The sequence below is a fragment of the Mustela putorius genome, unplaced genomic scaffold, assembly GCF_011764305.1.
Source record: "Mustela putorius furo isolate JIRA1106 unplaced genomic scaffold, ASM1176430v1.1 tig00003834_pilon_pilon_pilon, whole genome shotgun sequence".
NCBI lineage: Eukaryota > Metazoa > Chordata > Mammalia > Carnivora > Mustelidae > Mustela > Mustela putorius.
Genome location: NW_025421987.1, coordinates 106,137,631 through 106,209,719, shown reverse-complemented (window position 1 = coordinate 106,209,719; position 72,089 = coordinate 106,137,631). Strand labels below are relative to the sequence as shown.

Below are 72,089 nucleotides of genomic sequence, written 5' to 3'. Positions count from 1 at the left end.
AAGAGATTACTTAGAAGAAGAAAAATTAATCTGATCCAGACTTCTCATATGCAACAGTGGATTCTAGAAGACAAAGGAGAAATGCCTTCAAAGTTCTGAGGGAAATGGTTTGAATCCAGAATTCCTTGCCAATCTAAATGATCAGCCAAATGTGAGAGTGAAATAAAGACATTTCAGGCATTCAAGAATTCATAAAGTTTAAATTCCATTCACATATATTTTCTGAAACAAAAATGCTCAGGAATGGGGGCACCTGGGTGGCTTAGTTAAGCCTCTGCCTTTAGCTCAGGTCATGATCCCAGATTCCTGGGATCAAGTCCCACATTGGGCTCCTTGCTCAGAGAGGAGCTTGCTTCTCCCTCTGCCTCTGCTGCTCCCTGTACTTGTGCTCTCTCAATCTTTCTAATTTAATTAATTAATTAATTAAAATCAATTTTTAAAAAATGCTTGGGGATATATTCCAGAATACCCAAAAGGCAGCACAGGAAAGAGGGACACATGGAACCCCTCATGAAGTAACTGCTGTCTAGCCATCTCAGAACCTATCCAGCCACCCAAAAACAGAAGCACGAGGACTTACACGAAGAATGTTTTGGAGGAAAATAAAAGGGGGATTCCATTCAATCAACAGCATGACTAGGAGGATACTTTAAAGATTCATCAAATGTGCAAAGAATCTATTAGGATACTAGGGAAAATGAATGAAACAAATGAAACAAAAAATGAAAAGAAAAATGAAAGAAACAAATGAAACAAATGAAACAAAAACATGGTCTTGTCTTCAAAAGCAAATTAGAATGAGGCAAGGTTATGAGCTGAAAGAGAGGTTAGTAAAGATAAAGCATTTGGCTTTTACTTTCTGAGCCCTCTTTCTTAATGATGAGGGATATCTATCTATCTATCTATCTATCTATCATCTTTGGTGGAGGGAAGTGCAGTACTGGTTGGCCATGAACACTATTTCCATGTTCATAATATTTTGAATGATATATATTTATTTTGGGAATAGGATAGGTGCCAAGAGAACTAAATAATATTTGAGAATGAAAACAACCATTACAGACTTTGACCATGCCAAAGGCCCAGGGGAGAGACATGAACGTTCATTTCTTCTTCATACGTGTGGGCAGTAGATAAGGTATAAAGTTAAGAAATTAAAAATAGATGGTTTATTATGTTGTTAATAAAGGTAGCAATTTTAGAAACTGATTCTCAATATGTTAAGTTCGAACAATTTAAAGGCGATAAGCATGTTATTTAGTGATGCCGTGATAACCATCAGAAATGCTAAAGGCAAGAAAGGTTACATGTGTCCAACCCAGGGAGGGGATTGTATGTTTGGGATGAAGGGAGACAACTAGGGTTATCACTTTTTCTTTTTAAAGATTTACTTTTTTATTTGAGAGAGAGAGAGAGAGAGAGAGTACATACGCATGCATGAATGGGGATGGGGCAGAGGGAGAGGGAGAGAGACTCTCAAGCAGACTCCATGCTGAGTGTGGAACCTGAAGCAGGGCTGGATCTCACAACCCTGAGAACATGACCTGAACTGAAATCAAGAGTCAGATGCTTAACTGACTGAGTCACCCAGGCGCCCTGGGGTTATTACTTTCTATAGGAGGCTCTACTGTACAATTTTAAATTATTTAACTGTGCATGTTTGCTTTTATAATAAGAAAAAATAAGGCCACATAGATTATTAAACCAATGATCAGGGAATGAAAATAAATAAGTGATCAATTACAGCCATCTCAGCTAAAAAAAAAAAAATCTCCTGGGACGCCTGGGTGGCTCAGTTGGTTGAATGACTGCCTTCGGCTCGGGTCATGATCCTGGAGTCTGGGGATCGAGTCCCGCATCAGGCTCCCAGCTCCATGGGGAGTCTGCTTCTCTCTCTGACCTTCTCCTCGTTAATGCTCTCTCTCACTGTCTCTCTCTCAAGTAAATAAATAAAATCTTAAAAAAAAAAAAATCTCCTAATGTGGTCTGAGGAGAACTGAAGTGGAAAGGAAAGTCTGTATCGCAGTCCTGGCTTTGCCATGAACCCACTCGGGCCTAGCCATTTCCTCTCTGGGACCTCAGGTTCCTTATTGGTACAAAGGCAGCTTGAACCTGACAATCTCTAGGTTCTTTTCAGCTCTCACTTTCTAATATTCTAATTTGAAATTCATATATCTCACATTTGATAAAATCACTATGTTGGCAGGTAAGGTTCTCCCAAAGATACTTGCATTTTTGTGCTAAGAGGGCATTTGTCTTTGGCTGGTCTTTCACGGTTCCACACGGGGCAAGGCGGAACCCCGGGCTGGAAGGCAGGCACTTCCAGTAGGTAGGGTCACGGGCTTCGGGCAACATGGAAAGGAGAGAGCTCCCATGGGAGGTCCTGAGCTCCATCTTTATGGACAGGGTTTTCAGTGCATCCGCATGGGACCTGCAGAAAAGTACTTAGGATTCATTTTTTTTCTCTGAAGTCCCTAGAAGTATGAAGGAGTTTTCATAGACCCCAGAATCCAGAAAGGGGTTCCTGAAGGGGAGGAGTGGGGTGGGAGGGCGACTTTTCAACAGCATCTTGTATAGGGAAAGGACTGATTCTAAAGGAGGAGAAGGTAAGGAGAGAGCAAATCTCACCTGCTCACTCACCCTCAAGGTCAACTGGACCCAGCTGCTGGGGGCAGGGGGTGGTAGTGACAGAGCTGTCATCTCTAGGAGCACTGAGAAGAACCGTGATATTGGGATTTATAGTAAGAAATGTATATTTGGTCTTCATCCCCATTCCTGGCACAGAGCTCCTAAAACTCTTGGAATCTCCTGTGATGAGGTTGATAAAGGTATCTTTTGTCATGCTAATGAGGTGACTTTTGAAAACCCCTAGGAGGTCACCAGCCTCTGATTAGAGAGTTAGAACTTTCAGTCCCATCCTCCGTGCCCCCTGGAGAGCAGAGAGGGCCTGAAGGTTGACTCATTCACCACTGGCTAATGTTTTAGTCAATCACATCTAAGTAGTGAAGTCTCCAGAGAAACCTGAAAGGGTGGGGTTTGGAGAGCTTCTGGGTTGGGGAGCACACGGGGATCTGGGGGAGCGTGGAAGCACGGAAGCTCCCTGCTCTTTCCCCATACCCCACAGTCCCGTCCCGCTGTTCCTAGAGACATGTCCTTCCGTCATAAACTGGCAATGTAGTAAGTAAAATGTTTCTCTGAGTCCTGTGAGCTGCTCTAGCAAGTTAGTCCTAACCAAGGAGGGGGTCCTTGGAACCTCTGTTGTTCAGAAGCACTGGTGACAACCTGGATTTATGAGTAAAGTCTAAAGTTCGGGGAGGTGGGGCGGGGACAGCCTTGCAGAAGTAAGCCCTTACCCATGAAATCTGGCACCATCTCCAGGCAGGTCCTGTCTGAGTTGAGTGCAACTGTAGGCTACCCAGCTGGCATCAGGGAAGGGCTTGATGTGGGGGGAAGCATCCACCTATGGTAATCGGGTGCAGGATCTGAGGTGGGCTCAGATCTGTGTGCTGGAACTGCCACAAGAAGGTACCTCAAACTCGGGGGCTTTAACAATGGAAATGGATTGTCTCTGACTTCTGGAGGCTGGAAGTCGGAGATCAAGACTCTGGTCAGCAGGGCTGCTGCCTCTGAGGTTGAGAGCAAGTCTATTCTAGGTTTCTCTCCGGGCTTCTGGTGTTTTGCTGGCCATGGCTGTCATTCCTTAGCTCCTAGAAACAACGCCCCAATCTCTGCCTTCATGTTCTTGTGGCGTCCTCCCTATGCACAAATCTGTCTGTGTCTAATTTCTCCTTTCTAGAAGGACACCAGTCATTGGACCAGGGCCCACCCAACTCTCCTATGACCTCGTCTTAACTAATTATATCTGCCGTCACCCTTGTTCTGCATAATGACATCTTCTGAGGTCCTGGCAGTTAGGACGTCAACATATGATTTTTGAAAGGACATAATTCAGGTCAGAACAACTCACAACTAAGGCGGAGGCCAAAGCGCTGCCTATCCAACAACACAGGAACTTTTCAAAAAAGAGCATTGGGACCAGCCAGAAAGCATGGCTTTTCCTCTTCATTGTCTGTGACGTAGGCGATGGTAAGAGGCGGGTCATTTAAGGGCAGGAATGGCAGCACAGCATAGCTTGAGGGGCTGGTGGGTGAAGCACAAAGCCAGGGGAGGGCACTGTAACAGCTGGAGGAGAATGTATACCTCTCCCCCTTATCCACGGGGGCTGCGTCCCAAGACTGACAGTACCAAATCCTACACATACTGTTTTTCCCCATATATACAGACCTATGATAAAGTTTAACTTACAAATTAGGCACCGTAAGAGATTAGCAACAATAACTAAGAGTAAAATAGAACAATTACAGCAATATATTTTAATAAAAGTTATGATAATGTGGTTTTTCACCCTCACAGTATCTTATTGTGTGGCACTCACCCTTCTTGGGATGATGCAGGATGATAGAATGTCTACGGGATGAGATGGGGGGAGGGGAAGGTCATACGCACCGTGACACGGCGTTAGGCTACCAACAACCTCCGGATGGTACATCAGAAGGAGGATTGTCTCGTTTTTGACAGCGATTGATGGCAGGTCACAGAAACAAGGCAAGCAGGACGTGGAGAAGAGGGACTACTGTGCTGTCAGAACACATCAGTCAGCACGGGCGGGGCCGGCTCTCCCTTCCAGGCTCATTACTGAAATTGCGCTGTCAAAGCAAAATAAAACAAAACTTCCTAAATTACATGAATTTTTCTCAGTCAGGATTCTGGGGGTTGCTTGGGGAATGGGGATCCCTGCCTCAGGCTACAGATCTGGTTCACACCTGCTCCAAGGGCTCTCGGTTCTGGGACCAACTGTTACCCAGGCCATGCTTTCCTCATGGTTGGGGTGCACTGCAGGAACACGAGTGACCAGACCACACCACACAGGCAGGTTCAAACCCCTGCTCAGATCGCATCAGTTAACATCATGTTGTCATAGCAAGTCCCATTGTCAAAGCCCATATCAATGGGTCAGGCAGGTATATAGCACTAGGTCCACTGCGGGCCACTACAGTCTTCCAGCAAAGGGAGTGGGTGTGTTGTCTCTTTCAGAAAGACAGTGAAGAGGCAAAAACAATATCCAACCTATAACACTTCGGCTTTTATTTCTTTTTTATTAATGACACAATGAACCCAGGCTCATGGGTCAACCTTTTAAAAATACAGAAAAGTAAGAAGTAAAAATAAAACCATGGCTGCTCACATTTTGGCACATTTTTAGTTCCACTCTTTGTTAATAGTGGCCCTCCTAAACCATCTGTGCTCCCGGTCCCCCAGCCCTGCAGTCCTCTGCTTAGGCCTGGAAGCCAGAGTGCACTCACTAGACTCACGGAGGGGAGTGCTCCCATGCTTTAGAGTCAGGAGTGAAAAAACTTTAACTCCCTGGAATGCCAGAACCAGCGACATGAAACTCAGTAAGAAGACAAAATATCCTACATTTAGGTGAGGAAAAAAAAAAAAAAAGAAACTGTGCAAGATGGAGAGATGAAAACTTGATAAGATTTCCTGTGCGAAAGATCTGGTTGTTCCAATTTGTCATAAATACAACAGCAGCCAATCACAAAGCCATCTTAAAAGATGTATCCAGGCTAAGAGTGGATCGTGCATGCATTATATCTGTGTGTGTGCGTATGCATGATTCTAAATGCAGAACGCACTTTTTGAAACCTATGTAAGACTGCTAACAGTGGTTATCACAAGGTGGAGGAAGGCTACGGGGGAGGGAATACTTTACTTTTCCTTTTACAGCTGTTTGTGTGGATGGATTTTTTTTTTTTTTACCATGACTATATTATTTCCGCATTGTAAACATCATTTAAATTGAAAGAAAATCTAAGAGAGGTGATAGAAATACTATTGGGGCTGGTCAAAGCTGGGTTCAGTTTCAGAGGAGTTCTTTCCTATTATTTTTATCACAATAACACAATGTGGCAGCATTAGAGAGTACTCGCTACCTCTCCTTACAGCTGCAGTCATGGCTTATACACAGTTCTGTTACTGTGGCTTTATCATTTGACTTTAGCAGGGGCCAGGCACAGAAGCTCTGAAACGGCCTGGGCTCTGGCTGTGTGACCATGGGCAAGTTACTCACCCTCTCTGGGCCTTTTTGCCACTTTAAAAATGGGAATAACTGTGGGGTGATTGTGATGATTCAAGGAGGTAATCACTAATATGCTTTAAATAGAGCCTGGGATACAGTCAGTACTCTCTTTCAGTGTTAGTTCATGTTTCTAGTAGTTTCTATGCATGATGCATAATATCTCATAGGCTTAATATGTTGCAATTAATAAATCATCCATTGTTTGGTATAGAGGTTACATATAAGCAGGGGCTCATGTTGCTATGAAGATGCCATTGACCAGTAATTCTCAAGCTTAATGTGTGTATAAGTCATATAAGGAGCCTGCGAAAAAGCAGTTCCAAACTCTGTGATGGGACCTGAGATTCTGCCTTTCTAGCAAGCTCTCAGGGGATGCTAATTTTGTTAGTCTGCAGGCAGCACTTTGAGCATCAAAGAAACCTGAGGGTTTGCTTGCTAGTGCTAACACTCACCGTTGAAAGAGAGTGCTGACAACACCTTGGGCTGTATTCAAAGCATTAGTGATTACCTCCTAGAATCATCACCATACCTTAAAGGTAGCTAACACTGTCATTCCCATTTTAAAATTGATTTAAAAGCCCCAGAGAGGGTGAGTAACTTGCCCGTGATCACACAGCCAGAGCCCAAGCAGTTTAATTCCAGAGCCTCCGTGCCCCACTGCTATAAACATCTAGCGAGAATAGGAAGAAAAAGAGTTTAGAAACAGTTATTGGAGAAACAAAGGGTGATTTGCCCAGATAATATGGATACTGTGACTCGTGAGTGCCTTCAAAGACTTGGAAGACTGTCACACAAAGAGAGGCCTGATTTTTGGAGCTGCAGAATTCCCACTAACAGGTAGGAAGTGCAGGGAGGAAATGTTTCCATCAATACAAGGAAGGACTTTCTCACAGTCCCCTTTACTGCCACAGCTCAGGGGTCTGTGCACTAACATCATTGGCTCAGCCAGTTACCACAGCAACAAAGCTGACACCCTTCAGCAAAGCAAGGCGGGGTGCAGGGATGTACGTCCCCAGAGCAGTGGCAGCCTGAAGGGCACCTTCCAAGAGAGCACATCGGAACAACCCTTCTGGGTGTCATCAAGGAGGAGCCCTGGAGTCCCCACCCTACACATCATGCCCCTCTGCGGTCTCACTGGGCCTTCTATTGCCCTGAGCAAGTGTCTGAGACCTTGTCTTGTGGCTGGATCCTTCTGTCCCTGAGTTCTTCCAGGGCCAGACTCCTCTGGTCTGCCTACAGCCGTGCTGCTTTCTAATTCATTTCCTGGCTCCTGGTCCCAGTGAACTTGCAGCCTGCAGACTGCCAAGGCAGCAGACTTCAGTGACAGATTTTTGCTCACCACGTGGCCAGGAAGGATCTGGGCATGTCCTTCAGTGGGATGTAGACATCTCATCCTCCTGCTGGCAGGAGTCAGTGGCACCTGACTTCTGTCCTGAAGTGGCAGGTCTGGTTCTCCCCACACCGGGCAGGAGCACCTGTGCATTTGAGCAGAAGGAAGAGCACAGCTTCCTGTCCCCTGTCTGCTTGGAAGCTGAGTACCATTACGGTCCTAAGGCAGCTTTTGAAGAACCAGGGAAAGAGGGGAAGCATGCCGGGAGTGAGTTGGGGGCCTTCAAGGACAGCATACTGTCTGAATGGAGCAGAGCCCACAAAGCCAGTGGGAGAATATCTGTTCTAGTCTCATGGAGTCTGGCCTGGGCAGAGGGGGGTTGTCACAGGAGAGACCCTCTCAGTAATCCCATACAGCAGGACCACTTTTGTCCTGAGAGACAGCTCTCTCTCCAGTTCCAGAACAATCTCTCTCCTTCTCAACCCAGCCCAAAACCTACCAAGTGGAACCTCTTCCTCTCCTGCTGGTCATTTTTGCAATGAGACAAACTGGGTACAAGGTTAGAGAGACACTGCCGAATTAAAACTCAGGACTCCTGTCCTTCTTTGTGCTGTCTGAGGCACTAAAATGAGAAGAGTATCAGGAAAGCAGAAGGCCACCCTACTGGTGGTTCACAGACATGGCCGTGAGAGACATCGGGAGAGCAGGAAGCACTCACACACCATTCTGTCTTGTCCCACTTGATACTAGTCAGGTGGGTGGTCTTTCATATGTGTATCTTCTGGTGGTGAGTCTCTGAGAGCAGACTCAGACTCTGAGAGTTGTGCCCTATTTGTCTTGTATCCCCAGTGCATGGATCTGAGCCCCACGCAGAGCTGGTTCTCGGTAAAACCTTGTTGAATGACTAAATCTGAATCAAAGGGAAGGGCCAAGATGGAGATAGGAAAATAGCAGTGTGGAAAAATCTAGCACAGGCTCTGGCACAGGGTAAGTGTCCACCCCTCGTAATAGTGGACCACATCATTAGGTGACCCTTCTTTTTCATTACCATCTGAGAAATGGGTGCCATTTCTCTCAAGGCCAAAGCACAGGAACAGTGAGTAAATCCACTGAAGGTACTCCTTGAGCACATACTGTATTCCTCCATGTGCTCAATTTGGCCAAACTATACACAACCCTCATCTCAGAATGACTCAGCTTGACATGACCAATAGCCTTGAGATGGCTTCTGAAGAATCTTCATTTAATGAATGAGTGGGAAGCACGAATAATAATGGGACTTAGCATAAAGCCTTGTATTCAGTATATTTCCAACAGGGGTAAAAAGAAAAAAAAAGAGCTTAGACCATGAGAAGAAGAGAGAGAAGAAAGGAGGGATCCCCAGCTAATACCTAATTCAGCCTCAAGCAATTTAGTGCTGACCTCACGTGTTGGGCTTCTGGCCAGGCAGAACTCTGGCTTGACTCCTGGTGGTGGATACACACTGACGGGGTGGAAGGGCTTGCCAGCACCCCATCGCATGTCCCCACTTATTGTAGGTTCTGGCCCTCCTCCAGCCCTTACACAGATCTCCCTCCCCTTGAGTCTCTTACAAACATACTTATTAGACAATTAAATGCTTAATTTGGGTAAAAGAAGAGAGGGTGTGAAAGTGATAGTTCACACGCACATCTGATTAGTATCAAGTGGGACAGATTGCAGAGGCCCAGCTCAGATGCACATAGAGAGGAAAGCTGCAGCTGGAGAATCACACTCTTTGTTGAAACGGGGAGGGTGATGGGTGGTAGCCGGACTTTCCCACTGTTTTCCAGGGACTTTGCTCTTTGGTCCGCCTGCACATTCATGTTATGTTTTCATTGTCTTGAATGGGAATTTTGCAACGTTCTCTGTATGGTTTGGTTTGTGTCATCTTCTAGAGCTGGGGTCCAGTGGGGCAGGGGAGGGCCAAACAATGCATTGGCAGGACCCAGAGATCGGACCAGGTCCAAGCATCAGGTAACAGAAAATTGACCAAACAGAACAGTAAAAGAAGAGTGCCTCTTTCCTGAATAAAAAGAAACCCCAGTCACCCAAGCGGGGAAATAGATTAAATTTAACAGATACTACTTATTGAGAATTCACTATGTTCCAGGCACTGTGCTGTTTATTATACATTATCTCAATTAAGTACTATAATACTTCTGTGATATAAATATTAGGGTTTTTACTTTATAAGTGAAAAAACTGAGGAATAGAGAGATTAGGTAAACTGTTTGAGCTCTTAAACATAGTATGTGACGGAGGTGAGTCTGTGACCCGAGTCCATCTGCGTTCAAAGCCCATGCTTGAAGCCACTCCAGCACCATAAGCCTCCAAGCCAGAGGGGAGGTAGAAACAGTCTTCTCAGCCTCTTGCCCCGCCAGGCTCTGCTTCCCCTTGGGAGCTCACTGAGGGCCCAATCCACCTTTGCCTGGTGGTTTCAGGTGCTCTGACTTCCTTTCACATTTCAGCCCAAGTGGAAACCCTGAATCCAACCTCTTATAGCTAAAACCAGACCATAAGATTGGGATAAGACTTTACCGGCTATTCAGGTACCCACCACACCCTCCCTGCAGTGAGGGTGGTCTTTATTGTAGTGGGTGCTCTACAAATGTTTCTAGCATGGCATTAAGTAATCAATAACAAAACAATTTTGAGACTTCATTGCTCTAGCCCTTCCTACTGACTAGTCTGCACCCTTTTGGTGGGGCAGCATCAGAGCACCCCTTACAACCCAGGAGCATATGTGTAGCTCTCTTAGCATAAAATATGATCCCTCTGATATTTCTAGAGAAGCCAGTGATGTTATGTCTCCAGCTGGCTGACATAAAGCTGGCATCTATGGGACTGTCCAGAGGGATGGTCTCACCCTTTAGGACCAGCCCACAGACAGAGGGCACCACACAAGCCCAGTAGGTAGTGGGGTAATTAGTGCAGGCAGCAGTGAGTGGGAGGAAGTCTTTCCAGTATCTCCCAGCACACAGGACAGTGGGAGGAAGACAGGAGGTAGCACTAAACCCACCAGCTAGGAGTTGGGAGCTTAGACTATGAGGTCAGGGAGGTAAGTGCATGACCAGTGAGCACGGCATTCCAAGATGTAGCCTGAGAAGATATTTAACACGAGGATGGGGACAGGTGCTCAAGTTGGGAGCAAAAAGCCCCTGTTAGGTGTACACAGCATTCAGGTATACAAATGTATAGGTTTAGTGATGAGACAGAACACACAGGTTGGAGACAAAATCTCAGAGATGTCATGATCCCAGACACAGACTCATGGTTAAAAGAAATCTCTGGAAGGCTTGACATCTACCAGGGTCTGCCACAAGTCAGGAGGAGCTGAAGCCCAGAGATGGGATTTCACCATAGAAGACGAAGCAGGTGTCCACAAGGTCAAGTGAAAATAATGTGAGATACTGATTTAAGAAAGGGGGTGAATAGTTCAAAATCCAGGACCCTTGAGATGGGACCACAAGACTGATGGAATCCCAAGTCAACAAGCCACACAGATATGTGACTCCTTCCAGAGTCCCTGCCTGGAGTGGGACATGAGCCCTGATCTTGGGTGGGCTGAGCTTACTGGTAGGGGTTAAATAGTCCAGCTATGGGGGAGGGCTGCAGAAGCCAGGATCTGAGCAGAAAGCCCATCTTATCACTCTTCTTCTGTCCGGTGCAATATCAACTGACGATCAGCCAGCTGTGGAAATCCAATAGGCATATAACATGGAAATGTCAAGTAAATCAATCTCCAATTGACCCAGACCAGCCGTTTCTGCTTCTCATCCTAAGCAGGTGCCACTCAGGACCTGGTTGACAACACACATCGCAATGTCATGACCTTCCCACAGATGCCTGGGCTCCACTTTTACTGTGCCAGGCTCTTCTCTCTGGAGCCAGAGTGGTTTCAGTAGTGTGTGTTGTCTGATAGCCATCTGAGATTTACCAAGGAAACCTTTAGGTCGGAAGCCATGCCATGTCATGCCAGTGTCCTCAGCAGGCTCATAGGACAGTTACTTCACTACCAAGAGGAAGCAAGCCAGCACTTGGCCATTAGAGGTCAAGCCACCAATCTAGAAACTTCTGCTCCTTCCTTAAGTGTCTCTAATGGCTCCGCATCCTCTGGTCAGGAAACTGAAGGCTGAACCCCCAGCACTGGTCCTGAGGCTGCTCTCTTCTGCCCTATTTGGCTCTGGGCTAATCCCAACCTCACCATCCTAGAGACAGAGAAGCCCCCTACCCTGGCCTGGATATGGGCCTTATTTCTATTTGTCCCTTCCCCAGGAGCTGGGCTTTGCCACTACAACCCAGAAGAATGTGAGATTCTGGAAGGCAAGGTCTCCCATAGTCATCTAAGTAGAGTGTGGGTCTAGCTTTGGGTAGGCCGAGAAATGAAGTAATGACTGAGTGAAGGAATGAAGAAACACATGAATGGAAGTTATCCTTTTCCATGAAAGGTGTTGCTGAGAAGATGTGTCCAGGGGAAGAAAGTTGTTTTGTTGTTGTTGCTGTTTTTTCTGCCAGGACCCAGACCTTCCTAGACTATGACTGTGCCCTGATGAGAGAAAGGCAGGTGTCTATAAGACACTTTACCAAATCATGAATCAATCAGGGATTTATGTCCCACTCTTTGATCATCCAACAAGAGAACTCTGTCAGGACTTGAAGCCTCTTCTCTCCTTCCAGAGGTCAATGTGAGGCTTTTGCTCCTGTACCTTCATCTTGGTTCCTCCTCCTCCTCCTTCTTTCCAACCACCTCAATGCACTACACACACACACACACACACACACACACACACAGCCACTCGCATCATCCTTAATTCCACTCACCCCAACATTAGGCCTCCCTCTTCTCTCCTCTGTCAGTTCTGTGTCTTCAGATGCCACTAGAATGAGGCTCTTCATTATCATTTGGGCCAGGATTGGTGGTGGCTTGTGGATGGCAGACAAGGTTAATTGTTCATCCTGAAACCCAGTCATTTTGCTATTTGTTGTTCCCCAACCCTGCAGACCACACAATAACATGACAGCCTACGGGGTGCTAAAGTGATGGGGCTTCCTATGGGTGGTACGGGGGCGGGGGAGCAATCTACACAGCCTGGCCTCTCTAGCTCTGTGTATAGCTCAGGGAAGGCAGTACCGTTGAGATCCTGGTGGTCACAGATCCCATACACCAGCCAGGGTGGACCAGTACGTGGCAGTCTGGAAAGGAGGACAAGTCCTTTCCCACAGCCCAGTCCTGACTAGGTTTGAGCAGAATGAGTCTGTGTTCAGCAGCCTGCAGACTTGTATCCTGGCCTGAAGCTCTGCTGGCCTCTCAAAGGAAGATCAAGTTCAGTTTTGAGTTCCAGGCCTGTCCTGCCCTTGACAGGAGACATGGCCAGTCCCTTTGTCTTTCCTCCATTCCCACCCCAGATACATGGATCCCACTCCTATATTACTTTCCATTGTCAAGGCCCTTCACACCAGCCCCTGAGAGAGGATAATTGTGGATGAGCCACTGGGAGATCCCATCCCACGCCCAACTCCCAGCTCCAGTGGAAATGCCTGGCCTTTGAACAATAAAACATGGAGCAGAACAAAAGGGCTGCAGGAGGGAAATTTGAGAAAGGGATGAGGCTATTCTGTACAATGACCATGGAAGTTGATAAATGACCCTATGCATTTGTCAAAACTTGTAGAATGCTAAATCTCAAAGAGTTGAGTTTTATGGTATGCAAAAAAAATTAAAAATATATCAGCCTTGAATCACAAAGATGAGAAGCAAATCTAGGGGGATTGTAAGCTGTGCCATCCTCTTGATTCCTGGGCCTGTGTATCTGAATCTAAGAGAACTAGCATATGGACCACATCTTGCCGGATAGTGCCCACTTCTTACAGGGTGTCATGTCCCAGCTGGTGCCTGCAACGGAGTCTTCCTGCTTCTTTCGTACTTCTGGTTTATGGCTGGAGGACATAATCCAGGACCTTATGGTGTGAGATAGTAAGGGCCTGGATATTTTTAGGCTCTGGACCTATCTGAAGTTTATCCCACAACCTTCTGGTCCTGCTCCTTCTAAGATTTTAACCACCCATCCAATCCATTGGTATTGGGACTATATGGATTCTAACCTCAGCTCCTCTCTCCTTCCAGGCAGAATAGGCCAACTAGGAGGGCTTCCCCTGCTCAGGAATGCTTCAGGTTACTTCTGAGTGGAGAGGTGTAACTCCCAAGCATTTCTTGTTGGTGGTACTGGAAGGTGTTGCTGGAACTATCTGAAAGCCAAACTCTAAGTTTTCCCACTGTCATTTAAAAGGCCACAGAGGGGGCACCTGGGTGGCTCAGTTGGTTAAAAGGCCACAGAGGACTTCCCCACAGGGTCAGAGTTATTGTGTGATACACAGGGCAATGTGGTACCCAGGAATGAGTTTTGTTTCCCAAGTATTTTCAGTTCTCCACTTTTAAAGACACAGTAGCCTATATTTTCTGGCCTCCTGTGGGTTGGGTAGGACTCTGTGTCTCCTACCCAGTGGGAAATCATGCATCCCTCCTTGGAGGCTGAGGATTTAATTGCTGGTGCAAGAACCTCCAGGTTACCCTTTCCCCCTGGGTGTGACTGGCATCATTTGACATGGTGAAGGCTTCATCAGCTTGGGCCCCTGCATAACTGTGAAGAACACAGCCCCTTCTGGAACCCTCCCCTGACTAAACTTCATTGTAAGATGGCAGAGAGTAATTGAGATTTAGATCTTTGTTGGTTTAAGTCACTGAAATCTCAGGACTTGTTTGTTACTGCAGCATAACCTAGCAGGACCTGACCGATACAGATGCTAAGACGGTCACAGTCTCTGGGATCATCTGATCGACTGATCATGGCTCATTACAATAGCTGCATGTAAGACCATTCACTGAGTCCCAAACACAACCTTACAAAACCACCCCTGATGAAAACCAAAACTGTTATGCCCTGGGCAATATCACTCTAAGATTCTTCCATCCCCAAGGATCCCAGTGCCCATTTTGAGTGAGCCCCTTCTACAGAATTCTTGGCCCAGTAGGTAGTATCAATAGAGCATGTAAAAAAGATTTCTGGCAGTTCTCTTACCATCTTTTCCTCAAGGCAAGGGAGAGAGAAGAGACGTGTGAGCCCTGTCAATGGATAGAAGCAAAAGGGTGGGTCTATGAATTCCCTTCTCTGTGTTACTGCAGAGCTTTCTGACCTTTTGGTTTCACCTAGCATGGACCAGTCTCCAGTAGAAATTTTTATTAATAAGAGCAGCTGACTGTCCAAGCAGGCACACAGCAGGTAAAGTGTCTTATGGGCTCACCTATGACAATAGAGTCTGCCTCATTTAAAATGATGTTTCAGTCTCATTAGTTAAGCATATTCAAAATGTGTTACCCCAGTTACTCCAGATGATGGACTTACAATTACTTCTAGGCACAACTTTCTCTTTTGTATCCTGCTCATTCGTTTCCCCTTCCAGGCCATGTTGAGTCCAACTCTTGCTTATTCAGAAAGCCATCATAAGGTGAGGCAGAGTGTCAGACATTTCCATAGCAAGAGAGGCATAGGAGTACTACTACAGAGGGGTTCCCAAGTCCTCCAGCTCACAGATGTCCCCATCCCAGGATCACGAGTCCCACCCACCAGCACCCCTGGTTTGTGAGGTTGTGAATTAACTAGTGCTGTCATTCAGAAGCCAGAAGATTGACTCCTTGAAGTTTTTAAGAGCTTATCACCCCAACAGCCACAAGGAAGGAGAGACTATTTACTGTAAGGAGAGATTTTTGATGTTTGAGCTCAGGTTAGGACTCTTGCCTTGGCTATCGGATGCTCTCCTGAGGACCCATCATCCTCATGTTTCACTCCCTTCCTTGCTCTGTGGCAGGGGCTACTGGTCTCTAGGGCTGGGCCATCACTGGGTTTGTGGTCATCTCAGGTGAGCACAACAGGTAACTGAGAAGTTGCTCCCTCTCTCTATACTTACACATTCCATTTGGGCCTAGGACCAATTCCACACACCCCGAGGGCCCACTCCCTACAACTAATTTCTGGAACCAATTTCTCTGTCAGCCAAGATTCTTCTGGAACAACAGAAACCAATTCTGACTGACTGAAGCAGAGGTAAAAAATAAAAACAAACAACAACAACAATCATAAGGAAAGAGAGGAGTGTGTGTGTGTGTGTGTGTGTGTGTGTGTGTGTGAATGATTAATTAGAAGGATTCTGAGGCAGCTCACAGAACTGAGGAATGAAAAGCCGGCCTTGGATCTCGGGTCTTAGGGACAGGGCTGTTCTATGCATCTCAACAGCAGCAGGAACCAGGAGGCCTTCTTAGACACACACCAACCCTTCTTCCTTTGCCCTACAGTTACACTTCCCAGGATGGGATATGATATTGGTCTAACCTGGATGTGTTCTGTGTCATGGGAAGAGTCATAATCTGTTACCAGCAGAAGGGGAAAAAATGGGTGACCAAGGGAGGAAAGCCTCAACAACTTCACCTGGCCCCAGGCTGCATAGCCTCCCTCTCCTGAACATTCTTCTTCCCACCCAGCTGGGGATCTGGGAGTAAGGGAACGCGGATGCCTGGCAGTAAGTGGGCCCTTTGTCTGGAGAAGAGGTTTGCATCCCTGAGACCCTAGACAAGGGGACCCCTGGATCACTCGTTCTGGCCCTGCCCACAAGGAATTCCTCTGAGCTTCTCTCCACCGGCTCCCAGATTCTCCTGCCTTCACTTACAGAACAGGTTTCCCAAGCATTGCAGGAGCCTGGAGAAGGGTAACAGACCAGAGGGGATTCTTCTCCTAGATGACAGCCTGAGATCTGGGCTCTCTCACTTCCAGCCCTGCTAGGGGATCATAGTCAGGAAAAATAACATTCTCTATTTCCACTGATTAACAGGTGAATGAACCCCCTTAACACACTTGGCAAGAGGGCGGGCTTTACTCAGGAAACTCAACACTTAACCAGCACTAGCCTCTCTTGGGAGAACTGAACCCATTTGAGTCTACCGACAGCATCAAATTTCCTCTCTGGAAGTGTGAAAGCTCACTTCACTGACAATATGCATCCCCTCAGACACAACATAGGAGGACTGGGCTCCAGGGAACACTACACTTTGGAGGAGAAACACCCATAAGGCTCCATATCCCAGCCTGACAGAGAACTGGCAACAGTCCATGGCCAACAGTCCTGTGTGTTTCCGGAGATCTGTTTGTGTGACCAGAGGGTCTGCCCCATCGTGACCAAATGCCTATCTCCCCACAGCCCAGCGCCTGGTCCTCACACCAACCCAGCCCCATGCCAGTGTTGTCATTACCTTCCAGAAGGAAGGAAACAGGCTCTCCAGGAATCTGCAGCGAGGCATCTCCTTCATGGCATGAGCTAACTAAATATCTGAGCTGCCCCTCCTTGCCAAAGCCCATACTGTCTCCCCCTGCCTCCTTGCCTGTTCCCTGTCTACACCTGAACTTCCTTCTCCCCTTCCCACTTCGCTCCCATGCCCTCCACTATTTATCTTTCCAGGTCATCCCCTTCCTATCCCTCCTAACAACATCACCAGCTCCTCTCTTCAGGAGAAGTGGCTACTTTTCTGTGCCCCAGCCTATCCCCTATTTCTAAGAGCAAGTTAGCATTTTTGGCAATGATTCACTTAAGTGTCTGCCTTCTCCAATATACTGAGAGCCCCTCCAGGGTAAATGCTGATCTGAAAGTCCAGCCCAGTGCTTGACATAAAAGTCACTCAAGCATTTATTTATTTATTTAGTGAATGGGTACATTTAGTGAATGGGTGGAACAGCCCATACCCTGTGTCCCCTGGACAACACTGTGAAGCAGGACCCAGGGCAGGGGCCGCATGCTCTGTACAACTGGACCCACATTCCCGGCTCCCTTCCCTTGCTGCCACTTTGTGGATTTTCAGATCATTTAGAAGCTTTGGCTTTTTACCAGTCATTGCCTCACACCATCTTGGTGACAGAACAGTGAGTTGGGAGGAGGGTTCTGAAATGCATCTTTCCGTTTGTAGTAAATTCCAAGTTTGGGAAAGCCAGGTAGCAGAGTGAGCTGGGAAGCAGTGTGGGATGACAGAGAGAGAGGAGCAGCCTGGCCCGTGTCTCCTTGCTGGCTCCGCTACTTCCCTTCTTAATCGCGGGTTTTTCCAACTGTACAAGAAACAATCCTTCCTCAAAGGCTTGCTGGGAAGTTGAATGGAGTAAAATAGGTTAAGTGCCCAGTAGTGCCTGACATATAATAAGCAGGTGACTGTCCTAAATGTAAGCAGTCACGAGACTGGCTAAATGAGAACATCCACAAAACCTAGGAAAGTCAGCAACATGGAATCTTAGGAGGAACTTATGAGACGATACCATGAGCTCATTACACTTTGCTATCGGAAGCTCTTTCTCCCCAGCAAAAGCCAGAGACCCTATACAGCTTTCCGAGGAAGGCCTAGCCCGATGGCCCGAGGGCAACAGGTACTGTTGATTCTGGGGAGGAAATGTCTTGTGTCACATAAAGCTGAACATACATGCATACTTCATGAGACAGCAATTTCATCCAACACATTCATAAATTTGTCAAAAATCATGTATGAGGTTATTCATAGCAACACTGTACATGAGAGCCCAGCACTTGAAAGTATCCAAAGACCATTAACAGAAGGATGAGAAACTAACAGCAGTGTATTCACCCAACGGAAAACTGCACATCAGTGAGAATGAATGAACTACAACCACATGTGTGGTTGTGGGATGGATCCCACTATCATAACACTGAGTGAAAGAAACCAGGCACAAAAGACTACGTGCTCTATGCCTCTATTTACATAAATTTCAAAAGCAGGTGAACCACATAGATGCTGTTAAAAGTCATGATAGTATATGGATCAAGAAAAAGTAACACACACACACACACACACACACACACACACATGCAGGAATAGGATTCGGCCATTAAAAAGAAGGAAGTTCTACCATTTGTGACAACATGGGTGGACCTAAAGGGGATGATGCTAAGTGAAGTAAGTCAGACAGAGAAAGACAAATACCATGTGGTCTCACAAATGAAATCTAAAAAAACAAAAACAAAAACCAAGTTCATGTAAACAGATCAGATTTCTGGTTGCCGGAGGCAGGGGATAGGGTCTGTGGAGGAATGTGGGGAGCATAGCTGAAAGGTACAAACTCCAGGTATAAGATAAGTCAGTCCTGGGACGTAATGTGCAGCATGGGGACTATAGTTAACAATACCCTATGGACTGCTGGAACATTGCTGAGAGCAGATGTTAACAGTTTTCTTCATAAGGAAAAGATACTTGTGACTATGGGAGGTGATAGGTGTTACCTGGGCTTATTATGGTGATCATTTCACAATATATACATATATCAAATCATTATGTCTATACTTTAAACTTAGATAATGTTATATACACCAATTTTATCTCAATAAAACTGGAAAAAAGGTCAAGAGAGCAGTCATGTTCCAAAGGGGAAATATTGACAGTAAGAGGGTCTCTTAACGGGGTTTGAGTAATGTGCTGCTTCTTGAGCTGGGTACAGGTTACACGCATGGGTCCAGGTAATGAAACCTCAGCAAACCAGACATTATTTTTTGTGATTTTTTTTCTATATGTATGTTATACTCAAAATTTTATTTATTTATTTTTTAAAGATTTTATTTATTTATTTGACAGACAGAGATCACAAGTAGGTAGAGAGGCAGACAGAGAGAGAGAGGAGGAAGCAGGCTCCCTGCAGAGCAGAGAGCCCGATGTGGGACTCAATCCCAGGACCCTGGGATCATGACCTGAGCTGAAGGCAGAGGCTTTAACCCACTGAGCCACCCAGGCGCCCCTATACTCAAAATTTTAAAAATTACTAAACTGTTACCACACACACACACACACACACACACATACACACACACACACACACACACACACAAAGATGGCTTCTGGCAAGACCTCTGAAAGAGAGATCATGTAGGGTACCCAGGTGAAACACAGTTCCTAGATCTGTGACAGTACAATACCCATGTCGTGCTAGATGAATACAGCATTTTCCCAGTGATGATGAAATATCTAATTAGCTGCCTGGAGCCAAGGAAGAAGGCTTTGGGATGAATTCTGATTCCAGGATTCTCTTACACCTGCTCTGGGTTGTAGACTCTGATTCTGGCAAAACACTTTACTCCACGTGATTGGGCAGGTTTGGTCTCAAGTCTACTTAATGAATTTAAGGAGAATAACCCCCTGCTCCCCCAGATTTTAGGTACATCAGCCCATTGAGAGCTGTTGCTGGCTTGGTTTTAGACAAACTATAAGCCTGGGCCCCTTAATCTGAAATACTGTGTGAGGTTCATTTCCCCTAATTGGAAATGCAAGTAAAGATAACCTAAGGCCTGGAAACATGTATTGATCTTGTCATCAACTGGTTATACCATGGACAGAAATCAAACCTGACCCAAGCCATAGAGTCTTATTATTGACCCAAGCTTATTTAACTCTCTTTCAAAGACTTTAGTGAAAGACTCGGACTGCAAAACATGCTCTTATATTTTACAAAATTACTAATGACTTGAAAAATACCTGTGCCCTATTCCCATTTTGATGGTTTTTAGATGATTCAAATTTATTTTTCATCTGCTGAAGCAAAGAAAGATGGTCATCATTTGTTGTCTAAAGATGAGGTATCATTCCCAGGAGTCTGAGTTACCTGCAAATTTAACTTACTTGAGCTTCCTGTAGCACCTGTGTGAGCTTCATCATGAAGTAGTTTCTGTCACTAAGAACAGCTAATGACTAGTTATGCCTGTGGCCGACCCAGCAGCCTTTCCCAATGCCCTTCTCCCCTGCCACTTTTGACTATGAGAATATGAAGAGTTAAATACATTCCCATTCTCTACCACAGCTAGAGGTGGTCCTAGTTGGACCAGTTATGGTCAAGGGGATTTTAGCAGAAGTTTTCTAGAAGGTTGTTTTGTTGATTAGTGGGAGAACTAGCTGGCATCTCCTTTATTGTGTCTTCCTGCGTTGACTATGAATGATGTCTGGAAGAGCACCTCTCTATGCTGTAAGTCAGTCTGCTAAGGATGGGGAGGAGGGAAAACAGAAAGGGCACACACTGCCTGACTCCTCACGTGAGGGACATGGTGGAGATATGAGCCAGCATATTTAGTAGAACAGGAATATAAACTATCCAGACATTAAAATTATAGTAGTCTACTTCCTGTGGATGCAGCTTATTATGAGAACTATCTATAAACCAGACCCTCATTTTTGTTGGAGTGAGGGGGTCAATTGTCCATAAGAAATTTTTCATGATGCCATAGACGTGTCTGGAGGGAGATGGGTGAATGTAGCTGGACTTGGTGCCATAGGAGTCTGAGTTACCTGCAAATTTAACTTACTTGAGCCTCCTGTAGCACCTGTGTGAGCTTCATCATTAGATTTGTGTCATGTATATTTCCACTTGATAATGAATTGTGTCTCTGCATATCTAACCTTACGACCTGAAGGGTCCAGTGACACTCAATTCATGATGAGTAGCTCAGATCACATGGAGGACCTTGGTCAGACATTCAGGAGGTACCAGGGGCACATAGCAACCAAGAAGCTGTTTGTCAGGGCAATAATTGTCTATAGAAGAGAGATGAGTTTTCTCCAAAATCTGAAGGCTCTCCACAGTGATTCTTGCCAGAAGACACATAAAACTTCAAAACTTTTGTGTGGTGTGAGATCTTATAGGTCATAGGGATCAAGCAGTAGAGGAGCTTGCTCTGAAGCCTGGACCTACTGCAGGTTCTTCTCCTTCTCTGAGACCCACTCAGAAATTTCGGTTAGCTTGATAAATGGGTCTAAACATCATATGTTGCCTCTAAAATGTGAAGAAGTCTACCTCCCTCTCCTTCACTCCCCCCTCAAAAATGTTGTTCCATTATCTTTACTGGTAGATGATACAAGGTACGGGCACTTATCTTTCACCTTGAAGGGCACATCCCATATGATCTAGATCATAGGAATTCCAGACATGTCTCTGAAGTTGTAGGTCCTTGAAATCTTATGGGATCTGTCTCCAATCCTCTGGCACTTATATATCTCAGTAAAACTTCTAAGTTACTTGATACTTTCCAATTTCCAAGACCAGCAGTGACCAGTGTGATATTTTGTGGACTGTCAAAATGATTAATATTTCTGGGTTAGATTATAGCAAAGAATAGGAGAGTTGGCATAGCCTGCAGGAAACAATGAAGGTGTACTGAGTGCCTTGCCAGGTGAAAGAGAACCTTCTTGTACACCTTATAAACTGATATAGTGCTAAAAGCATATTCTATATAAACAGCTATGCAGTGGGGTCCAGGAGTTGTTTCGATCTATTCCAGGAGAAATTCAATACCTGGAACAACTATAACTGCTATTAGCACATGATCCAATTTTCACCATTCTAATCATTCTCCAAGATCCGTGTACCTTCTGCACAAACCAGTGGACCAAATTCAGTGGGATCTGAGCAGAATTACCACCTCTGCATTTTTTAAGTCTTTAATGGTAAGTTTACCCTGAGATGTGGTTTGACTTTTGGCTTTATTATCTGAGTCATGGGTGGGCAAGCTCCAGAAGCTTCTGTTTGGCCTTTTTGACCATAAGAGTCCTAGTTTCTTGGATCAGAGAGCAAATGTGGGTGTTCTACTAGTGGTTGAGTATGTCTGTTATAATTATATGTTTAAAACAGGAAAACAAACATAAGGAAAATCTATAGACCATTACATTACTTACTATGAGACAGAATTGGACCTGATTTATCATAAGCCCTCCATAAACTCCACTCTGCAAGTGGACAATGGTGGCATTTGGATCCTTGAGGATTAACATTAAATCCAAGCCAATGTCTAGGTAAGACCTGAAAGATCTCAATATTACCCTTTAGTCTGTGTACAATCATTTACATAAATGGCTTCATATCCCTTTGGAGAATTTGTGGAGGCATACATGAAGGGGTTTATCTCAAGAGAACTCAGTCTTCTCTGCAACCCAGAAGCTGTGGGTCTGTGAAGTGACTTAGGCTTTGAAACTGGTTGGGACCTCCAGGATTCTCCATTGTGGCATCTCTCTATAGGTTTCTGATCAATACTTTGTAGTTTTTCCTGCTAATAAATTAAGTAGCATTTTAGTAGGCTGCCCATACATTTCATTCCTAGGGACATCGTGATCAACGAGGCGCTGCCAAAAATCTCTGCAGGTTAAAACTGTGCATATGATGATTATGAGTTCATCCTTGATGCTCGTTATGGTAATTTTGTTCACCTAGTCTCTGGCATTTTGGTGTTACCACTTGGTTTCTGCTACTTCAGAATTCTATCAATCTCAGCAAAATCAGGAAGCCATCTTAGCGGTATCACCTTCCAGCCTATAGATGACCACAACCGAACTATTCTAGATTTTGGGGGGTTCTCTCACTGGTGCTCTTCTCAATATCTTAATCAGGAAAGTACAACCTGGACCATTTCCATGGATTTAGTGGGGCTGTTAGTGAGTGTGAAGGCTGCATGAGATAAATGCTGTGTTCTTTTTTTTTTTTTTTAAGATTTTATTTATTTGACAGATAGAGAGATCACAAGTAGGCAGAGAGGCAGGCAGAGAGAGCAGGGGAAGCAGGATCCCCACTGAACAGAGAGCTTGATGTGGGGCTCGATTCCAGGACCCTGAGATCATGACCTGAGCTGAAGGCAGAGGCTTAACCCACTGAGCCACCCAGGCACCCCTATAAATCCTTATGTTCTTAAGCATTTTGATTTTTCCCTCTGTATTATGTGAGGGAAGTTTGAATATCTCAGCATTACTGAGCTCAGGATTCATTCAACTAACCCGGAATCATATGGATAAATTCAGACTGATTCACTGCTATGGAGGACCCTTCTTGCTCTATTACCTTATAAATCATCCCCAAACTATTTCCCAGGTCTCTGCTTATGTAAATTAGAAAATCTTGCAGGTTTTTTGCTTGTTTGTTTGTTTGTTTTTGTTGTTTTCTTTTGTTTTGTTTATATATCAGTTATTTCCCTCTGGGATAGACTTTGCAACTGTCTTCTGGAACATGTGAACTAAAGCTAGATATATGTGCAGAAACCATAAGGATGAAGAATTAGAGGTGATGGCTCAGGCAGGGATGATGCTGGGAGGACCAAAAGAAGCTGGGGCTGGAGCCAACTTTCTGCTATTATTGGAGGGAAAATGAAGGAAACTGGAAAACCAAAAGAAATTGCTCCTTTCCCCTCTTCGTTTCTCTCATCTTCCTCTAGTCATTGGCATAGCTTAATAGGAAGCCAGCTGACAAGAGAGTCTGGGAAGTCACATCTGGAGAGTCTCAGCACCAGCATCACAGAACAAAGTATTAAAGAGCAGTCTGGAAGGTGAGAGGCAGTGGGTGAGTTACTGGTCCTGGTATGGCCCTAGCATTGTTTCATTTATTTATTTATTTTGCTGCACAGCATCCATTCACCTTCTCTGGGAAAAAGCAATACTATTGAACTTTTTTGGAAACCACCATTTTCTCATTCCCAGCCCATGAAAATTAGGTAAAATGTCAGACCTGCTGCTCCAGAGATGAGTCTTAGACGGGTTTAAATCAACCAGAGCATCACATCACACTGGTCAGAAAGAATGAAGAGACAGTGTAACACAGACCAATCAAAATGAATGAGATGCATCAAGACTTTCCTAAGAATTCTGGGATAAGGGCAGAAGAAGCTTAAGGTGGATCCTGAAATTTGTAGATCTGAGCTACTACCACTATCTTGCTGGAACTTGAATCTAAGCATAAAGTCAATATATGAGAGATAGGAGAGCTGAGGCAGAGACAATCCAGGTCCTAATGACATTGTATGAGTTCCAATCAACCTTTGCTTAAAAACAGCATCATTATCCCAGAACATTTCCATGTATAGACTATGCTCCCTTTTTGCTGGGCCACTGTGCCCCATTGCTTTTGGTATCTACTCAACACATTTCTCTGGAGAATAGCACTGAATAGTAGGATCTGTTACAAGATGAATGGCCTTTTCTATAAGAGACCATCCACCATTTCTCCTACCTTTACATGTATATTCAGTTCTATATATATATCTCTCTATAGAGAACTGAATACTGAGAGCTACCAGATCTTACTAATGTGATGCTGATAACCAAATAAATTTACAATAAATCTATCATGAACTTAAATCTACCAGCTTCAAAAGCATATTTGTAGTGGTTTATAAAACATTAACGCAGGCAATGTAGAATGAGGCCAAATGAAACCAAACAGAGCTCAGAAAAATGAACACAGAAGAGATGCTGGAGGACCTGTAGTTCAGCCCTACATTAGCTCTGAGTTTCCTGACAGCAAGGAGGAAATGAAACAAGCTGATTTCTCTAACCCTAGCATTCTGATGAGATGAAGCCCCCGGGTTTATTTGTGGAAAGAAGAAGCCATCAATATTCATCAGCACCTACTATGTGGCAAGCACCTTCCATGTATTTCATTTACTCCTCTGAGTAAGAAGGTGGAGTGTTACTCTCTGAGACTTACAAATAAGAAGGCAGAGATTTATAGAAATGAAATACCTAGCCAACAAAGTCAGTTACGGCACATGGTGGAGTCATGCCCGGATCCATCCATCACCTCCTAGCATTAAAGCTGCCTATGAACCACAAGAAGTTAGTAGATGCTCACTTAGTACAATAGAATGCAAGAATCCTCACACATGTGGTCACAGTGGACCTTCCCAACAGCTCAGAGAGGTCATCACATGACCCGACATAACACGTGGGAAAGCCATGTTGGCTGTGTTTCTTGGTGCTGAAAAATGGTAGTCCTCAAGCCAGGGATATTGGCTATTTGATGGACATCACCCTTTAGTTTGACAAAAACAAAGAGCATCTTTTCAGAGGGTTGGTTCTTCTATATAATGAAATATCATTAAATTCTAATTCCACAATGGCCTGTCTGTAGGGGACCTAAAACAGCGCAGGCCAGGCTTTTGGTTTCTGATGACTTTATTAAATAAGGGTACAGAGCTTGGAGGATCTGGGGAAGTGAGGAACCAGCCTGGTGTTCTGAATCTCTTTCAAATTGCCTGTGTCTTGGGCAGGCCTGTGGGATGGGATGGGTTTCTACATACTGCTGCTGGCTTCTCTAGACTGCAACTAGAATGATCTTTCTAAAATGCAAATCCGAGCATGACATTATCCTGCTTTAAAAAACCCTTATTAAAGCTGCACATGGCCTGGATAAAGTCCAAGACTCTTAATGTGTTCCTTTATGACTAAGCCCTCACACTCCGGACTCATGTATCACCCCTCTCATCCCAAAATTCTGTGCTCTAGTCACACTGAGCTACTTTTAGGCCCGTTGCACCCTCCCCTCACCTCCTGACATTTCTCTGTGCCGCTTCTTCCTCCAAGAATGCCCTCTCTCTCACTTCTCCCTCCCTGGACCCTTCTCAAGCCATCTTTGCTTGGCTTGCAGCCACTCACATTTCAGGAGCCATATCGGGTCTTGCCTTCCCTGGGACGCCTCCTCTGACTCCCACTTCTGGACTGAGATGGCCACAGTACTGGCGCGCATCCCCGCCCTGGCACTCCCACACCAAAGCGTTGTTAACCAGATTTTACACTGGACTCCGTCATTTCTCGGCCAACCTCCCAGGGCAGTCACTCTGTGGAGGTGCTTGCTGGATGTATAAGGTGCTGGCAGGCGACGCCATGCATAAATGAAATGTCTCGAGCATGAAATATTTGGACGTTCCAGGTAAAAGAGATGATGCTGGTTGTGGATGCTTGGATTCTGAGTTAAATTCTGCCCGAGGGGGGCACCTGGGTGGCTCAGTGGGTTAAAGCCTCTGCCTTCAGCTCAGGTCATGATCCCAGATTCCTGGGATCGAGCCCCACATCGGGCTCTCTGCTCGGCAGGGAGCCTGCTTCCCTACCTCTCTCTGCCTGCCTTTCTGCCTACTTGTGGTCTCTGTCTGTCAAATAAATAAATAAAATCTTAAAAAAAAAAATTCTGCCTGAGGCATGGGGATGAAGCTGTGGATGGAAATTAATGACGTACTGATGTGAGTTCCAAATGAGCTGGAGTTGAGGCACTGGAAGGCAATATCCCCATGAGCGACTCTGATCTAAGGGCCTAAGGAACAGAGCATCAGCGGGGTGGGGGGGGGACGGGCAGGTCTGGGAGAGTCCAGAGGTGGGAGAAGTCATCCCAGCTGTGGGAACGTATGGAACATGGAAGCAGGGAGTAACACCTATCAATGCTGAGCTGTATTCCTGACTTTATTTTGCTTGTTGTCGCAGGGGCATTGTCCATGTGGATCTATCCCTAGAAGTTCCCAGAAGTGCCCACAGAAAGCCTCAGAGGGCACACAGGTCACAGACACTGGACAGAGCCAACAGTGAGTCTTTTGGTCGCACCAGCTTCACAGTCCTGGTCCCCCAAATGCCAGTTGGGCAAAGCGATGCACTTTGGTAGGAAGAGCCCTGAGACAGCCATCAGAGGCTCGACAGCACTCCAGTCTCCTTTGGTTTGGGGGGCCTGTGCCAGGACAAAGCTCTATCACTCTGCGACCCAGATTTCTCATCTGGAAAATGGGGATGAAGATACCTGCCCTTCCTTCCTCAGAGGTTGTCATGAGGATCAAATAAGATAATGGCTGCAGGAGAGCTTTGAAAACTGTAAAGTGCCGTGGAAATGCCAGAGAGTGTGAATAAGAGACAGCGATGCTCCCACACTTACTTCAAAGGGGAGAAACAGGGTGGAGAAGGCTGACACGCTCTGCTTTTGAAGTGCACAAGAGCAGCTCTCAGCAGAGAAAAAACAGCGTTGCTGCTTAAAAGGCAACTTTCAAAACAACCATTTTCTCTCTGAAGGGAGAATATAGTTGGGAGTACTTCAAAGGCTAGGGAAAATTTCCAGAAAAAAAAAAAAAATGACGTCCTCAATCCAACTTTTAGTCAAGTCAGAGTTATTAAAAATCCTTCAGAACTCCTCACTTATTCAAAAAGAATTTTAATGCCTTTAAAAATTAAAAACCGTTAAGAGGAGGCAGACAAAGGCACTGTTTTCCCCGTTCCTTAGGATCACACTGTAGAAGGTGGGGATGTAATGGGTCTGTCCATCGTCCATCATTTCCTCTGATTAAGCATTCTCTCCAAGGCTTTCCTCTCTGTCCTGATAAATTTCATACCAAGAATAAGTCACCAGGAATAGGGCCTTCTCTTCCCCTATCCATCTCTGACACCTAGCTATCAAGCACAGTGAGATTATTTATTCGGTTTTTCTTTCTCCTTCCTTTAAATATGGCAGCCTACGAAAGATCGATTTCAAGAAGCCAGAACTTCTTATCCCACTTAATATCCCACTTAAAGGGAAAAGATATCCCCACCTCCACGCAAAGAGAGAACCCCTTTTCAAACGACTCCACACAAAAATAAACGAAGTCCCTGGTCTTGGCCTTGGTCCCCACGAGCAAAAGGAGTGCCTGGCCATGATGGCTGGGAGGTCAGCCAACTGGAATGTAGCCAGACCCATATGGAAATGTGACCGTGCCCTCCTCCCAGTCCCCCACCCCCTTCTACTCCCAGTGTTGTGCTGAGGAAGAGGCCTGGGACTGAGGTCCTCAAGGTCCTGAGGAATCAACCATTTCCCTCAATTCTGCCCTGGAGGGACTCTCTGGGCCCGTGTGCACATCACAGCAATGTGGTTACTGGGAGACAGGGCGTGTACCCCTACCTGTAGAATATAATCAAATTGGGTGCTTCTGAGACAATATGCAATGCTCAACCGGACGGTCACATTTTCTACTTTTATTAAACATATACAACTAGGCAAGGCTAGAGGGTGAGCAGGAGAAAGTACAGAAAAGAATTCACTCTTTCCAAAGGGACAACCCATAGAGAGGAAGCTCTTTCTGCCGCCACTCCCCACCAGATCTGCCTCCCAGTTTATTTTTGCAAAGAGCTTTGAAGGCAGAAGTTAAAGAAATCTCTGTGGTCTGAAGTCAGAGAACGGCAGCTGCCAAGGGAAGATTAGTCCAGAGGAAAGGAGAAAGAACACCCGCGAGCAGGGTGATGTCATAGGAGAAGAGGCTGTCTGAGCCCCAGCTCTTCTGCCGCAGTTTTAAGCAACTCCATTTAATTAAAGTTGTGCCTTGCGCTGGCGTGAGAGCAATGGAAGTGTCAGTTTGCTTGTCAGGAGCTCCTCTGCCTGGAGCACAGATCAGAGCACCCGTGGCTGAGTGCCAGGCTTCATCTCCAGCACAGATGGGAAGGCCAGGGGTAATTACCCCGCCCTGGCCACTCGCCTTCCCAGGTGAAATTACAGAAAAGTAGGAGACAGCAGCTCCATCTGATTCTTATTCAGCATCATTCCCAGGGAAGGAATGAAGACAATCAAGCATGACGTCCTGATTTGGGCAGGAAGGCTGTCCCTGAACCTTTCTACTCCATGAACTGCTTTGCAGGACAGTAAGTCAGAGATGGAGGTATGCTGTGATCCAGCCCTGCAGTGGTCCACTCTGGCACTCAGCTCTACAGATGTAACTGGTTAATTGAACTGTCTGAACTCTGCAGGGCACACATATGAAGACGTTTCCCTCCAATCTCTGCCTTCAATTGTGCTTTGTTAAATCTCTTCCCATCTTTCAAGTAAAGCTTGGAAAATTCCAGGCGTTTCCAGCCAATTCCAGTCTAGATTACAACTTGTCCTCTCTCATCGTAGACCAGGCTTTGGCCAAGGGGATGTGAAATAGGGAGGAGAGGGTCTCTTCTGTCTTATTACCCCCATACTTCTTCTGCATTGAGGACAGCGTGACCTGCCTATGGGGTATGTCAGCCAGCAGTTAGTGTCATGTCACCCTTCCTGAGACTGTTACCCTCTCCCTTGGTGCCCTCCTGTACAGCAATAGAGCTGATGCTACTTAATCATTTTCTCCGTGCTCCACAGAGACTGTCTGAGGTCACTTCTGCATCTTCTGAGGACCACTGGCAAATGTAGGGTGCCCCATCTTCTTTTTGAGCAGACCATTCCACAGTTCCTGCTTATAGGTGACTTTGAAAAGCTCTTCCCTCCAACCTGAAGAAGGGCTTTGTGATGCCACCCTCCTCCTACCCCTTGCCATCCATTTGTAGACTGGGAAATTCCGATTCAGTAAGCCTAGGACACCTTAATGTCACAAAGAGAGTCTATGGCAGAGGGGGACCAGAATGTTTTTCTTAGTGTACAGTTTGTTTGAAGTTGGTGCTGATAGACAGTAAAGGTCACTATGTGTGGCTCTGAAGTTATGGGGGAACCTGGTTCTATGCCAACCAACCAGGACCAGTATGTACTTGACAAAGAGTGAATGTGACCTTGGGCTTACATTAATTTTGACGATGATAAGAAGAGAAATAACAAAAATTGGTCAAGCACTATGTATTGGGCACCTCTTAGGTCATCTTTCACATCTTTTTAGTCCATGTTTTACTGCAGCTTTTGCTGGAACAACCAGTTTTATGCAAGTATAGCTTGATGGTGCCTTGCTTCAGCTGTACCTTGTCACTCTTAATTTTGAGACTCAGATTCCTCAGTTACGAGACATTTGGGGAACCAGAAAGTGTGAGGGATTTTACACCAAGTAAGGCCATCTTTGGCCAATGGGCAACAATAAATGGGCTCCTCTTCCATTCTCAGGTGGACAATTCTAAGATACACTGCTTTGCAGAGGATCCCAGAAGGACTGAGCCCCAGCTCTCATCAGTGTTAACCAACTTAAGAACATAACATGTATTGGTCTTCTCTCCTTCCTGTTTCCCTCTTCCTAGGACTGGTATATGGACCTCCCAGCCCCCCATTTCCATTCCTTTCCCTCTCTTATCAAAATAAATTTCTTGTCTACCTCAAAATTCTTTGTCTCAAATTCCAGACATGACCCATGCTAAGTTGATTAACCATGTTTAGTCATTTGTTAAGTGCTTTACATACATTATTGCTTTGACCCTGAGGCAACCTTGTGAGGCAAGTACTATTTTTATCCTCCTTTGATGGATCAGGAAAGTGAGATACAGATAGGTGAAATAAGAGAAGCCAAGTGCCCTATGGATGGATGGGTTGATAACTCCAACAAACTCAGGTAAGAACCTTTCTCCAACCTGGAGTGCTAGTTTTGGTTCTGGGCTCAGACCTCATCATAGGGAGTATGTCCATAGGTAGCCTCCAAGATCGTAAGGGGAAGAAACACTAAGCCTTAGGAGAAAGGATGGGGAAAATGGGTGGTTGAGCCCAGAAAACATTCAGAAGGCACATGAGAGCAACCTTCACTTCAGGACTTCATGTAGAAGTCAGGATGCCTTTTTCCAAGTCATTGGAAAGACAGGACAATCACAGTACAAGAAGGCAGGTTGATGCTCAACATAGGACAGAACTTCATAATGCAGCTGCCCAGGCTCAGAGTGAGTAAGGCTCGTATACAGCAAACCTGAAGTTGCAGGTGGGAGAGCTGGGGGTGCATGGCCAGCCATTTCTTGGGAAGGTTGTAAGGAAAGTCTTATGAAAAAATTCTATCTGATTAGGACAGGATTCAAATTTGGGGCTGACAAAGATTTGCCTCTTCACTCACCAGTCCAAGACAACCTTACCTGGTAACCCCCTGGGCTCCTTGAATCCCTACTGTTATAGAGCCACCAAAAATTGAGATTTCACTGGGGTAGATAGGGGACAGGATCCATTTCTAGGCAGGAAAGACTACTATTGCCTGAATGAATAAGGGGTTTATTCCACTGGTTAATGTGTAAAGGTGAGAACCTACCTTGAGATTAATTTTTATTCACTATAGTACTTAGAACAGGGATGGGCACAAAAGATAGTGCCCAATAAATGTGCATAATGTGCAAATGAGTTGAAAAAGTAATTGGTCAAAAGCCAGTTGTGAGCTCCAACCTGGCCTGATGCCTCAGATGTAGCCCAGCTCTGTCCCAAGTCCCCCTGATGCGCTTGGAGCATCCTCCTGACTATGGAAATTACTTCTCTTAAAACCCAGTGAAAGCTCTTCAAACCCAGAGAAGGAGCTGTAGGCTAGAAACAGAGCAGACATGACTGAGCCCAAGAAATGGGCTAGTGGGCTGGTAAGTAGATTGTTCGTGGTCATTTGGGGGCTACAAATGCTAAGTGGATGAAATCTTCCTACACAGAGGTGATACTCCACGCAGGAAGGACTGTCATCACAGATACTGGACTGTGAGTTACACTCACAGGGAGATGAGCTGGAAGGGGACCATTACCTCTAAGCAGTTCTTCAGAGAGAAGAAGAAATGGGCTGGAAAACAGGCAGTTTAGAAAGGAATTTAAGGAAAGGAGTAAATCAAGGCCTAGGGTGGGAGAGTCCCAGCCCTTGTCAGATACATTCTCTTTCCCTCACCTAAATCCACTGATTTCATACACAGTCAGTGTGAGTGGCCTGTGGCCCAGGAGAATTCTGCCCCAGTGTCTGGAGGAAAAGGTCCAGACAATCTCCAAGGAAGAAGGTCCAGAAGCTCCAAGGAAGAAAGACTGAATCAGCAAGGTTTTGGGGTCGGAAGCTATCCCAGCTCTAGTCCAGCAGGTCTCAGGATGAGTACAAAGGAAGCTCAGTGATTAAGGAACAGGACCCCATGAGAAGTTGTCTTTAGACTGAGAGGAAGCACTAGGAGCGTTGGGCCCCCTCCTGCTCTCACTAAGCCAACTGGTAAAGGAAATACCCCCACACTCTGCCCAGTACTCTTCACCCCCTCTACTGACTCCTGATCTGCATGGCTGCAACATCCTCTCCTGAGCTCCCTGTCTCCTCACATGACCTGGGCCAATCCATTCTCCACATAGCAGCCAGAAAGAATCTTCTCAATAATGGGTGTTCCCTAGACCATGCCACCTACAATCCAGTTCAGATGCTTCACCGCAGTCTTTAGGGCCCTGCATCCTCAGCCCCATATCCTTCCCTTTAGCTCTTCTCAAGTCTCTCTGCTTCTCACTCACCATGCTGTCTTTCTCTCAGTTCCTCAATCACAGCACAATTTCTCCATTCCACTTGTGAGTGTTTACCTGTGCCTAGAGCCTGTGGTTCCCCATTCTTCAAATAGTCTCTCTTTCTCTCCTTCAAGGCTGAGCTTAATAAAGTCACCTCCTGAGAGGACTCCCTGACCTATCCAGATAAAGTAGATCCTACACCTATGTACCTCCAGGTCCATTCCATATCTTTCCTCTGAAATTTTGCATCTTGGAGGTGGGGGCAGAGGGAGACAGACCCCTGCAGGTAATGTTTCCCATGGCCCCTTAGCCACTGCATCTGATCAGGCTCACCCAGTGGGAGGCACTGATAGTGTGTTAGAGAGCAGGAGGAAGGGAAGTGCAGTGGGGTTGGGGAGGGGTCCACATTTCTCTCTGCTCACATACACTCTCCTGTAGTTTGGATAGCTTTCAGGGCAATTGGAAGCATTTGAAGCATGTTAAACAGAGCAAGGATACCATCAATTTTACTTTTTCTAAAGATCACAATAATTGTTTTGGAGAAAATGTGTTAGATTTGGGAAAGGATTTAGGAGGCTGTCCCAGTGAGAAATGATAATGGCTTGGACTAGGGTGATTGTAACTCAGACGGAGAGAAGTGGGCAGATTAAAGCTGTCTTTGAAGGAAGAATTACCAGAATTTGGTGATTGTTTGGCTGTGGTGTTTGAGAGGGGGGTATGGTCAGGAATGACTTCTAGGTTGCTGGCTTGAGCAAACTGGGTAGACAGAAGTACCATTTATTATGATGACAAAAACTAGAATGGAACAGATATTGTTTTGTTCATGGAGGAAATGTTCATATACATTCTTGTGATCTACTTTTTTCCTTACCCCGGAATACTTTTTATCTATCTATATTATCTATTATCTATCTATCCATCATCTATCATACCGTGAATTTTGAATTAAAGTATGTGTACTGGGCTGTGATTTCATTTTCCCATTGTTTGCTGCTATTTAACAGATATTCATTTGTATTCTGTATTGACTGCATATTTTGTACTTTGCCAGTTTCATAAATTAGATTTTGTAGGGTTTTTTGGTGTGTGGTAGATTCCTTAAGGTTTCTACATACACAATAATGTCATCTGTGAATAAAGACAATTTTACTTCTTTGTTCACATCTTTGTAACTATTTCTATATCTTGCCATATTATAATAGTTAGAACCTCCAATGCAAAGTTGAACAGAAGTGATGAGAGTGACTTTCTTTGCCTTGATACCAATCTTTGCTGAAAAGTGTTGAATACTTCATCATTAAGTTCAATATTTAGCAAGAGGACTTTTTTGATAGGTGCTTCTCATTGCTTTGAGGAAATTTCATTCTATTCCTAGTATCTGAGAATTTTTATCATGAATAGTTGTTGAATTTTGTCAAACATTTTTCTATATCTATTAAAATAATCACATTTTCCATTTATCTTATTAATGTAGTAAATTACATTATTTTTTGAAATATTAAGCCAACTTCCATTCCTGGGATAAATCTCAGTTAACCAAAAGGTTCTCGTATAGTGCTTGATCCAACTTACTAGTATTTTGATAAGGATGTTCTGCCTATGTTAATGTCCATTTTTTTTTCCTTCTTATAAATCACATGACCTTTGTAGCTAAGATGTGGTGCTCTGGGGATCCCTAGAATATTTCAGAAGTTCATAAGAACTCTTCTTACTGACTTGGTCCAAATTTTAATATCTCCCAACACTGTAAGCCATTGGGTACTTCTGTTCAGCCTTGATCCTGCAGAATCTGCTCCCTGAGGACTTTATAGGTCCTTCCTCTGGGTGTTCAAGCCATCCCTCTAAGCTGAGACAGCAGTTTCAAACCCCAGTACCTACCTCCTCAGTTCAATGAGATGATGCTCTTCCTCTCTGCTCTAGGGTAGGAGAAATGTCCCCAGACAGAAATGGAGGTGAACCTGGGGTCAGCTTATGTTGAGTTTTCCTTCTCCCAAGGATTATAGTTCTGCTCTACCTATTGTCCAGTGCTGTAAACAATCATAAGTATGTGTTCACTTACATGGATGAGGAGGAGAACGGGGAAGAAGCTCTATTTTTTACTGGAAACTCAGTTGGTCTTTTTAGCCTGGAAAGACATGACCTTCAATTCAGAGAAGTTTCCTTAATTTCTTCATGGATGAATGCCTCCCTTCCATTTTCTCTTTTCTTTCTTTTAGGAATTCCTATTATTTAGATTCTGGATGTCTGGGACTTTCTCAAAGTGTTCTGTGATTTCTCCTAGACTATATCCCTTTTATTTTTTTTTCTTCTTATTTCTACATTCTAGGAGGTATCTTTAATTTTATCTTCCCATTCTTCCATTGAGCTTTTCATCAATCACATTTTTATAATAAGATTTTTAATTTTCAAGATTGTATCTTTGCTCCCTAAATGTTAACGTTGATAGCCTCCTCTTCTTCTGTTTCATAGAGATCTTTCCTACTAGTATCAGAAAACATTATTGATAGAGTTTTGTTGTTGCTGCTGTTGTTACTGTTTTCTTCTTGCATTTCCCCCAAGTTGTTTTTTCTCCCATTTGGTTCGATCCTATGTTTTAAATTTGAGGACTTTTTCTGTTTTCTGGTTATGTTTGATTGTCCCCTTATGTTTAAGATGAGGAAACTGAAAGTCTGATCAGGAGGAGCTCTGTGCAAGTGGTTAGAATGTCCCTATCATGAATGTCACATTGTGAAGTGCTGGCTGAACTTTTCTTTGGAAAACTTCAATTTCATTAACTTGCAGTCTATTATCCTTGACTTGTCAGGCTCCTCAAAGAAGGTTTTTCTGATCTCCTTCCTAGAAGGTCAAGTCTGGCTACCAGAGTCCCGAGGGCTACTAGGGAAGAGGGGACTGGCAGCCTCAAATCCAGTACATGAGCTTGCATGTAATCCCTCTCTTTCTCTTATAGAGACCTTGCCTCACATGGGCCCGAGGCGTCCAGACAGAGACCTCTTCTCTTCTCTCCAGAACAGAAGCCTCCAGTATTCTGGAAGGATAAAGAAAGAGCAGTTGTCCACCTTCTTGCAGTGGGTGGGAGCTAGAGAATCACATTTTATCCTGATTTTAAGTCTGTTTTCATTTCCACTCGAAGGATACCGGAAAAAGCATGTCCTGAGCCTTTTGAGAGCTTGTGGTTAGAAACCGGTTCACTTTTCAGCTGTCCTGACTGTAGTCTTTAGATTCACTTGCTTTATGCTACATTACATATGACTTGCACATCAACAATCCGGCTTTCAAAATTATTGTTTTTGCTGCTCTTCTCATAGTTTCTTTGTCCTTGAAGATTTATGCCTTTTATTTTTTTAAATATCATTTTAGTAGTGTTTTGGAGAAGACCCTTATATTTTTTCAATAGACAGATAAAATGATGGCTTGATACCGAAGGCTAGAACTGGTAGCTCACTGTTACCAATGGACAGCAAACATGCAGAGTTGCCAGGTTTTCCAAAATATGCAGGGCTAGGATGAATATAAACCTTTTCCCCATCTCCAAAGCAGTAGGCTAGGAGGGTAGGCCTTAAATTTGAAGGTGTAAAAAGAACCTCTCCCCACGACAGATGGTAAGCTTAGGAAACTTATTGTTACAAGAATTGGTACAGGCTATTTATTTACACGCAGTTGTTTTTTCAAATGTTCAGAAAACACACACACACACACACAAACGCACAAGAAAATGGAGCTGTAGTAGATGACATAAGGAGCAGGTATTTCAGACCCATTAGGTGACCATCTTTCTCCACTCTAGCTCTTGACTTCTGCCCTGATCCACATTCTGAGCTTAATATCCCAAGAGCCCATCTCTGGCTCCTGGCCACAGCCACTCAACTCAGACCCACCCAGCAGAAAGTTGCTTTTCCATTGTTTTGGCTGGCTGATAGAAGGAGCATCCCAGTGTCTAGGTAAAGAACTCTGGCTAGCTATGTTCTTAGCTATAGCCCTCAGCTATAGCTAAGTAGTTTAAATAGTTCACTCAGGAAAGTAACTGAAATAGTTATCAGCTGTTTCCCAAATCTTTGAGAGAGTCTTTCTCTAAGACCTCCTTTAATAAGAAAGCCAACACCCTTCCCATGATCTGCAAAGCCCAGAAGATGGAGAAGGGCCTTGGTACAAATGGACCAACATCACACCGAGGTGTCTGAGCCTCCTGGTTCAGAAGGTAGGTCTCCCCCGGTGGCCATACCCTGAGCACTACAGCCTACCTCACCCTCCTAGGGGCTTTGGGCACCCAGCCTCCCAGGGACCATTCTTTCAGGAACACAAGCCAGAAAACCACAGGGTCTGAAGCAGCCACCAGCCTCCAGAAAGCCATGGGCATGAACGGGCCACCCCCTCCGTCTTGTCGCTTCCCGTTCACCCTCAAGGGAATATAAAAATATAGAAAGGGCTGGAGAGAGGTCATTACCAGGTAAAAACTTCTTCTGCAGGTTGAGAGATTTCATTTTGATCCTGTCTTCAGTGCTGTGTTATGATACAGCAATGTCATGATCACTTCACAGCCATGGAAGGAATTATTTTCACTGGCATCTTTCATTTCTGATCCCCTCATCCTCATGTGTCTGCCTGCTGACAAACCAGAGCTGTCAGAACTACCTGTCACGGCAGGGGGAAAAATACCTTTTTGACAACTGTATCTTCCTCCAGCACACTCTTTGTACCCGGTGTCTGCTTCCCAACCCTTGTTTGTGACATTTTTGTTATTTCAAAGGGCCTCATGAAATTCTCCAAAAAGGAATCTCAAACCCAATTAATTTAAATTCATTTTTGGGTTGAATGTGCTACATAACATATTTAGGAGGGAGTGTGTGCATCATAAAGTGAGGCAGTGGGAGGGCCTTGCTGTAAAGAAACAGCCTCCCTCATTAAAAGCGAACCCAGGACTCTCCAAGGACCAGAACAGGGAAGGGCTCCAGGAGGGGCCTCAGGGTGGCAGCTGCAGGGTTGGGTAGAGGATGCTTGATTCTGATTCTGATGCTAGCTCCATGCTGGTGGGGAGATTTTTCTAGGTGGAAATAAATAGTCCTTCCTGAATTTCCCCCCAAATAACACCACGCAGTGACAATAACAACTTGCCCTTCCCTCCACCAATCCTGCCTTCCCCTTGAACAAGCCACGTCAGGCCCCAGAAGTCCGCCACTGCATTACAAACTCCCAGCTTGCCTGCTCTATCCTCCGATTCCTGAGTCAGGCTGTTTTTGTTTGTTTTCACTTCTGGTTTAATAAAGCCCAACAGCAAATAAAAGGAAAATATGGTTTGCAGAGAAGACATTTCAATGGGGAATTGCTTATTCTCCAAGTTTAATAGCAACCTTTTGGCTTTCGATTTGGGATGGTGGCCTATGCATATGCATTATCGTGTCCCCCTGCAGGATCACACAAAAGTGTCAGTGACACTTGGCAAAAAGCGTAACTCCATGGCAGCCCCTTAAATGTAAGGAAGAGTGTCATCAATGGATCAGAAACGATAAAAAATTCATGGACAATAGAACACAGATGTGACTGAATCATTGCCCTCAGAACCATGAGGGAGAAGGCTCTAGCAGCCCCGCTAGAGCTGCTTCCCAGGGGAGCGCCAGAGGGTCTCCCAGCATGAGTTTGGCTGTGGAGTGATAATCAGAATCACTAGTTGGAGGACTACTAGGACTACCTACAGCTGTGGTTTCCAAATTGTTTTGAGTCACATGCTCTTGTCATTAAAAAGAAAATAATAAGCACACATCCACAATTAATATAAATTTATCTATAAATTATATATCTACACTACGGTCATTAGCAAATACTTCTGCATAATGTATATTTAAGTGAGATTAATTGTTAAATATCATGAGTGAGACATTATCTTCCAAATAGTCTTCATGATAGTTCTGAATTTTAGGGAGCCCATCCCCATCAGAGCTCATGAAGTCATCATTATTTTCATCACATAATGCAGTGAATGAAAGTTAGAAGTATCGGCTTTGCGATTCTCCGGTTGTTTACTAGTGTTGGCATTTTTAAATTCTCTTTGATTCACATTTTTTATGCCGGAATTTTTAATCACTTAACCATTTTGCAAGGATTACATTTTTTTAAATGGAATGTTTTATCCATAAATCTCCTTAGCCAAGAAGATACAAACTGCAATTCAGCACAAGACAATCAAACAAGCAAACAAGTGGATTAGGAATTCCTATTCTCACTTCAAGAATGACAGTCCATATGCTAAAGTTAGGAAGCCTTACTGCCTTTCATACTTTAGATAAATTCATGTCAGTAAAAGTGCTAAGCTTTTCTCTGCCCACCTAAGGGATTGATGTCACATAACTCTCCAGGAGAGCACGCCTGGCACTCACTGGGTTGTTGTTAGCCTCTGGGGTGGGTGGCCCAGTGCCTCCCTGGGTCACAGAGGGGTGGGCTGCAGCTTCTGTACCTGGCTGGCCCTGAGCCCAGTGTGGGTGTCGGAGACAATGGTCAGGAGAGACTGTGCATCTCCCATCCTCCTCAGCAGACCAGGAGACAGAGATGGGGGCTACGCCACTCAAGAGTAAAACAGTGCTGTGACCAGGGTCAAGGCTAGTGTATCTAGGCAGTGGTGGGAATTGTGAACCTGTGTGTCTGCCCAAGTTCAACATCAGCACTCCCCACGAGGTCTTGCACAGTGCAAAAGGGCCTTTGTGTGCCCTCCATACCAAAAGGGCTTGTCTTCCACTCATGAATGTGAAAAGTCAGCCAAGGGTCACAAAGCCTTTGAGAAAAATCAGCAGCATGGAAGGAGAAACCAAGATGAACCAAAACCATAACAACAACAACAAAAGAATCAAGGAAAAGAAAACAATTTAAAAATGGTACTTCTCACTTGGATTCTTAGAGTTATTGAGACAACATTTAAAAGGATTAGCTACCTCTTTCTTCTCCTAGGGCTACAGAAGGAGTCCTTGGGGTATTATAACTGCTCAGTGGTTGTGGTAAAAACACAAGCCAATCCAAATGATAAAATGGTACTGAACCTAATTCACACACATGCACATGAGTACAAGTAAAACCAGAGACATCTGAATAAAATTGGTGGGTTCTGTAAAATGTTAGTGTCTTGGGTGTGATATCACACTACAGTTCTGCAAAGTGTCGGGGAAATAGGGCAAAGTGTACAAAAGATCTCTCTGTATTATTTAGAACTGCATATGAATCTATGAAAATCCCAACTGCGGGGATTGAGATATAGACCTTCTAGTGGTGAGTGGATGTGGACAATAAATGAGAGACGGTGAACAAGGAATAGATACATCTATAAAATGTAAAAGCCAGATATGAGAACTACAGTTACCAGGAATACCGCTTAACAGTATAGAAGAGAGGTAGTTAGTGAAGGCTGGCATTGAATTCAATTGTAAACAAAAGAAAGCCAATGTTACAATAGTCACTTAATTCAATAATTATATATGACAAAATAATTAATAAGAGTAAATTATGATTGCACAAAATGATAAAAAGAACATTCTAGAAATAAGACACAGCCATGACAAATTCTCAACAGAGATCCCATTATGGAACTTTCAGGCCTAGGAACATGAAATTCCTTCATGGTCAAATGAAGGCAGATCTGTCCTCTATTAATCAGAAAAAGAAATTCTAAGCACAACAGTAGCCAGCTTTAGAAATCCTTCTTTCTCAACTACAGAAGCTCTCTGCAGTGTAATATATACCAACACAAATCATGTTTGCAGAGGGCAGTTGGGGTAGGAAGCCAGCCGGTGAAGGAGACCAACAGACTTGCAGTGTTTTTGCGAAGATCAAATGAGGTCATATTATTTATTCAAGGGTCTAATTTACTATTTAACAGGCAGTAGACATTTGTGTTTCTCAGAATAGTATAAGCAATGCTGCAGTAACAAATAAACTCCCAAGTCTCAGGGTCTTGACATGAAAATGTTTATTTATTACTCAGATAAATTATAATGCCGGTCCAATAGCCCTCTTCCAACTTGTAGCTAAAACACAGGAAATATGAGATCTCAAGGTCAATGTGGCTAGGAAAAACTGGTTTGGAGGATTTTGTAAGATGTAAGTGTGAGCCTGGAGCCAGCTCATCACGACACTGCACCTGCATCCCACTGGGCAGAATTCTGTCACATGTTTCTAACGTAACTGCAAAGGAGGCTGGGGAGTGTGGTCCTCCTGCATGAACAAAACAGTATGGAGGGCCCAAATCCCTCTGGAAGCGGTGACCCTGCCCTCCTGCTAGGCTGCCATTCCGCTGCTGTTACTCCTAATGTCCTAACGGTAACGAGAGCAAAGCCTGACACTTCCTATCTGGCACTGGCCACTTTTCATTGTTTTGGTTTATGCAACAACCCTACCAAAGAAGTTTATAATTTATTATTATAAATCAAGACTTGGGGACGTTGAAATTGCCTGAAGTCATAAGCTAGTGATATTTGTCTTATTACCAGTACTTTCCCTACTAAAAGGGAGAGCGTATCCTCCAAGGGGCTGGGGAGCCTCGGCACAGGCTCTCTGGAAGGCTCCAGCCCTTCCCAGCTGAGAGCCACCTGCCTGGTACATAACCATTAGAACATCTGTAAAAAGCTTCCCTCCACGGTAATTTTTTCTTTGATTTACTGGTTGTGTTAAAATTGTTGTTCTGTAATGGTCAAGTCTGGAGGATGTTGCACTTAAAGAGAAAATTGCCTTAAATAAAAACGAATGTTACTAAAATCCCTTCTCTCCCAATGAAATGATTCTCCTGTATTTTGTTCTCCTTGTGAGCACACCAAAAAAGCTTCTTTGGTCTATTATTTCCCAATTACCTCCTCTAGTGTTAGCTGAGAGCAGAGAAGGAAGATGGGATCATGAGGCTCATAACATTTGATCTTTTCCAGGCTTCAGCAAACCTGTGAATCACTTTCATAAGCTAAATCAATATCAGGTGTCACCTGGTGGCAGGTAAGGGCAATTCGATGGCTTTTCTAATACCTTACAGGCATTGATTTTCCCACAGATCAGGAGAGAGGAGGCTGAATAGGGAATGGAGAAGCAGGCAAAGGCAAAGTGACCGTGCCGCTCGGCAGGTGGGATCGGACGATCTCAGGCCTCACATCTGCCCTGACTTCACCTCGATTTCCCAGCTGCCACAGGCACGGCCCATCTCCCTTGGAGCACTCCCAGGGCCAGAAGGCCAGAGAAGGCTGCTTAGCACCGGTGGGTGAGAATCAACCTGGACCCCGCATTCACCAACTGAAATAGGGCAGTTCTCTGTTTTAAAGGGCTGAATGACCCAGACAGCCTGACTAAACAATGGTCTCAGAGAATGTGAGGTGGAAAACATGCTTCTCAAAGTCTGCTCCCCACCAGCAGCAGCCCGGAGGAACTGGTTAGAAATGCGAATTCTCAGGCCCCACCCCACACCTACTGGGACGGAGTGTCCAGGGGGCTGGGCCCAGCCATCAGAGCTATAACAAGCCCAAGGAGATCCTCACGTGTGCTACAGCTTGAGAACTGCTGTACCGGAAGAACTTCCAGAGATCATTAGGCTGAGCTCCTCATTTCCTGGAAATGGAAAGTCAGAACCAGAGACAGTTGTGGTCTATCAGGATGGGAACCCAGTTTCTTGGCCCCGCTTCAGTTCCACCCTTTGTTGCTTCCTCTGGGCGGCTGACCCAGCACACTGGAGTTGAGTGGGGGGACCCTCCAGAATACAGAATGACTGTTGTGACACTGGGCTGAAGCCCAGAGCCCGGAGCTGGGAGGCCCTGTTGGGGACACAGGTGAGAGCTGCCTCTGCACTGAGCATAAGCCACTGACTGCTCAGAGAGCGAGCAGACTGACAGTGCCCCAACTTCCAGCAGCATAGTTGCTGCTGCCCTGAATCCCAGACAGACCCTCAGATGCATTTGTCATGGGGAAGCATGTCCAGGCCAGACAGTGGCAAGCTTGCTTCTCGGGCATGCCTCTTCCCTGAGAAAGGGCAAAAGCAGAGGGATGTGCTTATCCCTCATCCTGGACAGCCCAGATTCTGTTCCTGCTTCCCAGGCCCTCCCATTTGGTCATCTCTCACCTGCTCATTGTCTTGTCCAATATCACTGCCCTCTAGATACTCTTTATTCAAGAATAGAGAAAGATACCTCCAACTAACCATATTTAAAATCTTTCCCCATCTTCCCTCAGCTTCAGGAGGAAACCCACACTCCCTTCCTGGCATATTCTGTCCTATACAACTGATATCTGGCCCTCTCCACCCTCCCCTTCTGCTGCTTCCCTACCAGGGCTTCAGCCCACCAGGAATGCTACCCTCCCAGCTCTGCTACTTAATGTCCACTTCTTCCAAAATCCAAACTGAGGTCTGCACCTCTGAAGATCCAGAACCCCCTCCCCAGCCACATCCCTCCAGAAGCCATGCCTATTTCCAGCACAGCCCTAACCTCAGATCCAAAATACATTTGTCTGTCATACACACACACACACACGCCCTGCCGCAGACAGTGAGAGTCCAAGTGCAAAGTGATCTCACTGGTGATGATGTCCTAAAACTACTAGCATTTATGTTCAGACGGTACCCGTATCAGATATTTTTAATTGCTTGGGTATTGCTCCAACTTCTCTCCTTTGAGTTCCATCTCAAGTAGGAGATGCAGGGAAGTTTAAATTCCTATAGCTTCATATTTTGTTCTCTTTTTTTTCTTTCTATGCTAATTATGCATTATCCTTCCCAGCTGGAAGATCCCTGGAGAGGTGACCCCACCCAGCCCCTGCCTCTAAGCAAGACTGAAGGAGGCTTCTGGGCTCTTTTCTACAGCAGGTGATGTCTACACCTCAGTCAGCTTGGAGAAGGTACAGATCTGGATCCGACGCTGGGGTTGCCGCCTGCAGAGCAGGCCACATTCTCTTAGCCTTCCATTGTCAACGGGCAGAATAAGAAACCCTTCAGGCTTGGTGCGACTCAGCCTGGAGCATGTACCCAGGGACACCTCTTTAAATATGCTTTGTGCTGCTTAAAATAAAAGTTACCGTGTCTCCTTGCTTTTATCTAAATTTAACCCCATTACTTTCACTATCTCAGTAATAAAGCAGATTGAAGTGTTTCGTGGAAGAGGTTTGAAATAAAAAGCTTGCTTTCCTTCTTATTTTCTTTCCTTTTTGTTTATATCCTGCTTCAGTTAAAAAAAAAAAAAAAAAAAAAACTTGAGGCACTCAGGGAATATTGTAGGTCTTCACAAGCTCCCCAACTTACAGATGGAGAAATATTCAAACACTTCCACTGGTCATTTGAAGCCTAGACCATGTTTTCAACAAGTAGAGGCTTCCTTAATGGTAGTTCCCAAAGAAACAACAGCTAAGGTGAGGCAGGAATGGGAACTGCCAACCTTGAGCCTGCTCTAGGCACTCGGGTCATCAGAGGATGACCAGGAAAACAAATGAGTCGGGCAGATTGGTAAGACTATTCACCAAGGAATCACAGACTTACACAGCCAAGAGGGAGGGGAAACAAGCGAGGCCCCAATCAGGACACCCCAACAAGATGGGACACCTGGGTTGATCTCCCATGTGTTCTTTGCAGCACCTCAACACAGGCTGGCCTGAGTGCCAGGACACAGCGCAAAGGATAGGACCTGCTCTTGGTCAGCAGAGAGGACAAAGCTGGCAGGTCTGCCAGGAGACTTTGGGTTCTCCTGAAGGAGCCCCAACCGCAGCTTCATTCAACCTGTTCCTCCACTTGGCATGAGTCATCCTATTTGTGTCTCCCTGCTCCAGAATCAGCTGTTCTTCCTTGCCTAAAATAGCCCCAAAGCCTCACGGTTGGCTATTCCTATGTACCAGACTGGGAGAGAAGTGTTCCTAAAATGGATGTTTACTAACAGGCCCTCTCTTGCTTATTTTGGTATTGCCAGCCCCAAACTGTTCCTCTGGGGACCCCCCCTTTCCTCAGCTCAAAGTGACCTGGGAGAACTCCTCAGAAAGGGAACCTGGGCTAGCTCTACCCACTATCCTATGAGTCAGGTTAGGCCAGGTTTTGCTGCACCAGCAAGCAACTTCAAAATCTCTGTGACATCACATGACAAAATTGTCTTGGGCCCATGGGAAGGTTCTACTCAGATTAGACACTCTGACCCATGGTGATAGAAGCTTCATCTTGACTTGTGCTTCCATGATCACCACAGCAATGGGAAGGAAGTCAGGTTCTTGAAGTCTTCTACCTGGAAGGAGCACAGTTCATACTCACTCATAGTTCATTGCCCAAAGTAAATCACTCAGCCCCATATGGAGGGAGATATAGAAGTACATGGAGCCCCATAGAGAAGCCCTCAAAGAAGGACAGAAGCATGGTGCTATTATGTGCTCAAAAGGTGGTGAATGAGCTAGAAATATCTGGTGAACAACCATAACCAGCCTCAATTGGACCCAGACAACACACTTTCCCAAACACAGCAAGCCCACAGATCCTTCTCACACCGTTTGCCAAGAGCTACGTAGAACCATGCTGACACCTCCAGATACAAACCCAGTCTGTTCAGAGACCACACTCTCTCCCATCTCTCCTAGGGGAGCTTTAATTATAGCAAACAGCCCTGTCATCTCTGCCATGGAATCCCAGGGTACCGGGGGAGAGTGAAAGCAATCTCTGCGTCACACGTCTGCTCTGCAGCCTCCTTGAAGAAAAAGACCTGTTCTTTTTAAGGAAATTATAAATAGGAGGAAAATCCTAGAGCCTTCTCTACTCTCCCATTCTTGTGCCAAATAATTAGGTCCTTCCCGTTCCTCCTTTCCGGACTGTTGAAAGCACTTGCAAATCAAAATAGTAAAAACAAAACAAAACAAAAAACAGTTAACAAAAATTAAATATTGCAAGGAGATATAGTGTGTGTGGTCGGGGGTGGGAGAGTGAATAAAATAGATCTCCTCCAACCCACGTTCTCTCCCTCGGAAAGACTGTCTAAGAGACATACCCAGTTGGGCTGCAGGCTATGATATAATTAGAACAATATTGCCCAATTGCAAAGACATGTGCCTGTTTGCATGAAATGGAAGCATCTGCTGAAATTATTTGAGGTGTCCCATCACTAATTAAAAGAGCTTTCATTTATAGAGGATGCACCATATGGATGCTGTTGATTCTTGGGTTGCTGGATGTGAATGAGCACTGGGGGAGTTGTTGGGGCAGGTGTATGGTAAAGAATATCCGGCAAAATATGATCCAGCCTTCCAAAAATTCTCCTTACAAGGTGGTATGGGGGCGGGAGAGGTGCGTCTGGAAGTTTTAGGGAGGCACAGAAACGTGACATGTCATCCTGAATTGGACCCGGTTTATCTGTGACCGCTTATGAAATTTACCCCTGGAACCTCGCTGTGTGTGTCCCTTTTACTTGTCAAACCACTACCTTGACCTCATGGAGCCTTCCAGGTAAACAGGATCTGTTGCAGAATTTGTGGGACCCTGCACTAAATGAAAACACAGGACCCCTTACTAAAAGTTATTAAGAATTTCAAGACAGCAATAGCAGAACATGAAACCAAGTGCAGGCTCTTCTGAATATGGGGCCTGTGTGCACCTGGAAAAAGCAAGACCTGCCAGACAAATAGGGACCAAGACGTAGGGAGGTTAAAGCAGAACCGGGCCAGAAAATAGTCACCCTGGCTCAGTATAGCCTCTAAGGGGCTTCCACAGCCACACTACACTCTGAGGGCCACACAGCCCGTGCTCTTGGCAGGATGGACTCAGAGGGAAGCAAGGACTCGCTGTCACATCTCTGTATTAGGCAGAGTGATAAAACCCAGATGCTGACTTTTGGCCCCAGGTGATTTCCCCTACTTTATATCTTCTCTACTCAGAAAATTGTGCTGCCTCTTGGCTCCACTTTGCATCATTCTCTGCTAGCACATACTGACTCCTGGAGTCCATGTACATCCCATTTAATACAGCAAAGTGGCCCAGGAAGTAGCCAGATCGGCACCATGAAAAACAAAGTCAATTAACAGCTGAGCTGGAAACGTGCATTCAGGAGACCCTGGCAGAGCTGATCCCTATCATTCTTTTTAGTTAGAAGGGAGGTAACGGACGATTCAAGACGGGATTTTCACCCAACTTGGGCTAGAGAGTCAACAACTGAAGCATGCGTTAAACAATTACAGAATTCTTTCTCTCAAAAAAGATACAATTATCTTTTCAAGGAAAAAGATAATTCAAGGGTCAAGGAAATAATAGTCACTGAATTCAGTCCTCTGAATCAGGGTTTTTTGTTTTGTTTTGTTTTTAAGTTCAGGGAATGGTCCCATTCCAAAATCACTTTGGCGTGCAGCAATACCTCCGTTTTAGATTTCAGCTTTTAAGACGTGGCCTTAAAGAGGCAGGAGATCCGCAGCATACACTACAGAAATGCAACACATCAAAATTGATTCTAGGTAAAGCTGTACTTGGAAAGGAAAATGCAAAATCAATTACTCAGAGTCTCAACTTAAAAAACTAGAAAAAGAGAAAAGTAGACCCAAAGTAGAGAGAGTAAAGAAAATGAGTAGAATGAAAAGTTGGTCTTTGAAAAGTTCAACAGAACCAACCAAGTCTAACTACAGAGATCAAGCCAAAATCCTAAAAGAAAGAATATCCCCAATTTAGTAATGAAAGCTCTTATCACCGCTGATCCTCCATACATGAAAAGGATAACAACAGTTGGTTAGTTAGCATTCCCTGGAATACTATTCAGCAATAAATGCTTATAATGAAGTGAAAGAACATCTAGAAACATTGCCAGTTTTACTCAGAAAATCAAGGGCAGAATCAGGATTCAAGTGCAGGCAGGTTGACCTCAGGGTTCTAGTGCTCCCATGTGCTACTACCCTGCCTCCCTTCCTCTGCCAGGGCAGACTGTCCGCTGGACCACTCTTCTGTCTCTTTGGTCCCTGTCCAGATTACTGATGGTGGCTTTCCAAGGCAATAGATGTGTAGAACTGTACCCTCAGTCATCCATTTACACAAAGACGGTCACAATACAATTGCAACAGAAAAGAAAATCTTACCTTTCACTGTCCATTGTGGTTGAACATATAGAACCAATCTCCTTGGGTTGAATTCCCCTCAACAAGGACCGTTTCCCCTCAATGTAAATGTCAAAGAACAAATTGTCAAGAAGGATGTGTGACCATTTCTTTGGGTCCCTTGGTGGGATAGAGCTTCCAATACCTCAAGGAGTTTGGAAATGACCTGGGGTAATTTGACGGGTAATATATAGGAAAAAATGAGAGCCATATGGGAAGAGTAGCTAAAAATGCTTGTAAAGGCTGAGACAGAGTTCAGGTATGGGAATTGGGTTGGAAGATGACTGAGCCCACAAGGAGAAAATGATATAGTCCAAAAACTTCAGTTATGATAAACAAAAAGACAAATCTGTGACTCATTCTCATCTTCCTCCTGGGTCATCTGTTTATCTGGGAGATGGTTTCTGGTTATTCTTTTAGTGGTTCTTCAGAGGATTTTTCAGAAAAGTCTACCTTGGACTTCTTCAAACTCTTGGACTCTGAAGGGCTGGAGAGAAAAGAGAAAGTACCATTTGTGTGTTCTGAGTCTGAGAAAGAAGCAAATCAAGCATCTGGGAGATCCAGATTGTGCTCAATAACCAACTACAGAGAAGAGGACAAAGAATTCTATAATATGTTTAAACACAACTTAGGAAAATGATTGTTTTATACAATGTATTTTTTACATTTCTTAATTGAAATAACTATGTTTCTGAATCAATCAAAAATTCCAATATAATCAACCTCCTTGATAAAAATACCCCAGACTTATTTCAAGAAAATAAGAAGAATCTCCCTCTTTCAATTTAAATGCAGCAGGAATCAATTTCCAATTTGTCCTCAAGGAAACTTTCCCACTTGACCCATGGTATGCTCTAGGGCATCAGTGCTTCCTCAGAACTGTCCTCCTCATCAACAGATGTGTCAACTTAGGACTAGCCAGCAGCAGTATTCCCTCCCTGAGTGCCCCCCAAACCCCTCCCTCCTGCCCCTAGACACTCATTCTCTGCCTTGGAAGACAAGATCAAAGTGTCAGAGGCTAAGAGGAGATTCAGCCACAGGTGGTGTGCTAACTGATCAAGAGCTTTGTAGGGGACCTGTCAGGGAGATGGGTGGTCCTGAAGTTGAGGAGACACACACAAGAAATTATTGTAAAAGAATTAAAGGACAAACCAACTATCAGCACTGGGGAAAGCAAAAGACAGAGACAGATCCAAAGCGATGACCAATATCCTTCCTAAAGTATGGAAGAGGTGACTGCTCAGCCATCACAGTGACAAAAGTGGGATCAGGGGCATGACAGGCAAGCAGCTCTGTTGTCTTGTGTTTGTGTGGGGACCTCAGTGTGGACATCAGATAACCTGTGGGGAAACCCGTGGGAAAGAGCAAATGCCTGCCATACTCTGGATGAGATAAACGTCCTTGCAGCAGGAGTTCCATTATGCCCTTGCACGACAAAGGGAATTTTTTTAGGACAGTAGACTACCAGTGAGTCTCTGTGGTCTCCAGAATAAGGTCATCCAGAATAAGTCTACACCTCGAGGTCCTCTGTGCACGGATAATCAGGGTGATATTCCATGGACTAATCAAAATTGATCACTGGCCATAGTGTTAAAGCCAGGTGACTCTGGAGGCCCCCAAATAGAACTGGACATTAATCTTTAGTTCTGGGTTTGGGGGACTCCTGTGGGATGGGGCTCATTGTTCAAGACTGATGACAGTACATGGGCAGATTTCAGTACTTAAACAAGCAGTATGGCCCTACCATAGGCACTGGTTGAATCTGCCCAGCTAACAACATTATCTATAGCAGTCCCTAAGTTTGACCCTTGTACCAGCCAGCATGGTCTCTATACAGTACTGCCCAGCTTAGCACACTATGCCATGCCTCTCTGACTTTGCATTTGATGTCCTCTTACCTGGAATGCCCTCCCGCCATCCTGGATTGTTACTTAGAGCAGAATGTCTATCTAACTCCTGCTTTCTCTTCGCTTGAGCTAGTCCAATACCAAGTATCTAAACTGGACAAGTACACACTGCACGGAAGTGTCTTCCTTTCAGACGGCCCACTCCTTGGAGGTGATGATGCCTCTAATTCTTGTTCCTCCTTGTGGGTCCCCTTTGGAATTATGGACCCTGCTGGGCCCACAGATGGCCCTCAGTAAATGTCTCCTGCAAGGGACTAACAACAACAACAAAAATGATGTTATTGGAATAGTGAGATAAATCAGAAATGAAGAAGAGAATTCCCATCTCTTGCATCCCTACCCCCCATGGAGCTACTTTTAAGCTTACTGCACTTGGTCTGTGTACCACAATAATATCTGATGAGTATTCAGCATTTATTAGCTTCCAAAAGCTTACATGGGCATGTATTTAATCTACAACAAACTTCTGAGTCATGTAATATAATTAATCCCCATTTCACAAATGGAATATCTGAGGCAAAACAAAGCAAGATGACTTGCCCACAGTGCTTCTGGAATCCAATCACTTAACCCTTTGGTTTGTCAACTCTCAGACAAATGAGGATCTCTCCAGAAGAATTTGCTTCTTGGGTTTTCTTTTCAGCTATTTTAGGATTGATCCTTCTATACCTCCCCCATCCCAAGAAGATGTTGATTTCTTCCTGGTAACATTGTAATGGGAGACAAGCCAGCACTCCATAAGATCAATTTCTGTACCAATAAAGCTTACTTAAATTTGTTCTGGATCAATGGAAGTTCTGTTCTACAAGCCCATGTGGAAAACAATACAGATTAAACCCTTTGGCTGAAAATTCCAGACCACTGCCCACATAATTTTTATCTATGTTGGTCAGGCCATACTCATTATTTTGATGACCGATTGGAAGAATTCAGCTGTTTATTGCAACTTACCAGTGCTTTGATATTAATATTAATGGACATTTTTTGGATGCACTATGGATTAACCATTGCCCTAGAAGATATGCAAATGTTCTCTTTTACCCCTCCCCAGAATCTGAAGAGGTAGTTGTAATTATTACTTCCATTTCAAAATTAAAGTAACTAAGGCACAACAACGTTTACTAGGTTATACAAGCTTCTGCAGGTAGTTGGTAATGGACCCAAAATTCAAGCTTTTACATGCTGATTCCATGTGCTAGAACCTAACTGGGTCATGTGTGTATCTTCTGCTTATTGTTTACAATTTTTCACTGGAACTGGGTGTGATGCTAGACCCTAAAATGTGGTGTGTTGGAAAGCCTGCTTAGCTGAGGATCAGACAACATCCAGAAGCATGAAACAATCTTCCAAGAAAATTTCTCTTGGGGGTCCCTTAGTTCTAAGTCTGTACAGTCCTGTGATTCTCTGTATCAGTAGATAATATGGTACTTAATTTTGTCATGTCAACTTGGACTCATGTTCTTTGGGGACAAGTATTAAAAGATAAATATACATATGGACACAGATATTAATATAGATGCAGATACTTAGAATTATTTAGCTTTATTCTGTGCCAAGCCTTGTATCATTCGCTTTGGATTCAGGATTGTATATAATGCCTCATGACAAATATTAGAACTGATGTTACATTCTCATTTTACAAATAGGGAAACTGAGATTCAGCAAAATTGAGCAAATTTCCCACTGTTACCCAGTGAAGAAGTGACAGAACTTATACTCCAGAATCATCAGATTCCTAAGCTAGGGCTCAGTAAAGAAGCAAGCACTCTTCGGGTTATACAATCAGTGATCACTTGCCAACTGATTTTGTCACAGGCAAACACCACAGGAATCATCAAAAACAGCAATGACACCTAGTGTTTGAGATGACCTAAGGAAGTTTTTTGCAAATAGCAGGACTACATTGTGGCCCACATTTGCCTTCTTGAATATGCTACAATTCTGTTCTTGTAAAACATCCTTCCCTACATTTCTTGTAAAGCATCCTTCCCTACATTTCTTGTAAGCCCATGTGCCCTTGAAGAATTGGTGATTACCTTGGGAAATCTAGCTGGCTGAGACTCCCTACCTTCCCCAGGTAAAGTGAGTCTTCCTCCTAGCCAGCTGCACAGCTCTGGGCATTTACACTTATGGGGCTCTCTTTGGCGTTGTGGCCATTACCTTGTCACCATAGGACCAAAGGTCCATGGCTCAAACTCCATGACTCAAACTGGAAACAGTGTTGGCAACTTTAACAAATGTGCAATGCTTGGATTTGATTTCCAGCTCTTGCACTAGCTAGCTAGATGAACTTGGGCAGATTATATAACTCTTTGGCCTCATTTAAAAAAAAAATGGGGTTTCCAGGTGAGAATCAAATAAGACAGTGCCTGTCAAAGGCTTGGGGCATTGCCTGTCCCATAGTAAGTTCTCCATAAATGGCAACAAACGTTATATTGCCCTATTGCTCTTTGCACATCTGCTTTTTCCTCTGGTCTGACAAACCCCTCAAAGACATGACCCTTTCTTATTCATCTGTGTCTCTTCAGCAACTATCAAGGTGCTTTCACCAAGTAGATGCATAACAGATGTCTGTGGAGGGATGGATTTGTATGCCTTTCATCCTCTGGCATCTCTTAGACTCTGCCTCCTCCACTCCCCATATCTGGAGCTGAGGGGCTACCCACTCTGGGCTTGGCAGGTGTTTCTTTGTCTGGCTCCAACTTATGAGGCACCCACTCCCAAGCTCTCTCATTCGCTCTGATTCATCACTCCCGGAGCTCCATGTTCAACATGGCTTTATGTAGCGATACAAGTGGCAGTTCAGTGGTGTGTGCAAGTTTTGCTTTCATTTTGAATCAATGGAAGTTTAAAAAAAATCTTACCTTATTCCTCAAAGGCCCATAAAGTCCTTCATGGGGCTCAAGAGAATTGTTCACTGCTAAGATTTTAAAATTGCTTCCAAGTTACTTATCATTCATTCAGGCTCATGCTATTCTTTAAAATTCTTATTGATTTTGGAAACAGTCCTTTAATTGATATCAAAAAGCAATTACATTTTCCAGGCTGTAAATCTGCTTCACTCCCAGGATTAAATTCATCATCTCTGTAAATAATTTTCTCTTATTATGTATACGTATTAAGCAAACTATAAATAGCACCATTAGTGTACCCATGGTTGCCTTAACAATCAGTGACCTGTATTTGATTTAGAAAAATTGATTCCTGCTGAAAATTTCCCTTAAATGAAATTGCCATCCCTCTGAATGCCTGGGCAAATGAAGGCATTAAAGAGTTGTTTCCCTCCACCTTCTCCTGGACTTCAATATAGCAGTTTTAAGTAGGGATTTACATAGATGCACCTGTTGATGAGCAGTCCTTAAAAATCACTGCTGGCACAGCATGCATGATAGTTTAAGATGGTCAAGTTTGAGTTTTTAAAAAAAGTGACTTCTCAGCGTAACATTTCTTTTTTTTTTTTTAAAGATTTATTTATTTATTTATTTGACAGAGAGAGATCGAAAGTAGGCAGAGAGGCAGGCAGAGAGAGAGGAGGAAGCAGGCTCCCCGCTGAGCAGAGAGCCCGATGTGGGACTCGATCCCAGGACTCCGAGATCATGACCTGAGCCGAAGGCAGCAGCTTAACCACTGAGCCACTCAGGCGCCCTCAGCGTAACATTTCTTTCTAAGCATGCAGAGGGACATGGGGCCCTCTTCTTGAAGTGCAGCTGGGGGAGTCTGTGGGGTGGCAGAGTTTGGGGAGGCAGGAAAGCTTAGGGGTACTACAAGAGCAATCTACATCCCCTGAGCATGGTTACCTCAAGGGTCTCCAATAATATGGGAAAATTTTCATGATGTGACATCAGGAGAAGAATGCTGAATCCAGGGTGATACCTGGGGTATGATCAAAGAAACATAAAATATGAAGCTATTTGGATAAAGACTCAAAGGAGACTTAGGAAAATTAAAATAGTTGATTTAGGGTGATTGATACATAAATTTACTTCTTCGTTTTTCTTTCCTCCTCTCTTTCTTCCTTTTCTATATTCTTATACTGTTATTTGCTTAATAAATATACAAGTGGGGAAAGTGGAAAGAAAAAAAGGAGGAAAAGAATATTTGAGTAAGAAAGATCTTACTCTTAGGTTTAGTCAAAATTGTTTACTAACCCTATGACTCCAAGGAGTTGTGGTGTGAAGAAAAGTGGTAGATTTTTGTGTTATACTCAAGAAGGAACCAGCTTACCCCCAGTGAGCAGGCTGGGGAAGCTTCACATTCTACAGGCCTTTTGATAAGTCAAGGAGATAAAGTTTTTAAGGTGCTCAGCACTCAAGATGCACTCTGATCCTCACCTTCCTCATCTGTAAAATTAAAGATATTTTATGCTTACGCTGTCAATACTAGCTTATTTAAACCATAAGGAAAACTACTTTTCAAACTATGAAATTATGTACAAACACACTTTTATTGACCTAGATGAGATTAGATTTTGAAAGAGGAAAGCAAGGTGGTTGTCCAAGTGGACAGAACCTGTAACCTCCCCTGCCTAATGACTCCCTTTGCTTGGTTAGGCATCTGAAAAGTTTGCCAATGCATCTGACCCTATCAGGGTCAGGATACTTTTGTGGCATAAAGACTTTTCATTATACTGCAGTTTCTCCATGGGGTAGAGAGACAAATGGATGGCCACATTTTGAGTCTTTACCCCTGTAATGAATTCTGAAAAGTAACTCTTTGTTGACTTAGAAATGAGACCCTTCATCACTGGGATGGAGACCTGAGGTATATAGGCTCCTTAAAGGCACAGGTGGAACTGGGTGAAAAGGCACCAAAACAGTTTAGCCCGAAGGAGTCCTCCTTTGGCTTTCTCTACCCTAACATGTGTATAATTGTGGTTTCAGAAGAAGAAACAAAGTAGAGAACATTTCTGTGACTTCTTAGAGTTTCTTCATGCCTCTTTCTGATCAACTCCCCCTTTCCCCCATTCACAGGGATTCACTATTCAGTTTTCATCACCATAGCTTAGCTTTGCCTATTCTTAAGCTACATAAAAATGAGATTGTGTGGTAGGTACTCTTTCGAGTCTGTCATGTTTTCCTCAATGTTTTTGGGCTTCATTCATGTTTTTGTAGTTATAAGTAGCTTATTCTTTTTTGTTTCTGAGTAGTTTTCTACCTGAATATAAATAACAGTTTGTTTCCTGATTTTCCTATTTATAATGAAGACTCACAACAAAATTCAAAATGAAGGGCAATTCTTCAACCTGATAAAGGGTATTTATAGCAAAGCTATAACATGTGCTTCCTGATTCTGACCAATTGGTCCTGTCTTAATTTGTTCAGGCTGCCATAACAAAATACCATAGGCTGGCCAGCTTAAACAACACAGTTCTGGAGGCTGTGAATCTCCACAGTCTGGATGCCAGACAGCTGTCCTATTCTTGTGTCTTTGTATGGTAGAGAGAGAGACAGAGAGAACTCTTTGGTTTCTTTTCATAAGAGAACTAATCCCATCATGAGAATTCCATCCTCATGACCTCAGGCAAACCTAATGATCTCCCAAAGGCCTCATCTCCTAAAACAATCACATTTGAGTGAGGGCTTCAACATATGAATCTGGGCAGTACACAAACATTCAGAACACCACATTTCTGCCCCTGATCCCCCAAAATTCATGTCCTTCCTCCACACAAAGTACATACATTCTATCCCAACAGCCCCAAAGTCATAACTCATTCTAGCATGAACTCCAAACTCTGAGATCTTATTAAATGTCATCTAAGTCATATATGGGTTACACTTGAAGTAAAATCCATCCTGAGGTAAATTCTTCTCTGTCTGTGAATCTATAAAACTAAACAAGTTATGTGTTTCCAAAATGCAATGATGGAACAGGTATAGGATAAGCTAAACGGGAGAAATAGGAAGGAGAAAAGGGTGACAGGTCCAAGCAAATCCTAGAGTTAGCAAAGCATATTCCATGAGATCTTAAGGCTTGAGAATAATTCTCTTAGGTTTAATGCTCTGCCCTCTAGGCCCTGGGGTGACAGAAGCCCCCCTACAGCTTAGTAAGATGGCCCTATCCCTTCAGCTTCATGGGCTACTGTTCACACAGCTCTCTGTGATAACTTTGCCCCTGAGTTACTAGCCCTCCAAGCCAGAGAGGTGGCCCCACCCTTTGAAACATAGTCAGAACTAGCCCCATCCCCTGAGCCTGTGGTGGGAATGGCAGCTATGATGATCTCCCAATGACCTTTGGTGTCTTTCTTCCTTTTCCTGGAAAAACACACATGTTTACAATCTGCCTTCATTTCATTTCATTTCATTTCATTTCATTTCATTTATTTTCCATTTCTTTTCGTTCCAGCTTGCAGTATTTCTGCAGGTAAAATCCTGTCTCTACTCCTGGCTTCTGTTGAGATGACTGATTAGGTCCTTGGTTCACACTCACACTAATCTCGTTATCGGTTAGCCACATGCTTGGTGTTCTCTTCCAAACATGCTTTCTCACTTTTTTTCCCCCCCGTATGGATAGACTGAGAATTTTCTAAATATTTAAGGTCTGGTTCCTTTATTTTTAAATCTTGTTTCTTAAATTCTTTAACCAAGATTTAGTTATCAAGCTTCCTTGTGGTTTTATTTCATCAAACATTCCTTCTTCAATTTATTTCTATCTTCTTGTACTTCACTATAGGCAATCAGGAGAAACCAAACCTCTCCATTAATACTTTGTTTAGAAATCTCCTCAGCTAAGCCTGGGTGGCTTAGTCAGCTAAGTGTCTGACTCTTGATTTCAGCTCAGGTCTTGATCTTGGAGCCATGAGTTCAAGCCCTGCATTGAGCTCTATGTGGGGCATAGAGCCTACCTAAAACAAAATGAAAAACAAAAACAAAAACAAAAACAAAAAAACCTCCTTAGCTAAATATCCAATTTTACTGGTCACAAGTTCTATCTGCCACAAACACAAGAACACAAACAGAATCCACCTGAGTTCTTTACCACTCTACAACAAGGATGGCCTTTGCTCTATTGTCTAGTAACATATTACTCATCTCTGTCTGAGCCCTCATCAGGATGGCCTTCGTTGCCCATATTTCTACCAACATTCTGTACATAATTCTTTATGTAGTCTTTTAGAAGATAGAGGCTTTCTCTACAGCTTTCCTCTTTTCTTTCTGAGCTCTCACTGGCATGCACCTCAAAACTCTCCTAGCTTCTGCCCATCAACCCAATTCCCAAGCTGCATTTCTAGGTATTTGTGATGGTAGCTCCCCAGTCCTTACTACCACTTATTGTTTTAATTGGTTTTATAACATCTGGGTTATTATAACAAAATGCTACAGACCGGGGTAGGGGAGCAGGGGCTTAAAAAACAGACATTTATTTCTCACAGTCTGGAGGCTGCAAAGTCCAAGGTGTCAGCCGATTTGGTTCCTGATGAGAACTTGCTTCCCGTCTTGAAAGACAGTTGCCTTCTCTCTCTGTGGCCACGTGTACATGGGAAGAGAGAGAGGACCTTGAGCAGGGCGCACACTTGCTTCCTTCCTCAGATCATCCCCTGATAGGGAAAATGTCACTCTTACCCTGCTGTCTAGCAGCTTACACTAGAGAAGACCTCTCCCCACTATACAGTCCTCAGCTCTGAGCCAGGTTTTCTCTTCAGGCTTCTCCATCCCAGAATGTCTTCCCACTCTAGGAGACACAGGACAGAAGCTCTTAGTGGTTCTTCTAATGGCTCCATCTCTTAGGTGAAGGGGAGATGAAAACATTCTCCTCTTTCTCCCACAGACAGACAAGGGGACATGCCACACTACTCCAACCACTCTTGCCATAGAAATTCCCTCTTCCAACCTCTCCAGACTTCTCCTTTTTTAAAGCTGCAAGTGGGTAAAAAATTTTTTTTAAATTAAGAAAAAAAAAAAAAAAAAAGCTTCCAGTGGGTGATCAGCTAACTTTATCACCTTGCTTTGGAATGTGAGGTTACTTGGCACTTACCACATTGTTACTGGATCCCAGTTAAAACAGACTTCAAATGATCTTCATTTTAACAAACTCATATACGTTAAGTCTTGATAAAGGTGGATGGTGGTTCACATGTTCATCTTATCATTTCTATTGTTTTTTTTTATTTCTAATACGTCCCAATAAACATTTTTAAAAAGATGAGTGTCAAACATTTTTGACCCTTGATCATCATCGAGTGGTCAAACAAGGTCTCTCCAGGGAGCCAGTATTTTAGCAGAGAACTAAATGAAATCAAAGGTAGGAAGATTGTCACAGGCCATGGGGACAGCAAGTACAAAGGATTAAAGTTATTAATAAGTCCAGCATGTTCCAAAACAGAAAGATGGTCTCTAGGGCTGCAGTGGGGTGAGTAAAAGGCAGAATAACAGATGAGACCAGGGAGATAGGCAGGGGCCATTTCCTGCAATTTCTTGCTGACCATGACTGGACTCCAGATTTCATCCTAGGAGCAAAGGAAGATGTGAAGGGTGTTGAATAGGAACGCACACTAAGTAATTCACACTTTACAAGACGCTTCTTGGCTCTAGTGTGGAGAGAGCCTCTCCTGGTGAGAATGGGCTCAGGGGACCATTTTCAGTGATCTGAGGGAGAGATGGGGTATGCCACAGACCACCTGGAAGTTATTCTTCCTTGGTTCACAAGGAGGCTACATTTCTCAGTCTGTTTTGCATTGAGAGTGGCCATTTTCTTCTTTTTCTTTCTTCTTGCCAATGAAATAGACATAGAAATGATGTGCTTCATTTCTGGGCCCAGGTGGTTAGGAAGCAGTATGTTGTCTCCTCCTTCGCTTTGCCCATCTGTTCCAGGAGTGGTACCTGAAGACTTAGGGGATAGAGGGGCAGTGGCATGGAAGTGTCCTGGGATCCTGAAGCTTCCAGGGAGGAAAGCCTCTTGCCAGTCATAAAAACCTTTGTTAAACTCTAATATGTGGAGGAAATAGCTTTGATTATGTGAAACCTCTGAAATTAAGAGGCTTATTTATTGCAGCAGTTAGTATTCATCTAACTAGCAAAGGATGTTACAGTGAGGTTGATAAAAAGTGATCAAATTTAGAATATAGGTAATTCTGAAAGTAGATGCTATTCAAGGACTGTGCACAGACTATTGTAGGCAATGTGAACATTTTGGCTCTAATCTTCCCAAGAGTCCCCCAAAGAAGATATTATCATCCCACTTTTAGCACTGATGAAGTAAGGCTCAGTAAAGTTAAATAACTGATATGGGGGTCACGTAGCTAATAGGTAGCAGAGCCAGGATTAGAATTCCAGGACTGTTTACCTCTCGTGCTGCTCCACTACCCAGTATGCTAGCACTGGGGCTGCTTCCATGGAGAAAGTAAAATAAAGAGACTGATGTGTTCCTGATATGCTGGTTGCTGTTATCATTATGGAAAAGGAGGCAAGGCAGCTGGAGAAGTGAACTTCTTGTCTATGGCATTGTGGGGAAGGCTCATGCATCTCTGATGGGCATCTGCTGGGGTCTGCTTCATGCATTGAAGCCACTCAGGCTGGAAGATAATTGCCCAATCAGACAAAGGAGAGCTTAACTCAACCATTGGAGTCGAAGCTCATGATTCTGTAAGTGTGAGCAATATAGTTACACCCTATGCTAGGCTGTATTATGTGTTGATGATTACTTACTCCCTCCCTACCCAAGCCATGGTTCCCTATAGGCACAGTATATAATTCCCTACCACGCTGATTTTAGGTTTGGGCAAGAGGCTTGTTTGGCTAATGAAATGAGAGTGTGGATGTGATATAGGTCTTGTCTGAGCAAGAGTTTAACTATTCTTGGGGGATATTTGGCCCTGCCCAATTTGATCCTACCCCCTATCCTGAGAACCAGCCTGAGAGTAGCTAACCTCTTCAGCCTGAATGTGGAGCCCAGCTCAATCCAGCACAGCAGACTCCAGCCAAAACTACACCAACTGGCACTCTCATGTAAAGTCACTAAGAAATACGTGGTTGATGTTTCTAGACCCCTGATAAACTGGGGATCTTTGTTACCACAACAAACGCTAACTAATACAAACTTTCAAGTGTATAACAAGTGCTTTCCCAAATACTATCTTCCTGAGCTAATACTTGGGTACCTCTGTGTGTTGGGGGTGGGTGAGGGGCTAGCCCAGGCTTCCTTTTCCTCATGATCAAAGGACTGAAACTGAGAGCAACCAGAGGGAGTCTAGTGTCCCTCAGAATTCCAAGTCAGGCATCAGCATTATAAATGCATGGTCCCTGCCACACCTCCCAGCTTCCTTTTCCCACCAATCCTGGCCCACCATCTGGATGACATATGTCTGAATCTGGGGTATGGCAGACCCCCCCAGGGGCTCCAGCTAACCAGCTAGCTTCCCATCCCCCATCCTGACACCGTGAGCCCCTTCACTCCCGGGGTGAGTCTCAGACATCCATATTCTCAAGAGGTGATAGATAAAAAGCCCCAGGAAAGGCCCGGGGTCTGTCAATCAGGAAAAACCACGTGCAGCCACACCTCTGCTCCTCATTAGCTGTGACCATAAGGCAAGTCACTTAACCTTTTATCAAAAATTGCAATAAGAATATTTGAACTCTCTTCTTTTTAGAGCTCTTGTAAGAACCAAATGATGTAATTAATAGGTGTGAATGTGCACTGCCTGTGGCAAAGTGATGGAAAAGGGGTAGCGACTGTGTGCATCTTGGGCCATTAGAGACACCGCTAAGAAGCAGTCACCAATGTCTCTCTCTTTAAGGTCAGTGCCCCAGAGTGACTCGCTTTGCTGGTGTTTGCAGCCAGAGTGGCAGCCTTGCCAGCTCAAATGGCCTCCAGTGCCACTCCAGCCGGCCAGGGAGTGAAAGTACAGACGGGTGCCACGTCAAGGGGAGTCATTTGGAAGCCTGGAAAAGACCAACAAAAAACACCTGAAATAGCAGGTCTGAAGATGCCAGACCAGCTCAGCAGGTTACAAAATCATTAACTGGAAAGACTGAAATGGATTCATCTCTCTTCCTTCATTAATCATTTCAGCTTCTTCTTTGGTTTCCGAGAAGCCCTCAGTGCAGGAGTGGTGGGAATGCATCTTGTGAAAAAGAGACGCTCTTCCTGCTGGCATGGAGATTGGGAGCCAACTTCAGCGTTCCACGGTTCAAGCCCCTAATTTTCAGGTAGGGACCCTGAAGCCCTGGTCAGGGGAAAGGTCTGCCCAAGGTCATACAGCCAACCAAATCTTCTCATTTCTATTTAGGGTCGTCTCCCCTGCTTTGCTGCTCAAGGTCAACACCCTGCCCTCTGGAGCACACTTCTGAGAAGGTGTGTATGTGTGCGTGTTAATATGTGTGTTTGAGTGTCTGAGTGTGCACCCGTGTGTGGTTGTATTTGTAGATGTAAGAGTATGCTGTGGTTGTGACAGGGTGTATGTATGTGTGTGTCAGGAGGTGGGTAGAGATGAGGGTGTGCCTTAAGGGTGCAAAAGGGTGTGAATATGTGTGTTACGGGGAAAACATGATGAATGGGGGGACAAGGGGAAACTGAGCCAGGGGCTCATGTCTTCTTCTGTGGACTGCACCACAGAGTCACTGCCTGACTCCTCTTACAATGCTCAGTATCAGCTATCGAGGTTTCTCGAATGCAATGTAACTGCAAGTAACATCGGATTTTAGTCCATGGTTTCATAGTTTTCCCATCTTCCATTCTCTCTGCAGCTACTACTTCACTAAAATAATGCACACTGCTCTGAGCTTGTGCTAGACACCACCCCTGATGCTCCAGTGAATGGACAAAGGGTGGCACCCCATGGGGAAAAAAGGAAATTGCCAAAAACCACAAAGCCCACCCCGAGTCGATCCGCACGCAGGGCCTATACAAGAAATGTAAAGTTTTGACATATTTTCAAATTATTCTTTCTAATCTTACAAGCTTAAAATGGAAATGTTGGCAGGTCCCCGAAAATTAGTAACTTGGATATATGAAAAGTACTATGAAGCTCACTGAACACATGCTCTGGCATATTTAAGCTATTTTTTAAATTTTGGAAAGGCCAAAAGAGTTTGGCTTCTTTAAGAAAAGGGCTGTCAGAAGAAGGAAGGCAGTCTGATCCCATTCCCTGAAGGCTCCAGGGCTCAGACAGTCTTCAGCGGGTCTGAGCAGGGGCTATTCACCAGAAAAGGCAGGGCAGGGTAGTGGAGGGAGTTGGGCAGAGGGCAGTGAGCAGAGACTTCCTGTGTCAGTGACTCAGTCATCAGGTAACCGCAACCTGATTGGAAGGGAACCAGACTGTGAACCACAACGGCTTTTCATTTTCTTTGTGCTCTGACCACAAAAGGAAAGGCAAGAAAAAGTCAATTGTCTCTTAAATGGACTTGAAGAGATATAAGGAAGCAGGGACCCCAAGCAAAAGCTAAGCCAAAAGGATCTGGAGGCCAGAAGTTCGTGGACAGGCAGGAGCTGAAAAGAGTGTTTAAAGGATTTCTGGAGGGTAAGAGGAAACCTCAGGTCAAGCAGCAATTAATGACAGCTCCCACTCAGAAGCCTCCAAGCCGTGCCTCACTGTTCTATTTCTTTCTAGACCCCATTGAAACCTTGAACTTATTCACCTCCTACAGAGTAAAGTTAATTAGTGCATATCATTTTTTTAAACTTGTCTTTTTATAGAAGAATCATGAATGACTAGATCATAGGACTTCACTGCAATATCCACTATTTATACCTGCAGAAGAGACACCATGGAACCCCTCCAGTCCCCCAGTGGAACTTTCCCTGTGTCACCCTTGACGCGTGTCGACAGTAATGGTCCTCACGGGAGGAAAGATGTGTTAGAAATAAGACAGGTGATGGGTCATGGGTCATGCAGAATTGCCTTCAGAGCTGTAAATCCATCCCCTTCTATGTCCCTGGAAAAGGATTCAAGTATGAGTGAGCATCGTATCATAATAGAAATAACTCTGAAACTATTGTTGAGAGGTGGGCATGTGAATCATTTTTAGTTATTACAGGTGTGGCCACATATCCTTGTGCTGTGACCTCAAGCTGAAAACATGCTCTTAGAAACATGAAAGAGAAAGTCACACAAAGGAGAAAGCTTCTAGGTGTTTAGGTGTTGCTGAGATCTTGGGCTCTATGTCCCAAGGATGGAGTACAGAGCTATTTCTGGGATCCCTTCCCTATCAGCCTCAAGGATGCTCTGACACCTGCCTAAGCAGGAGGAAAACCACTTGGATTCTCCTCATTGTATAGGTATGCACACTCACAAAATGCTTCTGCTATTTGTTTAGAATATTCTTCAACTCAAAACCTCAGCAAAACACATCCCATTCATACCAACAACAGGGCAGTTGTCCTGGTACTAGGACCTTCTGAAACCTTCTTTATTTTTAGCAATTTTGAGAAGACACCTATGTCTTGTTCCCTACCCAAACAGGCATTGACTCTTTTAGGACATTTCTGACCAATGTTTTAGTTTAGTTTGCCTGTATTCTGATTTAGAAAATAAAAATTGTATGCAAAGATAGTTACTTCTTCTACTATGTTCTCTAGCTATTTTATCAGTGTTACGGAATTTACCAAACAGCATTTTATTTCTTTATTTATCTAACCTTTCTGTCTCTTGCCCAGCTGATGATCTCTTTGAAGAATGGAATCAGGTCTTACTCATATCTCTGCATACTTTTCACCAAAAGCCTTGCATATAGAAATTGATCTATGTTTGGTTTGGGATAGATGGACTGATGGATAATACATGGGCCTCCAAGTACAATATGATCTGTTTCTCAAAATATACAGATATGATCTGCTTCCCGTAATGGCGGGGGGGCCTATAATTTACTAGCTAAGTCTGTACAGTCCTCCCTCTCCAATTAGAAAATCCACCGCTCTGCACCCGTGGCAGCGGGGTTGGCAGACAGCAGCCTAGAAATGACCTTTACTGGGGCAAATTGTGGTTTGTCTTAGTTGTCCAACTAAGTTTCACACAACTCCAAGGAGCTGGAAGCCTGAATTAAGTCCCACGGTGCCCCCTGCTTGCTCACAGGGCTGTGGGGAGCCAACGGAGCTCCACCTGCCTGACTACAACTTCTGTGCTGCACTGAGCCAAGTGCCCTGTGTTGCTTCCTGGGATTGACTGTGATGACATTTTCTAGGCTTAGCCATTTCCTCTCACTCCATATGCCTTTTTAGTTCTCCTGGCCAAAAAGCGTTCTCTGCGAACTACTGAGAAACTCATTTATACCAGAGAGTAAATGATTCACAAGGCTCGGTGTATTACCCCTCCTCGGAATCTTTGCAGCTTCTAGGGGGTGACATCTTAAGTCAGAAACAGAATCTCAGGGGTGCCTGAGTGGCTCCGTCTGTTCAGCGTTGGAATCTTGATTTTGGCTCAGGTCACGATCTCAGGGATGTGAGATGGAGTCCTGTGTGGGGCTCTGCGATGCTTAGGGATAGAGCCTGCTTAAGATTCTCTCTCTCCCTCTCCCTGTGCCCTCCCCCATTCCGCACCCCTCACGTGTGCTCTCTCTCTCTTTCTTAAAAAAAAAAAAAAAAAAACGGAATCTCAAATTGTGGCATTGCAGGCATAAGCGTATCCTTTCCAGGGCTATTGGCTATACCACCTTCTTCCCTGGCTCAGGGCCACCATCTCCCTGCCATCCTCATTCATAGATGACTCTGGCCCAGGAGTCACGTGACTCCAGGGTCCTTATGGATGCCGTTCCAGTACTCTGACCTCTCAGTCTCTTGACCTCCTCCTCCCCAGTGACCTTCTTCCTTATTCCACATTGGTCACTTACTCCCCAAACCGCTTAAATCTTGTCATCATGATTCCTTTTCTACACAGGTCTCAATTTCCTCTCCAGTTAGCTTGATCAGCTTCTCTCCAGTGGTTTTAGAATCTCACTGGAACCTTCAGATAATTAACTCCCTTTACTCTGTGCCCATCCATTTGCTAGCTTCTCTCATTCTCCTTTTTACCAAACTTCGAGCTCATGGCCCATCACTCATAACACTTTGGTCAAGACGCTCTCTTCTTCTGTCTCTCTGGCTTTATAGCCCAACCATCTGGCAAAAAGCCAGCTGTGAAAGCACCAGCTCTCCAGGACTCCTGAGACAGAGTGCAAGCTGCTGAGTTTTTTAAGAAAGTACCACTAGGCATGGGGCGCCTTGGTGGCTCAGTGGGCTAAGTCCTCTGCTTTCGGCTCAGGTCATAACCCCAGGGTCCTGGAATCGAGTCCCACATCGGGCTTTCTGCCTAGCAGGGAGCCTGCTTCTCTTCCTCTCTCTCTGCCTGCCTCTCTGCCTGCTTATGATCTCTGTCAAATAAATAAATAAAATATTTGAAAGAAAGAAAGAAAGTACCACTAGGCAGATCAATTTCACCATGTATTCCTGGTAACTATTCTCAGATGGACTCCCAACACCGCCCGGCAAGCACGCTACTTTCCTCTCATCAGCTCTGAGGGAGGGATGCCCTCCTCAAACCTCTGACGCCCTCACTTCTTGCCTCACTTTTGGCTCACAACCCTACATCCTATTTCACAGGGAACATTGAGTCTGTTCCCCAGAACTCTCGCCCACCACCAAGCACACAAGCCCACCCCTTCCCTCCTGTTCCCTGGCCTTTTCTCCCTCCCACCAACAAAGGCTAGTTTGTCCACATGGCTTAAGACCCATCTTCTCCTGACTTATCAGGAGAGGTAACTTATCCATAAGCCCTCCTTTCTCAAGTTCTCTCTCAAATGGATTTCTCCCAAGGAAAAACACCCACTTTAAATACCCATGGTCTTGGGGTGCCTGGGGGGCTCTGTTAAGCATCTGCCTTCTGCTCAGATCATGATCCCAGGGAACTGGTCGGGCTCCCTGCTCGGTAGAAAGCCTGTTTCTCCCTCTCTTACTCCCCGTGCTTGTGCTCCCTCTCTCTCTCCAGCTGCCTCTCTGTCAAATAAATAAATAAATAATCTTTAAATACCCATAGTCTTTTCCACTCCGACTCTGCCTTCTCTCAACCTTACATACCCCTCCAGCTACTGCCTCATCCCTCTTTACCCTTGATACCAAACCCCAGGGAAAGGTGGCTTCTTGCTTACTCCTTACACTTCTCCGTCTTCTTCAACCTACTCCCAGCTGCCTTTAGACACCATCATTCCACTGGAACAGCTCTTGCTTAAGCCCGCAGAGACCTCCATGCTCCATATTTTATGGGCACATTTGGGTCCTCGTCTCACTCACCTGACAGGTTCTCACGAGCCCTGTTGGATGCTCCCTACTTCCTGATACCCACTCCATTCCCTTTGCTCTGGTTACACACCAGTGCCCCGCTCCCCGATTTCCTGCCAACATTTGTTCTGTCACCTTTGCAAGTCTCCCCTCCTTTGTTGACTCCTTCATACTGGGAATCCTCCAGACCTGATCCCAGGTCCCTTCTTCCCCACACTCCGAACTCTGGCTCCGGGTGAGCTTATCGGTCTCACGGCTTCAGACGCCACCTGCATACCCATGAACTCTGAAATCTACCTTTGGCCCTGGTCTCCGGTGCTTTCATTCCTTCACATTCTTTATTCTGCCAGACTGTCAGGTCTCTCCTTGAACAGCTTGGGCACCACCACACTCACATCTTCATTCAGCTGGTTTTAGAGACTTCTTAAACCAGTTTCCGCCATAGCGTCCAGCCATTTTCCTGACTCCAAGCTCTTGGAGAGCATTCTATGACATGGTTCTTTCAATTCAACTCAGGGCTTTGTAGTGCTGTGTTTCAAATGATTAAGGCTGAGTTTGGTGTCCTGGTTAAAACCCTAGCTCTGTTATTTCCTTAGTCGATGCCTGCAAGGTGATGTTATTTGATGAGGTTATATTAGTTAACCTCTCTAAGCTTCAGTTTCCTCATCAAAAAGTGGGGGTAAGGATAGTAAGAATGTATGAGAATTGTACTAATGAATTGAATTATCATGTAGGAGGCATAGGACAGCACCTGCCATAGAGTATGCAATCAAAACAGTAACCTTTTATGATTGTATTTATATCCAGCCTTAATGATTTCATATTGGGTTCTTCTCTGTGCAGAACTTAAATATTTCTATTATTCTCAAGTCTCTAATGGGCAGACATTGATCTCTATGTATGTTTTTTACGAGAATCAAGGCCATCCACCATGTGCTTCCTCAGTAACCTCTCCATACTTCAAGGGTCACTCCACAGGGAACTATGCAGTTCTCCTTCCTGCAGGCCCAGGGGTGAACACCATCTCCTCACAGAGGGAGCCCTCCCTTCTGCAGGATATCCTGGCTGCCATAAGCTCAGGCGCCTCCCTCCACCAGCGGTCCCCTCTTCTTATCCAGACTCTCCTCCTTCTCTGTCTCCCTCAGGACTGAAATGCCACACACCCCCCCCCCCAACCTCAAGAGGCTCCCAGCCCGAAGCAAAACCAAACCAAACAAATTTAAGTCTTCTCTTCTGGCCACTAACAAGCTTCTCCACCAAAGTCTACTCAAGTTTCCCTTCCCATTGTCTTCTTAGCCCCTCACTTTCTGCCCTCTGTGCTCTCAAAAACTTCCCGTCAAAGCTTCCTGTCACCACAAGTCAATCGCGGCCCCATCCAGGGCCCTCCCACCTCTCGGCTCATCGCTCTCTCCCTTAGAGCTGCCACTTCCCCGGAAGCTGCTGGTCCTCGTCCTCCTCCTACTCCGTCTCCCTCATGTTCTCCTCTCATTTAGTAGACTTACATTGGGTATGAATTTCTGTCCAGAGATGGAAGAGTTCAAGAAATACTGCATTTCTTGATTTCCGGTTAGTTAACTGGATTTCAACTCTGAGCTCTCCTCCGGCTGGGTTGGTGGGAAGTTCAGCCTCAGTTATTCTCAGGGCTTCCTTGCCTTGCCCTGAGGAGTTATACCATGGTCCTCAGCCAGGACACAGGACTAGTACAGAGGAGTAGTACAGAGGAGAACAGTCTGGTCATAGGATATTGGTTTTTTCTGGATTCCCACTGCGAACTCCACTGGCTGAGCAATTTCGGCCCCCTCAGTCCCCACCATACTTGCCCAGGGGAGGCTTCAGCAGGGCTGCCAGGCCACTCTTATCTGGAGCACCGGCTGGGGCAGTGGAAAGGAGGCTGCTGTTCCCCTCCAGAACCACAGTACTTGCTCAGGTAACTCTGTTCAACCACCGGGAAATCCTCCTTATCCTTACCTTGCCCATTGTCTTCAGACAGCCTTGACCTCATAAACATCTAGAACCCACCTCATAAGCACAGTGCATCTGCGACCTGCCTGGGTTAGGGAAGGAAAAACAGGTGGAAAAGATGTATCGGTATCTTAAAAACACCTCCTGCCACCAAACTCATGGGTGTGCTTGTTGGGAGGTTGGGCTTTGGGGTTGTAATATTTTATTCCTTTTTTTTCCCCTCAGTGTAGCGGGTAGGATCAAATATATTCATGATGATGAAAATATGAGATTATGTTATATTTTCTTTGCTTGCAATTGCATTTTTAATGTCTCAAAATGAACAACAAAATTTAAAGTCCCCAATAAAAATGTATTTTCTAAACAGATATTTCCCAAATTATGTCCCTATACAATCTTCCTTGAAGATCTCACCTATTGCGGTGGTTTCCCTTTTCCCCACAGCACGAGTGATTCTGAAATTGATCTCCCAGCCTCTAAACCATCTCCTACATGTCAGAGTGTCATATCCAAGTGATCCGGGGACATCTGCATTTGCATATCCGACAGGCAGCTCCAGCTCAACCCGTCACCACCACACTGACAGAGTCCCCTGCCCCCCCCATCCTAATCCATCATCAAGCCCAGTCAGCTTGACCTCAAACCTCTCAAATCAATCTCCTTCTCCCCATCTCCTCTGCCACCCTCAGTCTGAGCCATCCCCACCCTTATCTGGAGAACTGTTTCCACTCCTGCCTATTTCCTACTCCCTGTCCAGTCTACTCCATGAAGCAGCCTAAATGAGATTTTAACCTCCACCTCAGACAGGGGGGCCTTCCTGCCTCAGGCCCTTCAATGGCTTCCTTCTAGAAACTCCATGGAATGGCTTCCAAGCCCTGAGGGGGTCTGAGTTCTGTCACCACTCAGCTAGTGTGCCCCTTATTGTCCACACATGAGTCATAATCACTTCTTTCACTCCTCCAATCCACCAAGCTGGTTCCCCCATCCAGGACTTCCTACATGCCACCTCTCTGTCTGAACACTGTCCTCACCCCCAAAAACCTTCCTGTACTTCCACATTGTCTTTCTAGAAACTTCTCCACGCTGAACAGCTCACTGGAGCATGGCAGTCCGTGATTAACATTTAATATTTCCCATTCCTCTTCAGATAAGGTTCACAAAGTTGAGTATGAACTCGGAGATGCTGCAGAATCGAGCTCTTGCCAGGCCTCCCTGATCCCTGTGCCTCAATCACCCTGACCTGCTTCCAGCACTTCACGTGTGCCGACAACTTCCTTCCCACTTCCAGACCTCTGCTGGTGCTGTTCATCAGTGTGGCATGCCTTTCCCTTTACTCTTCACCTGGGTAGCTTCTAGCCATCCAGGATTCAGCTGAAGGGCAATGTCCCCAGAGGACACTGTCCCAATTTCCTACCTGAATCAGGGCTCTTCATATTCCCATATCCCCTTGTGTTAGCTTGATGTTTTGTTAATGTCTGTCTTCCTCTGCATGGAGATAGATATCGCTGTCCACCCCATCCCCACCTGGTTTCCTAGCCAGCTAGTTCAGTGCCGGGCACATAATAAGTACTCAATAAACGTTGACTGAATGAATAAATGTGTGTCTCGGTTTCAGGCCATCTTATTCCGCTCTCCTCTCCCCACCATATTTTTGTGTTCTATTGTTGTTGTTGCCTCACTCTGATGCTGGTACTTGAAACCACCCTGCCCCTCAGGTTCAAATTCTAATGTTATCTCTGATTCCTTTCCCTCCTTCTGTCCATTATGTAGTCAAAATACATCGTCTACCTCTAAATAAGCCTGACACACTCCCCCTCTTTTCCACTCCCAGTACTTGGCCCAGGTGACCTCTCATTTGGGTGATGCGAGTTGCTTCCTAGCTGCCCCTACCCCAGTGACTCCAGCCTGTTCTCAGAATCTGCAGAATTACTTTTCCTCAAGTTCAGATAGACCTCATCCTCAAAACAGTTTACTTGTTTGCACAATGAAATCGGAATGGAGCTTTATGCAACAATTAGAAGAAACAGATTAGATTTAAACATAGCAGCATAAGTGAATCTTAAAAACAGAGTATTTAGTGAGAAGAGTAAGAAAGGGAAGGAGATTGTGTTACACAATACCACTTACATACATTAAAAATACATGCAGCCAACAGTAAACATTTTATGAAAACATATAGAAGCAAAACAGATTGACATCAAATTCACAAATGCAATTGTCTCCAGGGAGGAAGGAAATGGGAACATGGTATGGGGGACAATGGGAGAAAGTAAATATATCTTTTAAATTTATTTATGAGAGAGCGCATGAGCCACAAGCGGGGTTGGGGGACCGAGGTAGAGGGAAAAGCAGACACCCCGCTGAGCAGGGAGCCCAGCGCAGGACTTGATCCCAGGACCCTGGGATCATGACCTGAGCTAAAGATAGACGCTTCACCGACGGAGCCACCCAGGTGCCCCAGAAAGTAAGTAAAGGAAGAGAAGGCTGGGCATGCAGCAGTCATCATAAGGGGGCCATGAATTGAGGAGGATAAACTCCACCCACTGCAAGCAAAGTCCATAAGCAGCAAAAATACAACAACAATGAAAAACTTGTACCCTAGACAAGTAGGATTCAATTCGGTTTTGTATCTCTATCATCGTTCTTAGGACATTTCCTTGCATGTAGTTGGGGGAATCAAACAATGTGCTTTAATCAGGTAAGCTCCCTGACAGGACTCAGCACGGAGAAAATCAACCTGATCTTACGTGACCAGAGACAAATTTCCAGGTACTGGCTTCTCTGCCCGATCACTTCTTGCTAATGAACACTCCACATGGGCACAGTAATTCTCTTAGCAACATTTGCTTAAGACATCACTTTTAAAAAATCTGATAAGCTACTATAAGTCTTTACCACAGATTTTAAGTGCATTAGAGGCAGTATCCTAATTTTATCAGATAGAGTCACCTATAATGTATAGCCACATATTTCAAAGGAAGTAAGAATTATATTTTTATCTTTGTTTGGTGCCTAACGCTCAAGCTCCTAGCTTGCCAAAAATTATGGAATCCAAAATGAAAATGCAATCTCAGAAGACATGAGGTCATTCGGAAATCAGCTTTGCCGGCAAAATCCAAGTTTCAAGGAAAAGTAATAAATATTGTGGGCTGACTGGTCTAGTAATCTCTACTTGTCCCCTTCCAGCCAGCACAGAACTGAAAAGGATAAATAGTTGATCCTAGATTTCTAATTCCATCCACAAGACACGGAGAATACTTCCTTGCCTTGGGATGAGCATGCAATGTTTTCATAAACTTTTGTTTAAAATCTACAGATAAAAAGGGATCTTAGTGGGGAAGCCCAGCCTCCCATGGCCCTTGAATCTAGCTAATGAAAGCATTAATGATTTCAGTAGACATTGTAAAATAAATACTCATAAAAGTTTGCACAGCACACCATTATATGGGCCCATAAAACCCACAAGGCAATTACAGAGTTATGAGCTCTCTGCCCACCTCCCTGGGCACCAAGGTTAGCACAAGTGGAAGTGAGAGGTGAGAGAGGAAGCTGGCAAAGGAGAGAGGGAATCACTGATCCAGGGGAAACCGGAGCTCTCCATTCGTCCTTGGTTTCCTTGTCTGTGAAATGGACATTTGATCTCCAGTCCCAGCCCCTTCCATGAGTTCTCATCTCTGTGCTTCACAAAGAGGAGAATGCTGGTATGGAAAATGCAAGCCTGGGCTCCATACCTGTTTCAGGTCTGAGTGACCTCGAGCCCATCATCTGACCCAAAACCCTCTGGTCATACTTAACAGCCAACGTTCATGTGTTCCTGGTGGCCGTGCAGGGTGCTAACCGCCTCACACTCTGCGTCCCATGTAATCCTCACCTCATGCCTGTGAACTAGGCATTATCATTTCCCCCATTCACAGGTGAAGTAACTCATTCAAGAGCCTTGGCCATTAACCACTGCCACGTAGCAGCTTGTAATAGGGAGAATGTCGCCTACCACACAGGTACAGTGCCAGGCAGATTTTGTGCTCAGAAAGTGTTAGCTCACAGCCTATGCCTTTGCCATACCTCACTCTCAACTTTTGACAGAAAAAGGAGTAAACATGTCATAATCGTGCAGCCATCAAGCGCAGGGGTGAGTGGAAAACTGAGACACAAAAACATCGGTTGGATGTTGAATGTCATATTCAACACCCTGTCCCCCTGTTCTGCCTCTGTCCACCTGCTGCTCCCAGGGCACCATGGAATATGGCAGTTGGCCCTTGGATTGGTGCCCCATTTGGGCATTTCCTCAGCAGCAGAGACTTCATCATGGAAAAAAACTATGAGAATAATCTTACATTGGTATGGTGCTATGGAGGTTACAAAACACTTGGATAGAGGGGTGCCTTAAATACTAAAATCATATAGGGAAAAGAAGCCAGTTATTTTGTAGAATGAACCTTGGCTCAGTTTCTTCTAATGTTTCCTCAGTAGTAAGTTCAGGTTGTATATCTTTGCAGAAAGATCATGGTGCATCCATC

The 72,089-nt window shown here is 44.7% G+C and overlaps 1 long non-coding RNA gene across 1 annotated transcript; it reads right to left on the bottom strand.

Annotated features, from left to right (window-relative positions):
* Nucleotides 1-47,565: 47,565 nt before the first annotated feature.
* Nucleotides 47,566-67,533, bottom strand: LOC101671358. Its single transcript, XR_200189.2, has 3 exons — nt 67,113-67,533; nt 49,420-49,682; nt 47,566-48,008 (listed from the first exon to the last, which is right to left on the bottom strand). It is a non-coding gene; the product is annotated as an uncharacterized LOC101671358 (long non-coding RNA).
* Nucleotides 67,534-72,089: the final 4,556 nt, after the last annotated feature.